Below are 72,089 nucleotides of genomic sequence, written 5' to 3'. Positions count from 1 at the left end.
GCTCACAGCTCTAGGCTGAACTCAACTGGGGCAACTACCCCCCCCCCCCCCCCCCCCCCCACTACACTATATGGGCAAGAATTTAGGAGTTCCCATTTTCAGGCAGGGTAACATGGGGTAGACTGGTCCTCTGCTTAAAGGCACAATAACACATTTAAATAACACATATAAAAATAACATAACAGGAAAGGTATAAAAATATATTGACTCTTAACAAGGTGCTGGGACATGATAAACACAACGACAAGTCTTTCAGTGGGCCCATCAATTGTTCTGCAGGTCTGCCCGAAGCAGTCCAAAGCCACAGGACAGCCTATGGTACTGGGACACCACATGTGTAGGTGGAACATAAGTGCACGTATGTAGAAGCACCTCGCCTGGAGCTGATGGAAAGACCACTGGTTCATTTGATCAGTAAGGTGGTAGGATTGGCATCAGGATCAGTGGTCATTATCAAGGCTGGCAGAGACACACATGTAATACAATCACTTGCTGAAGCGTGAGACTTGTACTTATCGGATTCTCAATAAATCCAGATGAGAAATAATAGTAGCAAATCTTCCCAACTAGGAGAAACAGGACTTAAAGGGGTACTCCGCCCCTAGACATCTTATCCCTTATCCTTTGGATAGGGGATGTCTGATGGCGGGCGATCTCCAGCGCGGCATCCAGTAATCCGATGCACTCCTCTCTGTGCTGGATGAGTGGCGACCACAGCCGTCGCGCCCCCTCTATTCATGTCTATGGGAGGAGGCGTGACGGCTGTGTACTGACCATCACGCCCCCTCCCATAGACATGAATGGAGGGGGCGTGGCGTGAGCTGGTGAACACAGAAGCTCCAAGCGGCTGAATCTCCCACAATCAGAAATCTTATCCACTATCCATGGGATAGGGGATTAGATATCTTAGGGCTGAGTACCCCTTTAACCATTTGCAAGCAGACCTAGGTTAAGTGCACTTAAAAAACGGAGCTAGATGGTGTGTTGTACAATGTACACCACTGGACCCCAATGGATCCTGTTGACATTTAATGGGGTCCCTCTGGTTTCCATCTGATTTCCATTTGTTTGCAGGATTTGAGCGGGAAAAAAACAGCTTGCAGTATTTGTTTCCTGCTCATGTCCTGCTATTTGAATGGGTTTATGCTGCTGTCCCTTTAACTCAGGACACCAGCTTTAGCCAATCTCTTATCACTCTCTGGTTGGTAAGTATTCATTTATTATTCTTTTTTTTCCAGCATCACCTGTAACATTTATAAATAAAATCCTAAAATATCCTATAATAATTTAAAGGACATCTGCAGCAGTGTTTGATCACAGGGGGACCAACCACTGGGACCCCCCCCCCACGATCTCCTGAATAGGGCCCCCGCATTAGCGCTCTCTAGGTCGACGGTACGCCCCCTCCCCATACGGTTCTATGGGAGAGGCGGGGAGGCACGAACGCTGCCTCCCCACCTCTCCCATAGAACTACATGGCGGAGACGTGTCGGCTGCAATGTCATGCTGCGGCTGGCACGCTTCCTGCACAGGAGAGCCGCGACAGAGCCGTGGCCCCGCGCAGGAGATCGCGGGGGGTCCCAGCGGTCGGACCCCCCACCATCAAACACTTATCCCCTATCCACAGGATGGCCTTTAACATAGACAAACGAAAAAAGAGACTCACAGGCAAAGTGTCACATAGGGTAATAACGTCACAGAAGATGCTAAAAATACCAGTTAGCAATAGAGCCGCTCACCTGGGGGGGTTGTGGTGTAGCCACAACTCCATAAATAGCCCATTAATCCTGTTTGACAGTGCGGTCGGTATAGTGTGCCAGAAAAAAACTAAAAAATGGTGTCTCAAGGAGCGCAACAGGGAACCAGTAGTTTTCCAAAATGCAATAAAGAATTATTTAGTCCAATATAAAACGCATTTTTGAAGGGTTTACCCTCCTTCCTCACATAACAGGACTGAGAACGTGCTTCTAGTAGGCTACTTTTCGCCCATTAAAGTTAAAGGGCCCAGTGCAAGTGTGGTGACCCAGTACAGAATACCGTATCCTGCTCATCCTGTCAGGCAGATGTTGCCCTCAGTGTCCATCTTGGGCCCACTACTTGGGAGTCAATATATTATATTGTTATGCAATTGTTGTTATTCTTGAATTGTCTATGTTACTGTTTCTTTAAGTCTGTTAGCCGAGAAGGTGCAGAATGTATCAGGTGACCTGTCTGCCCCAATGGGAATTCTCCAAATTGCCCTGTTGCCCTGTATGTAGTTTAAGGGGGGCACCAAAGTCAGGCGATAGGCTTCCAAGGGGTACTCCGGTGCTCCAGCATTCTGAACATTTTGTTCAGAACGCTCGGGGCTGGAGGCTGTGATCGTTGTGTCACAGCCACGCCCCTTGTGATGTCACACCACACCCCCTCCATGGAAGGGGTGTAGTTGTGATGTCATGACCACTGCCACAGGAACCTGGCGTTTGTTTAGAACGCTGGGTGCTGCATGAGATCACGGGGGGGGGGGGGGGGGGTTTGAGCATGGCCTTTAGGGGGTAAGATGTCCAGCAGCTGAGTACCCCTTTAAATAAATAAAAGTGCGCATTATCATTATGTAACCACTTTCATATCATTCTAGGACTGGAGCTGGTCATCTGCTTTAAGTTGCTGTCACTGTTAAAAGCATCATTTATGGTCTGTTAAGTGTTGACAAAAACTTGTATTAACAAAAAGATCAATGACCTCTATTTCAAAAACCGTTCAAGCGGCAGTAAGTGATCACATGGAAAATAGCATGGATGTAAATGAGGCCCAAGAGCATCGCTCAGAATGCAGAAAAATCAGGAAGGTTGGTGCAGAATTCTGTCACAGTGATTGTAAACAGTGTAACCATGACACCCGACTGCTCTCCTCACACTATACTTATATATGGATTTCCTCCATCAAATTTCTTTCTAAGACCATATTCACACCTTGAGTTTAGTCTACAAGGGGGGACATTTCTATGGATACACCTTAATAAAATGGGAATGGTTGGTGATATTAACTTCCTGTTTGTGGCCCATTAGTATATGTGAGGGGGGAAACTTTTCAAGATGGGTGATGACCATGGCGGCTAGTTTGAAGTCGCCATTTTGAATTCAACTTTTGTTTTTTTTTAATAGGAAGAGGGTCATGTGATACATCAATCTTAATGGGAATTTCACAAGAAAAACAATGATGTGTTCGGTTTTAACGTAACTTTATTCTTTCATGAGTTATTTACAAGTTTCTGACCACTTATAAAATGTGTTCAATGTGCTCCCCATTGTGTTGGATTGTCAATGCAACCCTCTTCTCTATATACTGCTATATACTACTATATACACCGCAGGAGAAATTCTAGCACAGGCTTCCAGTATCCGTATACACTGCTATATACTGCTATATACACCGCAGGAGAAATGCTAGCACAGGCTTCCAGTATCCGTATACACTGCTATATACTACTATATACACCGCAGGAGAAATACTAGCACAGGCTTCCAGTGTCCGTATACACTGCTATATACTACTATATACACCGCAGGAGAAATGCTAGCACAGGCTTCCAGTATCCGTATACACTGCTATATACTACTATATACACCGGAGGAGAAACGCTAGCACAGGCTTCCAGTATCCGTATACACTGCTATATACTACTATATACACCGCTGGAGAAATGCTAGCACAGGCTTCCAGTATCCGTATACACTGCTATATACTACTATATACACTGCAGGAGAAATGCTAGCACAGGCTTCCAGTATCCGTATACACTGCTATATACTACTATTTACACCGCAGGAGAAATGCTAGCACAGGCTTCCAGTATCCGTATACACTGCTATATACTACTATATACACCGCAGGAGAAATGCTAGCACAGGCTTCCAGTATCCGTATACACTGCTATATACTACTACATACACCACAGGAGAAATGCTAGCACAGGCTTCCAGTATCCGTATACACTGCTATATACTACTATATACACCGGAGGAGAAACGCTAGCACAGGCTTCCAGTATCCGTATACACTGCTATATACTACTATATACACCGCTGGAGAAATGCTAGCACAGGCTTCCAGTATCCGTATACACTGCTATATACTACTATATACACTGCAGGAGAAATGCTAGCACAGGCTTCCAGTATCCGTATACACTGCTATATACTACTATTTACACCGCAGGAGAAATACTAGCACAGGCTTCCAGTATCCGTATACACTGCTATATACTACTATATACACCGCTGGAGAAATGCTAGCACAGGCTTCCAGTATCCGTATACACTGCTATATACTACTATATACACTGCAGGAGAAATGCTAGCACAGGCTTCCAGTATCCGTATACACTGCTATATACTACTATTTACACCGCAGGAGAAATACTAGCACAGGCTTCCAGTATCCGTATACACTGCTATATACTACTATATACACCGCTGGAGAAATGCTAGCACAGGCTTCCAGTATCCGTATACACTGCTATATACTACTATATACACTGCAGGAGAAATGCTAGCACAGGCTTCCAGTATCCGTATACACTGCTATATACTACTATTTACACCGCAGGAGAAATGCTAGCACAGGCTTCCAGTATCCGCATACACTGCTATATACTACTATATACACTGCAGGAGAAATTGTAGCACAGGCTTCCAGTATCCGTATACACTGCTATATACTACTATATACACCGCAGGAGAAATGCTAGCACAGGCTTCCAGTATTCGTAGTTTCAGGTGCTGCACATCTCGTATCTTCACAGCATAGACAATTGCCTTCAGATGACCACAAAGATAAAAGTCTAAGGGGGTCAGATCGGGAGACCTTGGGGGCCATTCAACTGGCCCACGACGACCAATCCACTTTCCAGGAAACTGTTCATCTAGGAATGCTCGGACCTGACACCCATCTTGCTGGAAAAACTCAGGGAACGTGCCAGCTTCAGTGCATAAAGAGGGAAACACATCATCATGTAGCAATTTCTCATATCCAGTGGCCTTGAGGTTTCCATTGATGAAGAATGGCCCCACTATCTTTGTACGCCATACACCACACCATACCATAATTTTTTGTGTTCCAACAGTCTTGGAGGGATCTATCCAATGTGGGTTAGTGTCAGACCAATAGCGGTGGGTTTGTTTGTTTACTTCACCATTCACACAAAAGTTTCCTCATCACTGAACAAAATCTTCTGCGTAAACTGAGGGTCCTGTTCCAATTTTTGTTTTGCCCATTCTGCAGCACCTGAAACTACGGAGTCTGGAAGCCTGTGCTAGCATTTCTCCTGCGGTGTATATAGCAGTGTATACGGATACTGGAAGCCTGTGCTAGCATTTCTCCTGCAGTGTATATAGTAATATATAGCAGTGTATACGGATACTGGAAGCCTGTGCTAGCATTTCTCCTGCGGTGTATATAGTAGTATATAGCAGTGTATACGGATACTGGAAGCCTGTGCTAGCATTTCTCCTGCGGTGTATATAGTAATATATAGCAGTGTATACGGATACTGGAAGCCTGTGCTAGCATTTCTCCTGAGGTGTATATAGTAATATATAGCAGTGTATACAGATACTGGAAGCCTGTGCTAGCATTTCTCCTGCGGTGTATATGGTAGTATATAGCAGTGTATACAGATACTGGAAGCCTGTGCTAGCATTTCTCCTGCGGTGTATATAGTAGTATATAGCAGTGTATACGGATACTGGAAGCCTGTGCTAGCATTTCTCCTGCGGTGTATATAGTAGTATATAGCAGTGTATACGGATACTGGAAGCCTGTGCTAGCATTTCTCCTGCGGTGTATATAGTAGTATATAGCAGTGTATACGGATACCGTAAGCCTGTGCTAGCATTTCTCCTGCGGCGTATATAGTAGTATATAGAGAAGAGGGTTGCATTGACAATCCAACACAATGGGCAGCACATTGAACACATTTTATAAGTGGTCAGAAACTTGTAAATAACTCATGAAAGAAGAAAACCTTTAAAGTGTATCTGGCACTTGATCTATACTTAAATGGGCAGCACAGGGAAGCAGGGGTTAACAAGATAATGCCAATCCCACCTTTGTGTCTTTTGTTGATTTATTTAATTTAAAATGTTTTATTCTGTCCCTGCATGTCAGAAAGACATGGCCCAGGGTCCTTTATGTCCCAGAACTGCAACGCTTACATCACGCCCGCTGTTCCTGGTAGTTTTGCCCTGTGTTGCCTACGCATGCACCATCGATGTGTATTACAGCGCACGTGGGGTAAGTTAGAGGTTTAGAAACACTAGTTGACTTCCCTTGCAGGCAGTGCAGATCTGCTGACAGAAGTCAGGGAGGACATTCTGTGGTGTCCCAGCACCAATGGCTATCCTGTGGCTTCGGACTGCTTTGGGCAGCTTTGCAGCACAAGGTGTTGGGCCCACGGAAGGACTTATTTATTCTGCCAATGCCAATTATGTTTGCACTTTGTTGAAAAGTAATATAATTTTCTAATTAATTCTATTGTTGATATCTGTATATATGTTATTCATGTGTTACTGTACCCTTAAGAGAGAGCTGTGTAAACCCCATGTGAACCTGCCTGACAATGGGAACCCCTAAATTCTCCCCTATATAGTGTAGTGGGGGAGGAGTTGCCTCAGTTCTTGATCAGACTAAGTCCGAGCCACAGTGTGGTCCAGGTGCTGTGTGTGGAAGCCTCAAGGGGAGGCCCAAATCAAATGTACTCAACCAGGTCATTCTGCAAGGATTACTCAAACAGGGGAAGTTCATGCCCCGGCGGAGAAGGCTTCAATACTTTGACAGAACCCTACCTACCAGGATTCATCTACCCATCTTACAAGTCAGTATTAATCTGTTTGGTAAAAGCACCACAAGTCCCAGCAAGGCAACAGGGCTCCCAAGGGGTTACACTGCACTCTCTCACCCCAAACCAACTGTTTGTGTAATACCATCTGCACCCAGCTCAGTAAGGACAGTTATCCGTAACCTGACGTCAGTGTGTTCATTTACTCCCCGTGTCTGGCCCAGGAGAAGCTGTCTCCAACCTCAGACTATGTATAGGATAACGGTGCCCTGGCGTCACAAAGTGATAAGGTATTTCTCCTAATACCCCCGTGCTGTTTTCTTGCAGGTAAATCCGTACTATGGGATTCTGCTGCTCAGTGCCCACTGTGAAAGTTCCATAGCGGAACTTCTGACTCCAAATTGGATTCTTCTGGGAGAATGAACATGTTAAAGGAGATTGCAGCACTATATAACTTATAAGTGTTTGATCTCGGGGGATCCGATAGCTAGGGCCCCCCGCAATTTCCCATACGGGGACCCGGCAATGCCACGGCTCTGCACGACTAGTGCTTGTGTCGTTGACCTCACTGAGATCGAAAGACACACCCCCTCTATTCAGCTGTATGGGAGAAGCGGGGATGCACGAACGCTGCATCTCCGTCTCTTCCATATAGATACTTGGAGGGGGCGTGATGGCCGCAGCATGGGGATAGCCGCGTCCCCGTACAGGAGATCGTGGGGGTCCCAGCGGTCAGACCCCCACCATCAAACACTTATTGACTATCTTGCGGATAGGGGATATATTATATACCGCTGCAAATCTCCTTTAAATGTTCAATCTAAATTTGTCTTGGCAGTCACGGCACTGCGCTGTAGTAAAATGAACAGCATATTACTGTGGTTATTAAGGGCAGAGTCACACAGGGTGCATCCACAGCGTATTTCCCATTGCGGATGCGTTGACGGCAATCACAACAGCAATTGCAGTGTTGTAGAAATCCACCGCTACAAGCGTACGCATAGAGCTACCTGGCCACAGCTGAGAGCTCGCTCTGCAGTCCATCTTGTGACTGCCGTCGAAGCATCCACAGTGTCAAATATATTGTAAATGTGCCTCATGGGACCCTGCCCTTAAAAGGGTACTCTGCCCCTAGACATCTTATCCCCTATCAAAAGGATCCCCCGCGATCTTGGCTGCGGCACCCCAGTCAGAGCTTCGCTCCATGCCGGATGACTAGTGAGGCGGAGCAGAGGCTTGTGACGTCACGGCCACGCCCCGCCCCATGACGTCACGTCCCCTCCCATATACTTGCATTAATGGGGCATGGCCGTGACGTCACGAGCCTCCGACTTATCAGCTGCTGTTTAAGAGTAGGAGCGAACCTCTCCTGCTCTGAACAGTTCCTGACACGGACAGAGGTGGCAGCAGAGAGCACTGTGGTCAGACTGGAAAGAACTACATAACTTCCTCCAGAGAATTCAGCAGCTGATAAGTACTGCAAGGATTAAGATTTTTATATAGAAGTAATTTATAAGTCTGTATAGCTTTCTGCCACCAGTTGATTTGAAATTTTTTTTTTCTATGGAGTACCCTTTTAAGGTCTAATTTTGGAGGAGGCCACTGTAAGCAGAATTTGGCCAGAATTTTCTTGTGGAAATTTCCGGAGGAATTTCCATAGTATTAATGGGGCTTGAAGGTCCAGCAATCAAATATCAGTCATCTATTCTGTGGATCGGGGACACATTTTAATCTTAGGATTACCACTTTAAGAAAACATTGCTATCCTATAAGTAACTGATAAGCACATTAGGTTCCTCATTGTTTTAATCAGTTGCATATTTGGGCAAAGGAAACAGATCTTTTAATTAGTTTCTTTATCTTGATATTTGTCTCTTACTCTCCGTGTACCCGAGCGATTCTTCACCGTACTATCTAGTTGTGGCATACGGTAGCGGAAATCATATCAGGAGACGCACTGCAGTACTATGTTGTGCTGTACAGACACCGGGGGTCTCGTGACTCGCACAATATAGATAACAATCTTCTGATGTGGAATTCACTTGGTGAATAAGGTAATTAAAAAAAAGTAATTGAACGTAAACAAAGAATTTATCATCGCTCTCGGTCCTGGATGTGTGCCAGCGAGAATATGATTACAGATAATTTTACCAATCCGATGACGGTTCATAGACGGGTCATAAAGCTGAGCGCTCATTTTCATACAGAAATTATCCGTACACATGAATGCAACCAGGGTGACTTCTAGAAAAGATAGCTAAGCCTAAAATAGTAAGGACATTTCATTAAATAGGCACTGTCAGATCCAAAAGCTTTTTATATGTTGTTACTGATAGTTACTAATTAAAGACCTTTTGTAATATGGTTGTTTTTTTATATTTAATAAAGAAAATGGCCCTGGAAAATCCCACCACTTGGGGTCCTAATAACTACTGGGACACTAACCAGTCTTGCAGCAGCATCAAGCTTGTCCATGAGTTATGGACAAGAGATGACTCATAGACAAGGCTTTATGAGCAGAGGCACCAATCACCTCCCACCACCACAAGGGAGGGACACGCCCCCTCCCACCACACATCAATCACCTCTCACCACCACAAGGGAGGGACATGCCCCCTCCCACAACACATCAATCACCACCCACCACACGGGAGGGACACGCCACCTCCCACCACACAGCAATCACCACCCACCACAAGGGAGGGCACGCCCCCTCCCACCACACAGCAATCACCACCCACCACAAGGGAGGGCACGCCCCCTCCCACAACACATCAATCACCACCCACCACACGGGAGGGAACGCCCCCTCCCACCACACATCAATCACCACCCACCACTAGGAAGGAACATGCCCCCTCCCACAACACAGCAATCACCACCCACCACTAGGGAGGGAACATCCCCTCCCACCACACATCAATCACCACCCACCACAAGGGAAGGCACGCCCCCTCCCACCACACAGCAATCACCACCCACCACAATGGAGGGACATGCCCCCACCCACCACACACCAATCACCACAAGGGAGGAACATGCCCCCACCCACCACACAGCAATCACCACCCACCACAAGGGAGGGACACGCCCCCTTCCACCACACATCAATCACCTCCCACCACCACAAGAAGGGACACACCCCTTCCCCTGAGAGGATTTCTAACACTGTGAGCTACTGAAAAGAGGGATTTTTATAATAACTATAGGTGATAGAGGCATAAAAATTAGATGTGCATGGTCAGGATTAGCTCTGAGTAACATATTAACTATTTATTTTTTGTAGGATCTGACAGGTATGCTTTAAATAAATTTGTATTCATGTCCAGATATGGCCACTCCGGTGCGGAACATCTTATCCACTATCCTCCACTATCTCTTTCCCGGCACCCTGGCTCTCCCTAATTAATGTTGGATTACTAAGCTGTGGCGGACACGTTGTATCTCCGACTCTCCCATATAGATACATGGTTAGGCGTGTCAGCTACAGCTTTGAGCCATGGCCATCAGTAATCCGTACACGAAGCGTAGGTTGCTTCGTGCATGGGGGATCCAGGAAGGAGATCGTGGGGGGGGGGTTCCAGAGGTTGGACCCCCTCTGATCAGATATCTGTGGATCGGGGTAACCCTTTAATGGAACAGTGTTGTAGGTTGCTATTTGTTAATGTATTATTTATAATTACTTATGGGCATGACAGTATAGGCAGAAGGCCTTCACCTATACTGGGATTTGATGATGATGACACAACTTTATTTATGGGTTTTGCCGCATGTGGTTGAAATTCTGCAGCGTTTACAGTAGCAGCAAAGTCAATAAAACGTAAAAAATCTCTGTCACACCCTGCGGAAAAAAATACACACAAATTCAATAAGGACCTGCAGAATGGGTTTTCAAATCTAATAAAATAAAAATTTACATATTTCGTATCGCCACATGTGAAATTGCCTAACCTATTAAAATATAACATTGTAAATACTGTATGGTGAACGGCCTAAATGGGATTTTTGGTTGCATAATATATTAGGGATTTTTTTTTATAAATCATAAAGTAAACTAAAATGCTGCCAACAAAAACTACAGATAATGCACAAAAAAAAGCCCTCAAGCAGCATTAAAGACAGGGGAAAAAAAGTTAAAAGAAAAAAAAGTTTGACTATTTTTTAAAGTAATAAACTTTCCAAAAACTATGTAAATATGAGTAATGTTGTAATCATATTGATTCATAGAATGTAGATAACATGTCAGTTTTACCATAAAGTGCACTGCATAAAAACAAAAACTAAAAAAGTTGCAAAATGTGTTTTTTTTTTCAGTTATCCTCCACAAATAATATTTTTTTTTTTATTTCGTCGTAGCATTTTATGGTGAAATTAAAGGCATAGTTACAAAGTGGTAAATAGGCCCTTAAATGGGTCTGAATGGAAAAGTAAAAGAGTTATTTATGTCTATTAAAAGATGAAGAGGAAAATTAGCTGTGTCCTTAATGTCTAAACAGTCTGTGTTTTTAAGAGGTTAAATCGGGCTGCACACAAACGTGTAACATGTGTTTTTGTGAATCCATATTACGGATGCAAGCAAGACTGATTAACCATATGATTATTGATCTGACAATAATAATATGTATTTATGTATTTAGAGGGGTTATTCACCCTAAGGTGACTGCCAGACAGTAATGGACATGATTAGGAAGGATCTGTGCTTGTCTTGGGGCTAAATGGTTGTGTTGTGAGATTACCATAATACTGCTGCTTTCTTTTTCTGAAATGACTATTTCCTGATGGAGTTCCCTTCCTCCAACTACAAGTCCCAGGATCCCTTGTTTTTAAGTGTGAGGTCAATTTTCTCGCTCCCACACATCATCCACCCCACCCATTAATGGGGTTCTCTGGTGGAAAACACTGGTGCCAGAAAGTTAAACAGATTTGTAAATTACATCTATTAAAAAATCTTAATCCTTCCAGTACTTACCAGCTGTTGTATACTACAGAGGAAGTTCTTTTCTTTTTTAATTTCTTTTCTGCCTGACCACAGTGCTCTCTGCTGAAAACTCTGTCCGTGTCAGGAACTGTCCAGAGCTGGAGAAGTTTGCTATGGGGATTTTTTCCTGTGGAGCATACAGACTGGAAGGATTAAGATTTTTTTAATAGAAGTAATTTACAAATCTGTTTAACTTTCTGGAACCATTTGATAAAAAAAAAAAACTTCAGTTTTCCACTGAAGTACCCCTTTAAAGCACACCTGAGCTCCCTTCCATGCTGTGCTGTGGTGAAACAACAATTCCCTGCAGCCCTTTGAAGAATAATCTCCCTCCCACCCAGTGGTCACTCCACCCATTGATGCAGGCATGCTCCATTTCAACACCTGACTTGTGATGTAATGTCTTGGGCCACACTGCAACCTGCGAAAAGCCCAAGATGACATCCTTTGTTGTATGCTGCTAAAAATTGGGGCAAAGATCACATAAGAATTGCAAGACCACCATCACACACAGGTACAGGCACTAAATTATAAACTACACTAACTTAATGAGGTACTCCCGTGCCCCAGCCTTCTGAAAATGCGGTTCAGAATGCTTGGAGCAGCGGCCGCGGTTGCGACATCATGGCCACGCCCCCATGATGCCATGCCACGCCCACTCCATTGATGTCTATGGGAGGGGGCGTGACGACAGTCTCGCCCCCTCCCATAGACATCAATGGAGGGGACGTGATGTCACGTGCAGGCGTGGCCGTGACGACGCGGCCTCTGCTCCAAGCCTTCTGAACCGGATGTTTAGAAGGCTGGGGAACGGGAGTACCCCTTTAACAACCCCTGCAGTACACTCAAATAAATAAAAAAAATAATAATTACAGAAATACAAATTAACCCTCAAACTAAACCTGAGGTGTGAGGATCCTGTTTGCAAGAGCTTACAATCTAGGACGTATACATTGTGTCTTCATTTTGCCTTACGTGTATGTCCGACCAGACCTTTGAGTATTTCCTAGAGACAACAGACTGTCCTTAGAATAAATGAACTGCGCAGTTTAGATAAGGAGTAAACAGACAGACAGTAATTCTGAGCAATTAACATAATGTTATGAAACACGAGGAGGAAGGTTGTACTGAGACGATCTTCTAGTTTCTTACGGTCCTTGGGGATGAAATTTATGAACCCCCGTGAGATTAATCACGTATTCATCCCTGAAAGGATCACTTTGTTTAATTAAGATGCAGCAGAATCGCTTCCCTTCCAGCGAGAGCGCTTAATGCACAACCTCCGGAATAGAACATTTTCCTTCCTCATTTGCTTTGGGGAACTTCAGCAAACTTTATTTTATTTTGGTAAATGTTAGTGGGCTAATGCGATCAACTTAATGCTTTCTCTCAAATGATACATTTACTCTTGCCCAAGGCTTCTTGTACATTTTATGTTTAATAATATTCATTTTTGTAATTTCAATAAAGCTCGTGATAATCTCCATGGCAATTGGCTTTGATCATGTTTGTCTGAAATACTTGTCTGTTTCTCTTGTTGGCCACGAATGACAAATAGACTGGAGCCGGCCATACACGTTAGAGTAACGCTGGACCAAACCCGCCATGTTGGCAGAACCAGCCAACCATCTTATATGTATGTATGTAAAAAAGGTATTTGATATTTATAGCCTGTGTATAACTTATATGGGAAATATTAATGCACACACAGGGTAAAGAGAATCTGACGGCTGATTCACCAGCACTAAACCCCCGAATACTGGATTATAGTGAGGGTGAAGAGCTGTAAAATGATGGGCCACTTACTTAAATCTGTTGGATAGGTGCAGCAAAATGGCCCCCCAGCCGACTCTACTGACATGAGAGTGAAGAATTTGAATAATAAAGCTGGGGGCGTCCCAGGGATTGAATATATATATGAGGCAGGGGAGTTCGGTCAGCCGGCTCCCCGCCTCCAATGCGGTCTGGAGCATGTTAGGAATAAAGTTATTTACTACCATTTCGCTGCACCTATCAAATGGATTTAAGTAAGTGACCCATCATTTTACAGCTTTTCACCATTATCCTGTGGGTGAACCAGCTGTCAGATTATCATTCTTCATACAAGAAATGAAGAGTACATAGTTAATGTTAAAGAGTACCTGTCATCAAAAAAAGTTTGATATTTTGTATATTACTTTATTCCAAATAACTTTCTAATTTCATGTATTTAAAAAATTTTTTTTTTTTTATAGTTCTATTGGAATTTTCATTTTGAAAATGACCACTAGGTGTCTCCCTACATGTCCCACCCGCAAGTCTCTTATAGAGCTTGGACTCATGCTGGCCTGGCATGAGTCCTAACTCTCATAATACAGTCAGGACAGCCTGAGGGTGTAAGTTGTCTCCTAGCAGGCTTCAGTAACGTTGCGCCTGCTGGGGAACGCACAGTTTTGCCAGCCCAGGGCTTGCACTATGTGAGCAAGATAACAGGTAAGAAACAGAGCTTTTTAAAGATCCGAAAACCTTTTTAAGGGTGGGAGGTGTGTTAGGAGAAGTTAGGGACTATCATCTGAGCTAGTTTAGAAAAGATTGTTTCGTGACAGGTACTCTTTAAGTTACATGTAGAGATTGGCTTATCTCTAGTTATATGTTTACAATCCTATAAATGTTCAAGTCCAATGGCCCTTTTAGACTTGCCTATGGGCAGTAAACAAGTGCCGATTGGGCCAATCTGCGCTTGTTTGCTAAGCCTTCAAAAAGCACAATCAATTGTGTGCTGGAACAATGATGTGGCCGCGCAAAAAATCCAATCAGCCCACAAATGAGCGTTCACTCTTTCTTCGTCTGATCCCTGTTCCTAGACATGGCACGACAGATAAGGGTAACATGTCTGATCGAGTGGGGGGGACTCGGGGGGGAATGTCCGGTCGCTGGGTAAATGTTCTGAATGCTGTTTTGGCGCTGTGGGGGTCGGCCCCGACCCTCGTGACGTCATGGCCCCGCCCCCTCAATGCAAGTCTATGTCGGGATAGGAAGACGGGATAGGAGGACAGGATATGAGGTTGGGATATGAGGACAGGATATGAGGTCAGGATATTAAAGGAGTACTCCAGGAGGAGAAAATTGCCCGTCATACTGCCAGCAGTAAAAAAAAAAAATTGGTACATACCTTCCGTCACTCTACCGGTGCCTTCGGTAACCCGCTCCGGCCTCCACCGTGACCCTCTTCCTGGTTGCTGGTGGTCGGCGAGTCATACTGCACTCAGCCAATCACCGGCCACAGCTAAGTCCCACCTCGGACGATTGCTGAGTGCAGTATGACTGGCTGACCTCCGGCAACCAAGAAGAGGATCACAGCGGAGGCCGGAGCAGGTTACTGGAGACATCGGGGGAGAGATGGAAGGTATGTACATCTTTATTTTTTTTACTGCCGGCAGTATGACGGGCAATTTTCCCATCCCGGAGTACTTCTTTAAGAGGGGAGGTGAGGTCGGTATATGAGGAGGGGATATGAGGTTGGGATATGAAGAAGATATGTGAGGTAAGGATAAGAGGAGGGGATGTGTGGTCGGGGTATGAGGAGGGGATATGAGGACAGGATAGGAGAATGGGCTGTGAAGACAGAATTGCTTTTCCTCTCCCACAAGGTTTAGGTATAAAAGCCAGGCAATGCAGGGTACTCAGCTATTACCACATAAAAGATACGAGGTCGGGATATGAGGACAGGATATGAGGTCGGGATATGAGGACAGGATATGAGGTCGGGATATGAGGACAAGATTTGAGGTCGGGATATGAGGACAGGATATGAGGACAGGATATGAGGACGGGATATGAGGACAGGATATGAGGACAGGATATGAGGTCGGGATATGAGGACAGGATATGAGGACAGGATATGAGGACGGGATATGAGGACAGGATATGAGGTCAGGATATGAGGACAGGATATGAGGTCGGGATATGAGGACAGGATATGAGGTCAGGATATGAGGACAGGATATGAGGTCGGGATATGAGGACAGGATATGAGGACAGGATATGAGGACGGGATATGAGGACAGGATATGAGGACGGAATATGAGGAGGGTATATGAGGAGAGGATAGGAGGTCCGGATATTAGGAGGGGATATGAGGTCGGGATATGAGGTCCGGATATTAGGAGGGGATATGAGGTCGGGATATGAGGTCGGGATATTAGGAGGGGATATGAGGACGGGATATAAGAACAGGATATGAGGACAGGATATGAGGACAGGATATGAGGTCGGGATATGAGGACAGGATTGCTATTCCTCTCCCACAAGGTTTAGGAAGATCAGGCAATGCCGTGTACTTAACTAGTGCAAGATAGAATGGGAGATCACTTGCTTGGTGAAATAGCATCAGCTTGATATGTCAACGTAAAGACCTTTGCATTCTGTAGATAGATTGGTGTCTGATGTGAACCATTTCAATAATGATGTTTTATCCTAGAGCCATCAGTATTCTACTGGAGAAATCTTTTCATTGTCTATAGGTTTTATGTAATTTAGTTCTCTCTATATGAGATGATGAAAAGAACTCAGACTTAGAGGTCCATGGCGGCTGAGTAAGGACTTTTCAGTAGAGAAGGCTCAACATTTGTTACATCATAAAGAGCAGTGATTCGCAACCTGTGGCTCCTCAGCTGTTGCAAAACTAACCCTGACAACAGAAGGCATGCTGGGAGTTGTAGTTTTGTACCAGCTGGAGAGCCACAGGTTGAAGATCACTATGCTAAAGGCACATCAGTTCTCTTAAAGGGGTACTCCACTGGAAAACATTCTTTTTAAATCAACTGGTGCCAGAAAGTTAAATAGACTTGTGAATTACTTCTATTTAAAAATCTCATTCCTTCCAGTACTTATCAGCTGCTGTATACTACAGAGGAAGTTCTTTTCTTTTTGAACTTCCTTTCTGTCTGACCACAGTGCTCTCTGCTGACACCTTTGTCCATGTCGGGAACTGTCCAGAGCAGGAGCAATTCCCCATAGCAAACCTCTCCTACTCTGTCAGCAGAGAGCACTGTGGTCAGACCGTAAGGAAATTCAAAAAGAAAAGAACTTCCTCTTTAGTATACAGCAGCTGACAAGTACTGCAAGGATTAAGATTTTTAAATAGAAGTAATTTACAAATCTGTTTAACTTTCTGGCACCAGTTGATTAAAAAAAAAAAGTTTTCCAGCGGAGTACCCCTTTAATCCCTCGTGCAGTATACTAAAGTTACAGTATGCAGCTTTACTGTGCTATAAAACTACTGTCTGTAATTCTTTAATAAGTGTAATGTAGTATAATTCTAGGCCCTCGCATGGATTACAGTTATGCAGTTATACAGTTCTTTATCTTTTAATTTTCTAATTTAACATGGACTGTAATGCAATGATTCTTCTTAAACTCAGAGAACTGTGGCGGTATTGTAAATTATTAATTTTCAGCTGAAATGCTTACTTCTGTATATAATTGTAATTTAAACATGTATTCCAATGAGTCAGATGGAAGCTGAGAACGGAAACGTTTAATTAAAATCATTGATTTAATGGCTTCTGAGAAGTAAATATATGTAAAGTTTAGTGTAAAACAACTAAAAAACCTCCCAGACATAATCACAGGACCTCCCAGTAAGATGCCAGTCTAAGGGTATGTTCACACTACGGATTGTGAACGGAATCTCCGCTCGCAGAATTCCGCGAGCAGAGATTCCATTCTGCCGGGCCGCCAACTAAATACTTTGGCGGTCTGCCGCGCGGCACTGCGCCTATCACCATTGATGGCCATGCAGTGCTCACGGACTTCCACGCAAAGAATAAAATTCCGCCACTGAAATTCCGCAGTGTGAACAGGTCTCGCGGGAGACACATTCACACTGATGTTTTTGTTCTCAGCGCGTAATTCCATTAATTACGTCCGGGAATTACGTAGTGGTATGGTGCATACCCTAACAGGTAGGCTCCATATTGCAGGTCAAATTCCTAATTTGCATAATTAATTATATATGCGTGACATCACCAGATACACATATGTGGGGTAATTTCGTCCTATTCTGACCCCTATAACTTTTTTATTTCTCCTTATACCGGCCTGTATTAGGGCATATTTTTTGCGCCCAATCTGTAGTTTTTAACAGAACCATTTTTGTTTTGATGTGACTTTTTAATCACTTTTTTTTAATTACATTTGCGAGTTGCAGTTGGTTACTGACTACAACTCCCAGCATGCCCTGATACAGCCTGTGGCTCAGGAGCTGCCCCAAACGAAAACTACAACTCCCAGCATGTTGACCTATATACAGTTGTAGTATATAGTATAGTTCAGTGTTTTCCGACAAAGGGGTGCCTCCAGCAAAACTACAACTCCCAGCATGTTGGACTATATCGTAGTATATAGTATAGGTCAGTGTTTTCCAACCAGGGGTGCCTCCAGCTGTTCCAAAAACTACAACTCCCAGTTGGACTATATAGTAGTATATAGTATTGGTCAGAGTTTCTCAACCAGGAGTGCCTCCAGCTGTTGCAAAACTACAACTCCCAGCATGTTGGACTATATAGTATAGGTCAGAGTTTCCCGACAAGGAGTGCCTCCAGCTGTTGCAAAACTACAACTCCCAGCATGTTGGACTATATAGTATTATGTAGTATAGGTCAGAGTTTCCCAACCAGGAGTGCTTCCAGCTGTTGCAAAACTACAACTCCCAGCATGTTGGACTATATAGTATTATATAGTATAGGTCAGAGTTTCCCAACCAGAAGTGCCTCCAGCTGTTGCAAAACTACAACTCCCAGCATGTTGGACTATATAGTAGTATGTAGTATAGGTCAGAGTTTCCCAACCAGGAGTGCCTCCAGCTGTTGCAAAACTACAATTCCCAGCATGCCCGGACAGCCGTTGGCTGTCCGGGCATGCTGGGAGTTGTAGTTTTGCAACAGCTGGAGGCGCTCTGGTTGGGAAACACTGGTATAGATTGGGGTGCAACATTCTGGGAGTTGGAGGATTGGTTGGATAAATACCGGCCATTACATATCCGGTACTTTAAATATAAAATACCGATCAGGTGGCAACCTGTTCGGTCCACAGCGAGTTTCCACTGTGGAAAAGCAAATTATGTTGCTACCCAGTGACTTCACTTACGTGGAATTTCGTGAAACCTAATGCGCTATGTGTGCCTCTACCCTTTAAAGAAGCACTCCGGGTTTTTTTTTTCTACCGATATCATGCACACGGACTATCATTAGTCCTACAGCGCCATTATAGGTCAAATCACTTTCTCCTTATGGCAGCATTTCTCAATAAATCCCATTCTAATGAGTTCACCTGGGTGACCTCCAGCACTAGCTGCCTGATGAGATGACCAGGTGCAGTGATCAAACGCCCCACCCAAAGCCAGACGATTCATGGGGAATGTAGGCTGCATTACAGAACCAGTTCACAGGAGGATTTACATCCAAAATTGAGCTTATCCCATGCATGCAACATCAGAAATTGGTAAGCAGAACCTCTACATCATTCTCTATTAATAGCCTATGCAGCAATATATAAGCAAAAAAAAATAAACTATTCCTGGAATTCTTCTTTAACAGAGAAAAATATGCTGGATGTTTTAATTTAAATAGTTATGCCAAGATGTAGTAGGTGAAAATAACTTACTTACCCTAAAGGGATTTTCTGGAAACATCCAGACCTAAGGCTATATTCACACCACGTTTTCCCCGTACGCTCGGGGTACATGTCAGCGATCTGTCATAGAATGTATTGACAGCAAACCCAATGAGTTTACTGAAGTGATCGAGGTCAACGAGTTACTACTAGAGATGAGCGAACTTACAGTAAATTCGATTCGTCACGAACTTCTCGGCTCGGCAGTTGATGACTTATCCTGCATAAATTAGTTCAGCTTTCCGGTGCTCCGGTGGGCTGGAAAAGGTGGATACAGTCCTAGGAAAGAGTCTCCTAGGACTGTATCCACCTTTTCCAGCCCACGGGAGCACCTGAAAGCTGAACTAATTTATGCAGGAAAAGTCATCAACCGCCGAGCCGAGAAGTTCGTGACGAATCGAATTTACTGTAAGTTTGCTCATCTCTAGTTACTACTAATAAACATGGTCTACTGTGCTTAGGAGTCACACAATATGAACGTACAATATTTAGGAAAATGAACCAAAAATAACCTTCGACCCGAGTCTAATTCTTCTCAGACGTTGTGGTAGCTGTATCGTTTGCCGCTGGAAAAGAAATCTCAAAGCTGTATATTGAGAGTTCCCAGCATCAAGCAGTGTAACCCTTTATGGGCATCCTAATGGGCAACTCGTTAAAGGAGTATTCCCATCTCCTGACTTTGGCTTCCTGACCCCCTCCTGCCTGCTTACAGCCACTGGAGGTAGTCGGGAAGCTGAGCACAGTCGAAGTGTGGAAGTTGCACAATTGACTTTAAAGGGGTATTCCAGGAAAAACTTTTTAGATATATATCAACTGGCTCCAGAAAGTTAAACAGATTTGTAAATTACTTCTATTAAAAAATCTTAATCCTTTCAGTACTTATGAGCTTCTGAAGTTAAGGTTGTTCTTTTCTGTCTAAGTGCTCTCTGATGACACCTGTCTCGGGAAACGCCCAGTTTAGAAGCAAATCCCCATAGCAAACCTCTTCTAAACTGGGCGTTTCCCGAGACAGGTGTCATCAGAGAGCACTTAGACAGAAAAGAACAACCTTAACTTCAGAAGCTCATAAGTACTGAAAGGATTAAGATTTTTTAATAGAAGTAATTTACAAATCTGTTTAGGAGCCAGTATATATATATATATATATATATATATATATATATATAAAAAAGTTTTCTCCTGGAATACCCTTTTGAAGACTAGGTTCACACTACAGAATCTCCGGGCAGAAAATTTCCGCCCGGAGATTCCGAGTGCGGCCAGCGCTGACTGAATCAGTCGGCGCTAGAACCGTGTGGACACTGTAGTCTCCAATAGACGGCAATGTGTTCCGCGAGTATTTCCGCCTGAAGAAAGAGCAACGCCATTCTTCAGGTGGAAATTTCCAAGCGGATTTTCCGTTCACAAATTCCGTTTCACAGATTCCGAAGTGTGAATTTGTGAACGGAAACCCATTCACTACACAGTACATTTTAGTAAGCAGAATTGCAGGCGGAAATTCCGTAGTGTGACCCTAGCCTAAAGGGGTAATCGGCCCCTAGACAAGTTATCCCCTATGCGAAAGATAGGGGATAAGATGTCTGATCATTTTAGGTCCAGCTGGGAGGTCCTGCCACGGGTGGGTTTGGGGTCCAGGCCGGCTTTTTGAACACAGAAGCTTCAAGCTTCCGTGTTTGTGACGTCACGCCACTCCCCCTCCATTCATGTCTATGGGAGGGAGCGTGATGATTAGTACATAGCCGTCACTCCTCCTCCCATAGACATGAATGGGGCGTTACCGCTGTGGTTGGCTCCATGCATCGGATGACTGGGGTGAACCCCCAAGATCAGACATCTTATGCCCTATCCTTTGGCTATGGGATAAGATGTGTAGGGGCAGAGTACCCCTTTAATGAAAGTTGTCCAAAAAGCTTAGCCCCACCTTTTTGTTTTTTGTTCAAGGGGTCAACAAAGCTGACATTTGCAAAAATGTTAATTTTTCATCTAGTATCTGCACCAAACCTGCACTGGCAGACCTGCATCAATTTTGCCATCAAAATCCACCCATCCATCCATCCCATGTTTTGGTGTGGATTTAGTGCTGTGAGTTTTCACCCACCTATCCTAATGGAACATTTGCAGCATCTTTGCCCTACCCTAAAACCTATGAAACCTATCAGTGGCACCCCGCTGATGGAAGTGTTACCTGGAAGTAATTGTGTATTTACAAATGTAATTCTGCTTGGGGTTAAAGGGGTACTCCGGTAGAAAAAAACTTTTTTTTTTTTTCATCTACTGGCCCCAGAAAGTTAAACAGATTTGTAAATTACTTCTATAAAAAAATCTTAATCCTTCCAGTACTTATCAGCTGCTGTATACTACAGGGGAAGTTGAGATGTTCTTTTCATGTCAGGAACTGTCCAGATTAGAAGCAAATCCCCATAGCAATCCCCATAGGTACCTACTGAGGAAAGGGCCGTTCCGACAAAAAAGTGCCCTGAAACGCGTCTAGTTGTTTTAAAAAAAGTTTTATTACACCACCGATACCTATTGAGCACGACTTTCAAACCAGCTCCGAATGCAGCCAAAGATCTTTGTTAAACCAGCCGTACTATCCTGATCCAGTATCCAGGCAGTCTTGCCGATTGCCGATCACACGCCATAGGACACCGCGAGGTCTGCATCTAGAAGCCGCCTGTTACCATCTACCAACGAGCACCATGGGAGCGGCATAATTCCAATTTCATCTCTGTCTGTGGCAGGCAGACCGCCGCGGTAACGCATGCCAGCGCTGTACACCACCCAAGCATTGCGGACCTCACCTATTGTCCTAAGGAAATCACGGCTGAGCTGTCCATCAGGCTGGTAACTATATTCTTATTACCGTATTTTTCGTCATATAAGACGCTCCGGCATATAATAGGATAAAAATCTAGAAAATAAAGATTCTGAACAAAACACAATGTAAAGTATAGGACAGTGATCTTCAACCTGCGGACCTTCAGATGTTGCAAAACTACAACTTCCAGCATGCCCGGACAGCCGTTGGCTGTCCGGGCATGCTGGGAGTTGTAGTTTTGCAACATCTGGAGGTCTGCAGGTTGAAGACCACTGGTATAGGAGGTAGTACTCACCTGTCCCCGCCGCTCCGGACCCGTCACCGCTGCCCTGGATGTCGCTCCATCGCTGTCGCCGCATCCCCGTGGTGTCCCCTACGCTCCGGACGTCTTCTTCCCCGGTAGTACTCACGTGTCTCCGCCGCTCCGGACCCGTCACCGCTCGTCACCGCTGCCCTGGATGTCGCCCTCCATCGCTGTCGCCGTGTCCCCGTTGCTCCGGAACATCTCTGCTGCCCGGTATCCTCGCTCTCCGTCGCCGCCATGACGTCGCTATGCACGCCGCTCCTATTGGATGACGGGACGGCGTGCGCGACGACGTGATGATGACGAAGGAGAGCGCCGGCCATGCAGGGGATCCCAGCACGGAGCAGACACCGAGAAGGCAGGTAAGGTCCCCCCCTGGTGTCCTGTAAGCTGTTCGGGACGCCGCGATTTCACCGCGACGGTCCCGAACAGCCCGACTGAGCAGCCGGGTTAGTGTCACTCTCCCTTCAGACGCGGCGGTCAGCTTTGATCGCCGTGTCTGAAGGGTTAATACAGGGCATCACCGCGATCGGTGATGTCCTGTATTAGCCACGGGTCCCAGTCGTTGATGGCCGCAGGGACCACCGCGATAGGTGTGTGTATTCGCCTTATAAGACGCACCAACTTTCCCCCCCCCCAGTTTTGGGGAAGAAAAAGTGCGTCTTATACGGCAAAAAATACGGTATATCATTTGTTCTATCAGGATTTAATCAAAAGTTCGGGACATTTCATCACTGTCTGGACTATCAGATACCGGATTATCGGAAAATCTCATCACAGTATTAGATATCGGTGTTTATTATACAATGTTACAATTTATGGTCTTATAACGTCTATATTACCTCTGCTCAAGGGCCTGTGCTATGAGGTTTATTTTTGCATATATTTTTGTATTTTAATAACATTTTATATAATTTTGTATCACATAATTGAAGCACGTTCTCAATTCATATTCAACCAGATCTAATTCATGTATCAGTTTTCTGATGCTAGTTTTGAGGGGTCTGTATTTGTTTAATTCCTCCTAAATTATCTAACACCACATGTAGGTGTATATAACCTCCTTACCTCAACTACCGTATTTTTCGCCCTATAGGACGCACCGGCATATAAGACGCACCCTATTTTAAAGGTGCAAAATCAAGAAATAAAAGATTCTGCACCCAACAGTGATCTTCAACCTGCGGACCTCCAGATGTTGCAAAACTACAACTCCCAGCATGCCCGGACAGCCGTTGGCTGTCCGGGCATGCTGGGAGTTGTAGTTTTGCAACATCTGGAGGTCCGCAGGTTGAAGACCACTGGATAGGAGGTAGTACTCACCTGTCCCCGCCGCTCCGGACCCGTCACCGCTCGTCACCGTTCCCCTATATGTCGCTCCATCGCTGTCGCCGCGTCCCCATGGTGTCCCCGACGCTCCGAACGTCTTCTTCCCCGGAATTCACGCTCTCCGTCGCCGTCATCACGTCGCCGTCATCACGACGTGATGACGTTGAAGGAGAGCGCAGGGGATCCCAGCACGGAGAAGACACGGAGGAGGCAGGTAAGGCCCCTCCCGGTGTCCTGTAAGCTGTTCGGGACGCCGCAATTTCACGGTCCCGAACAACCCGACTGAGCAGCCGGGTTAGTGTTATTTTCGCTTCAAGACGCGTCGGTCAGCTTTGATCGCCGCGTCTGAAGGGTTAATACAGAGCATCACCACGATCGGTGATGTCCTGTATTAGCGGCGGGTCCGGGCCATTGATGACCGCAGGTATTCGCCGTATAAGACGCACCAACTCCCCCCCCCCCCACAGTTTTGGGGAAGAAAAAGTGCGTCTTATACGGTGAAAAATACGGTAGTTAATTGTGAGGTGCACATCCCCTTTTCTTTGTATCTAATTTACAAATCTGTTTAACTTTCGGGCATCAGTTGATATGAAAAAATATATAACGTTTTTCCCATGAAAGTACCCCTTTAAGTCCTGACTTGTATGGCACCGAGGCCACCAATCTGGAGGCCGGGGATGTAACCACCGTGTTCCTAGCCAGAGGGGAGATGACTTTGAGATTTGATGCGAATATTTGAATATATTGGGCCACGTTCCACCAAGTGGTGTTTAGCCGTAGGTTGTATCTCATCAGACGACTAGGCCCGACGCTGCCAGCAGTGAAGGAGTTACCCCTTTGCCAATAAGGTTAATGCTTCTGGTTTGCTGACACCATTAAAGATTTAGGATTGGTGTGAAGCCCTTTTTGCTTCTGTTAATTCTGCAGAAAGTAGGCGAGGTTTTTTTTTCATTTAGAATAACTTAGAGCTGGATTGTTTTCATAAATTGATCGCCATTGCCGTAGAAGATGTCGATCAATATGTTAAGCTCCTTTATCATGGATTGCAGTTTGACATTAATGAGATTAGTGGCGGAGCACCGGGGATGGGGCACCGAATAACCCCTCAGGAGAATCCCCCCATGGTCTGAATGGTCTCTGTGCCTCTAGAGACATCGATCAGAGAGGGAAGGATTCCGGCTGAGTAGAATATATATTTAGCGCTTTGTAGGCTACTTATTCTGATCAAAGCCATGCTTGTTACCATTTTGTTATCTGTGATGGTGATATCGTTATTACTTACTCCAGACAACTCTTTCACGTAATTGCTTATGTAGGGATTCCACTAAGGCAATGGCCTCAAACTGTGGCCCTTCAGATTTTGCAAAACTTCAACTCCCAGCATGCCCGGACAGCCAACGGCTGTCCGGGCATGCTGGGAGTTGAAGTTTTGCAACATTTGAAGGGCCACAATTTGAGACCACTGCCTTAAAGGGGTACTCTGGCGCTAAGACATCTTATGCCCTATCCAAAGGATAGAGGATAAGATGCCTGATCGCGTGATCTTCCACGCCGCACCCCGTTAGAATCAGTCCCCGGAGCGTGTTCGATCCGGGTCTGATTACTGGCGATCACGGGGACGGAGCATACTGATGTCACGGCTCTGCCTCTGTGTGACATCACGCTCCGCCCCCTCAATGCAAGCCTAATGGAGCCCCTCCAATAGACTTGCATTGAGGGGGCGGAGTGTGATGTCACACAGGGGCGGAGCCATGATGTCACTATGCTCCGTCCTCGTGGTCGAGATGGACTCAGCCTGAGGACCTCCAGTGGTTCCGGAAGCCGCTAAAGGTGGGTGCTGCATGGTAGATCCCGGGGGTCCCCAGCGGCGGGACCCCCGCGATCTGACATCTTATCCCCTATCCTTTGGATAGGGGATAAGATGTCTAGGGGCGGAGTACTCCAGTGGAAAACAATATTTTTTAATTCAACTGGTGCCAGAAAGTTAAACAGATTTGTAAATTACTTCTAATTAAAAATCTTAATCCTTCCAGCTGCTGTATGATCCACAGGAAGTTCTTTTCTTTTTGAATTTCTTTTCTGTCTGACCACAGTGCTCTCTGCTGACACCTATGTCCATGTCAGGAACTATTCAGAGCAGGATAGGTTTGCTATGTGGATTGGCCCCTAATTTGGACAGTTCCTAAATTGGACAGAGTTGTCAGCAGAGAGCACTGTGGCCAGACAGAAAAGAAATTCTTAAATAAAAGAGCTTCCTGTGGAGCACACAGCCGCTGATAAGTACTAGGAGGATTAGGATTTTTAAATAGAAGTAATTATTTACAAATCTGTTAAACTTTCTGGCATCTGTTGATTTAAAAAAAGAAAAAAAAATGTTTTCCAGTGGAGTACCCCTTTAACCCAACCCTTGGCAATTTACAGTCTCTTGCACAAGGCCCTCGTCCCTGAACAGGATAGTCCTTACGAAATTTCTTCATACAAGCAAAATGTGCTGTCTCATCAACATATCAGTGTCCTTTGCTGGATCCCTCACACAGCCAAGTAATACTCAGTACAGGTGCGTCAGCTTGACAGGTGCAGGGGCCTTCTTACACCGTTTATGGAGACCAATTGTGGCACACAGGCTTCCTCTATCATTTTTCTCAGACCCAGAGATCCCATTGGCCAGGACAGTAAGGGACTGGGAGAGACCTTCCAATGTCGGTGATTGGCAGAGATTGGAGGAGGAACAGCAGTTTACAATAGCAGCAAATTTTATCAGTTAGCTTCCTGAAAGTTCAGGAACTTTAGTTTGCAGCAAAGATGAAATTTCACAATATTAGACAAGTTACAGTAATATCATCTGCTGGGGACGACCGTCAGCCACTGTTATGGTGTTGTAACCAATCCTATATTTAATGCCTCGGAGTGTTCAGATGTTGTAATCATCAGGATTCTGCCCCCGAATAGCCCTAGCATCATCAGTATACATACCTTTAACCATATATATGGCAAATTTAAATATTGGTATTTTTTATTTTTGTTACATCTTCCCATGTCTGTGTGTCACATAGTGGTTCTAGACTATGTGCTATGTATGATGGTTACAAAGCTTTAGCCTTATAACCCCCCCCCCCCCCCCCCCCCCCCACACACACACACACACACACACAAACATTTAGAAGTCTTTGGTTTAGAAATATTATTTTATGCAATAATCCATGGAGAGCCAAGCAGAAATAAATAGGCCCAGAATTCAGCTCTGCACTTCTGCACCTACATTTTTTAGATAGGCGGGGGTCACACACAGCGTGCGCACCATCCACTGATCAAAATTTCTGACACGTCAGAAGTATATACAGTGCCTTGCAGGAGTATTCTACGTTCATTTAATGGACCTTTCTACAGTCAGAACTAATAGAATGTGGGGTTTAAAAACAAAACACCTTATACAAAACCAAAATATCCCAAGGGATTTCAAGGGTTAATCATACAAAAAAATTACCAAATCCCTTCAGGGCTTGTGGGTGAATAGTGTGGGTGAACAGGAGACCAATGAGGGGTTAATGGGTTAAATACATACCTGCACTTAGGAGATCTGTCCCTCCGAAGAACGGCATCCATCTTCAGTGAATTGTGCGCTGGAAGCCTCCGCCTCCTGTGCACAATTCACTGAAGATGTATGCCGATCTTCAGAGGGACAGATCCCCAAAGTGCAGGTATGTATTTAACCCATTAACTCCTCATCGGTCTCCTGTTCACGCACACTATAACCCAGTGAATTGAGTTTATTCTGGGTGATCAGATGACCGTTTTCCTTAAAACTAGGGACCCCCTTAAAACTAAATTTTTTACCAATTCTTAACAAAAGTTAAACAATCCCTTGTGCTCCAAATAATATGGTAAGATGCTCTTTTAAAACACAACGTTGTGGACTGGTGCCTGTATGCAGTGGGTCACTCTGTATTCTCAATAAGGGGTACTCTGGGGAATTCTACTAGTAGTCCATACTTTCTCTAGTAGCCTTTCAATACTCTATCCTCAGACTTGATTCCCTAATTAGCCACCCTCTATTTTCTCTAAGTGTTGCTATTTAAAACATATACAGCAGTGCCCACCCTGACATTTCGCCGGCCAGACCAGCTTTGTCAAGGGCAGAGGCACTTAAAAAAAAACACAACATACCATGAAAGCAGCAAATTTTTTGAAGTGATGTTTTTAAGTGTCTGCAGCAGTCAATGTATAAGACACATATAACAAATAGCATATAGCACTGTATGCAGTGGGTCACTCTGTATTCTCAATAAGGGGTACTCCGGGGAATTCTTCTAGTAGTCCATACTTTCTCTAATAGCCTTGATTCCCTGATTAGCCACCCTCTATTTTCACTATAATCCTAACTAAGTGTTGCTATTTAAAACATATACAGCAGTGACCACCCTGACGTTTCGCCGGCCAGACCGGCTTTGTCAAGGGCAGAGGCACTTATGAAAAAACACAACGTACCATGAAAACAACAAATTTTGTGAAGTGATGTTTTTAAGTGACGGTAGCAGTCAATGTATAAGACACATATAGCACATAGCAGGTGATGGGGCGCTCTTAGGTGACCAATGCATAAATGGAAGCATTTTGGGCACGGGGCGATCGTAAACCTATTCCTGTAGTAGAGCGGGTAACATGCAATGTGCAGAGTAATTTCTTTGATTGGCAGTTCTAGATATAGAAGCAAATACCTGGGGATGTCACCGATGTCTGTCAAGGGAAGTAAGTGCTCTGAATGGAGCCGTAACTATTATGCTAAATATAATTAGCTTCACATTATTCTGGCAGATGAAGTGATGTTACGCGGCATCCAAACCTGTTGAAGGGAAAGAAAAAGTCATTAAATCTTAAAGCAATAAAGATTGTTTTGTGAACTGCTTTCTCCTCAGCAAGGCGTGAAGGAATTTTTTTGAAATCGCCTACTGGTGATGTCAGATCGCATTAATGTTGTGTCTCCCAAATACAGAGAAAAACTCACTTCTCCTTTCCAATCTAACTGTGAGCAGGAAGGGCAGAGAACAGTATATAGAGGCATGCCAGATCCGCACAGATGGGAATTTAAAGCAAGAAAACCTCTTATAAATGGGAGCTTATATTATGTCTGGATTTATTTAGGAAAGACCAATATATTGCTAAGCCACCAGGGTCTACTGCGATCAAATAAAGGGGTTTATCTGAGAAGCAATTTAATTCTAGAAATATTATAGGAGTTTATTGGAAATTTATATAGATGGATTATCCTAGGAATAGGCCATCAACATCAAGTCGGAGGGGGGTCTGACTCCTGGCACCCTCTGGCTGATTGAAGGGGACATGGCGCTCAGTGAGTGCTGTGGCCTATTCACTTCCAGCCAAACATAGCGACATCAATTTGATAGTGACTGTACCTGGTATTGTAACTTGTCCCATTCAAGTGGGGTGCACCCCAGCCCCCTAACCAATATTGATGTTCAATCCTAAGAGAGAGGTCCTTAAAGGGGTACTCCGGTGGAAAACTATTTTCTTCAAATCAACTGGTGCCAGAAAGTTAAACAGATTTGTAAATTACATCTAATAAAAAATCTGAACCCTTCCAGTTCTTATCAGCTGCTGTATACTACAGAGGAATTTCTTTTCTTTTTGAATTTCTTTTCTGTCTGACCACAGTGCTCTCTGCTGACACCTCTATCCATGTCAGGAACTGTCCAGAGCAGGAGCAAATCCCCAGAGCGAACCTATCCTGCTCTGGACAGTTCCTGATATGGACAAAGGTGTCAGCAGAGATCACTGTGGTCAGACTGGAAAGAACTACACAACTTCCTCTGGAGCATACATCAGCTGATAAGTACTGGAAGGATTAAGATTCTTTAATAGAAGTAATTTACAAATCTGTTTAACTTTCTGGAGACAGTTGATATGACATTTTTTCCCCCCATTGGAGTACCCCTTTAAAGGGAACCTGTCATGGCTTTCAAGGTGTCTAAACCACAAGTCATCGGAGTGGTCCCCGGTGGCTTCTCTCCACCTTACCAGCATTGATTGATAGATCACTTCCTGTTTGGGTAGAAGGCAGACCTTGTTTGCTGGCGGAGGCAGGAGAGGGGACCTCGTCCGCCATCTTGGATGATCGGATCCTGGCGGAGCAGGGGATGATCGAACCCCCCCATCTTCGTCTGATCTGTTAGTGATCAATGATTAAAAAATAAATAAATAAATGGATTGTATGAATTGCAAATCACCTCTCACACCTAACCCAGAAAATTCACTAGTTAGAGTGTAAAGGCTTTAAGATGTAGTTAGTCGGCACTACATCTGTAAATTGACTTTCCAGAAAAAAAATGGATGAGGCAACAGGATGCTAACCTGCCATAAATTGCACAAAAATGGATATGTCCTTATCCTTCATTTTAGGGGCGATTCACACAGCGGGATATCCGCTCTGAAAATTCCGCGCCTGGCAAAAACGACTACAGAGATGGCAATGCATGTCCATTCTTGAACGTGTCCATTCTTTCAGCGGAGTCCGGAATCTGAATTTCAAATTTAAAAATTTAAATTCACAGTGCAGCAGAATCCCATTGAAAAGAATGGGAGGCTGCTGCATCGGAATTTCCAAGCGGATTTTTCCACTGGATTCTGCTTGGTAATTCCATCGTGTGAATGGGCCCTTACAGGACTGAAGAATGAAACAGTCCGCCTTTGTCTATCCCACTGTTTCCCAACCAGGGTGCCTTGCAAAATGACAACTCCCAACATGCCCAAAATTTCCATCCGGGAGGAAAATAATAGATGTTCCTGGCAGTCGTCCTCAAATTGTGCCTGTCTGAGCATGCTGGGAGTTGTAGTTTTGCAACAGCTTGAGGAACCCTGGTTGGTAAACACAATGGAAGCTAGTCAAATGATTTTAACCATGATGGCAGCACCAGTTAAAACCCAAAGGACCTATTAATAATTCAGTTTGAAAAGACATAATAAACCAACCTATGTCTGAAAAGCAGCCTATTGGTGTGACGCCAAGTTACGGACAACGGTAGCGTTACTGAGGGTAGACAGATGGTAAAGTCTATACAGTTCAGCCAATGCCCAAGGAGGTGGCCAGTGACTCAGAGACCTTAAGGGCTTGCTGGGACTTGTAGTAGGACTGGACAATTGAATGCAGACCATGCTGACTTGACAGATGACAGGGACTGACATGACTCATAAAGCTGTGACTTTATCTTACTTGACTTGATGGCGGCTGCAGGACTGGACTCTGAGGTCTCCAACACTCTGGACACACACACTAGACAAGACTGCACTGGACCTCAGCAGAAGAGAGAGAAGCTCCACCCAGGGCTTATAAGGGGGAGACTAGCAGGGAGCCCATAGGTCACTCTTGGGATCACCTGGTCACTGGTACCTCCTAGGTAACAATCACATGACATATCACATGGTATAACTCATAAAGCAACGTTACATTGTATAACACTTTACATGGTAAAATATATTTACAAGAGGGAAACAAGTGCAGAGGGCCTTGGGGACACTGAAGGAGGCTGCCTGACAGGACAGCAGGAGCACGGGGTAACACCTTCCATACTGGGCCACCACACATTCCATATTCCTCAGCAGAATCCTGTGAAAATCAATAAGACTGAGGGTAGGTTTGCATGGCAGAATGTTTGTGCGAAATTCCGACAAAATTCTGCATGGAAATTCTACTGCAGCAGAGTCCCATTGATTTCAATGGGATTCTGATGCACTGTGCACATGCTTAAATTTCCAGAAATTCCGTTCTGGATTCTGAAGAAATAATAGGCATGTCTATTCTTTCTGCGGATATTGCTCAGAAATGCATTGCCGTCTAAGCGACAGCCCATTTCCAAGTGATCCTAGCTGTCATACTTATTGTAGGCCCAAAAAATGAATCACTATGTTTAATAGAATAATAGCATGATGTGTCCGCCATGTTCTATGTTCTAAAGAGACCACAGTGTATTCTAAAGTTCTCCTCTACAAGTACCAGTCTGGGAGAAGAATACTTGTTGTCTCTTTAGATATTTATGGCTGTTTAGATAAGACAGACAAGAGGGCAAGTTAGCCAGTCTTGTGAATGTTATTCTGACTAACAATTAATTACCCATTTGACTAGACACAGAGAGAGATTCACACGTCTGTGTGAAAGAGACCTCCATGGAATTCTTATCTCTCCAATAAATTTGGATGTCTAGGTAGGCCCCAAGATGTCTATGAGAATTCAGGTTTTAATTACTTATATATGTCAAAAATGATCCCTGAATTTATAATTTAAGGTTCCATATGTCAAGTGTGGAATATGTACACACCCAAGCTACATTCATTGGGGAATTCCAATTTAGGGAGGTATGTCAAACTAGTTATAAAGTCTGATGTTAGACACTGGAGAGAACACAAAGACACAAAGGAAGAGAGACAAGGGAAACAGAAAAACAAAGAACTCTCTCCCACACACAGGAAAGAGGTCCAACTAGGTAGAAAAGCCATGTGAGATCCCAGCAAGCCGGACTGATCACACGGTACCAGACCAATGGCTATCCATGACGGTGCGAAAGACCACCAGCTTTCCTAAGAGCTGAAGCGAGGTTCTTACATAGACTTGGTAAGAGACACAAAAATGGTATTCCATTTAATTAAGACTAATTTGGATAATGTGGATGGAAATATAAATAAAATAATTAATTATCTCCATACTGAGATTATAGTTTTTTGGATATTGTAAGACTTCATTCTAACTGCAGAAGAATTAAGACTCATAATCTATCAAAGCATTAAATAATTGCTTAGACATTGATAGGATTCCTATTCGCCAAACTAAGTGTTATAAGTATATTTCCCATATAGGAAACTTGCTTCAAGCTCTTCCTCCTAAAATATAGTCTAGCAAGGTCATAAAACTCTGCTATTTAATTGTCTTAATAATCTTACCGAAGCCATGTTTAGAAAATAGTCCAGAATGGGGTGGAAATATTCTTCCATGTTTAGATCCTTAGATGGATTTGCCATTCTTGAAGTCATGTGATTTGTAGTTGGTTTGAAGGGGGCGGAGTGTATTTAGGATTCCATATTGAGATGTCTATGATTAGATATCGCCCATCTTGATATCATGAGGTTCCTCTGGATAGAGTGTTATGTAACCTTTTTATTGTATGATATTCCTGACGTAGTAGCTTTTGTTTCATTGTGACAAGTTACTTAATACTCACATGTATTGTTCTACTGTTAAGTAGTCAATTAGGCTTATAATGTTTACTAAAATATCTAATTGATATTCATTTGCATATATCATTGTGTTTATTACTCATTTATGTTTATAACCTTATCTATATATATATAAAACTAAACGTGTGTGTGTGTGTATGTATGTGTGTATGTATGTATGTATGTGTGTATGTTCCACAAAAACTTCCAAACGGCTAAAGATATTAAAATGAGACTTGGCCACATGTTACTTATATGTCAGCAACAAACATAGGATAGGTGATTTAACCCTTACTCACCCCCATTTGCCAGGGGCAGGGTTTATGTTTAAAGTCCCATACAAGTCTATGGGAAATATATGTTACTGCATAACTTCCAAACGGCTGGAGATATTTCGATAATACTTGGTCACATGTTACTTATATTTCAACTTAAAATATAGGATAGTTAATTTAACCCTTAACTACCCCCATTTGTGAGGGTCGGGGTTTTTGTTTAAAGTCCCATGCAAATCAATGGGAAATGTATGTTCTCACATAACTTCTGTACGGCTGGAGATATTTCAATAAATGGTACACATATTACAGGTCTGGATATGAGGACGGGATGGGAGGTCGGGATAGGAGGACAGGATAGGAGGACGGGATAGGAGGACGGGATAGGAGGACGGGATAGGAGGACGGGATAGGAGGACGGGATAGGAGGTCGAGATAGGAGGACCGGATAGGAGGACGGGATAGGAGGACGGGATATGAGGACGGGATAGGAGGTGGAGATAGGAGGTGGAGATAGGAGGTCGGGATAGGAGGTCGGCATAGGAGGTGGAGATAGGAGGACGGGATAGGGGGTTGAGATAGGAGGACGGGATAGGAGGTCGAGATAGGAGGACAGGATAGGAGGACGGGATAGGAGGTTGAGATAGGAGGACGGGATAGAAGGACGGGATAGGAGATCGAGGTAGGAGGACGGGAGAGTAGGTCGGGATAGGAGGTCGGGATAGGATGTCGGGATAGGAGGCCGGGATAGGAGGTCGAAATAGGAGGTCGGGATAGGGGGTTGAGATAGGAGGACGGGATAGGGGGTTGAGATAGGAGGACAGGATAGGAGGACGAGATAGGAGGTCGAGATTGGAGGACGGGATAGAAGGACAGGATAGGAGGTTGAGATAGGAGGTCGAGATAGGAGGTCGGCATAGGGGGTTGAGATAGGAGGACGGGATAGGGGGTCGAGATAGGAGGACGGGATAGGAGGTCGCGATAGGAGGAGGGGATAGGAGGTCGAGATAGGAGGTCGAGATAGGAGGACGGGATAGGAGGTCGAGATAGGAGGTCGAGATAGGAGGACGGGATAGGAGGACGGGATAGGAGGACGGGATAGGAGGTCGGGATATGAGGACGGGATATGGGGTTGGGATATGACAACAATATATGGGGATGGGATTTGAAGTCAAAAGCTTCCTCCTTTGTTGATTTTCCTCCCCAACAAGGTGTCACGATTCGGCTGGCAGGAGGTGGATCCTCTGTGCCAGAGAGGGATTGGCGTGGACCGTGCTAGTGGACCGGTTCTAAGTTACTACTGGTATTCACCAGAGCCCGCCGCAAAGCGGGATGGTCTTGCAGCGGCGGTAGCAACCAGGTCGTATCCACTAGCAACGGCTCAACCTCTCTGACTGCTGAAGATAGGCGCGGTACAAGGGAGTAGACAAGAGCAAGGTCGGACGTAGCAGAAGGTCAGGGCAGGCAGCAAGGATCGTAGTCAGGGGCAACGGCAGGAGGTCTGGAACACAGGCTAGGAACACACAAGGGAACGCTTTCACTGGCACAATGGCAACAAGATCCGGCGAGGGAGTGCAGGGGAAGTGAGGTATACATAGGGAGTGCACAGGTGAACACACTAATTAGAACAACTGCGCAAATCAGTGGCGCAGTGGCCCTTTAAATCGCAGAGACCCGGCGCGCGCGCGCCCTAGGGAGCGGGGCCGCGCGCGCCGGGACAGGACCGACGGAGAGCGAGTCAGGTACGGGAGCCGGGGTGCGCATCGCGAGCGGGCGCCACCCGCATCGCGAATCGCATCCCGGCTGGAGGCGGTATCGCAGCGCACCCGGTCAGTGGATCTGACCGGGGCGCTGCAGTAGCGAGGATGTTGCGAGCGCTCCGGGGAGGAGCGGGGACCCGGAGCGCTCGGCGTAACACAAGGATTAGGAAGGAAAAACCGGGTAACGCCGGGGACTCAGCTAGTGACCAATAAATCTTCATACTTTTATAATACCTGTGAATTATTGCATACTGCATACTTAAGCGTTAAAGGGGTACTCCACTGGCCAGCATTAGGAAGTAAACGTTCCGAATGCTGTTTTCACACTGCGGGGGTCGACCACGCCCCTTGTGACATCATGGCCACACCCCCTCAATGCAAGTCTATGTCAGGGGGCGTGGCAGACGTGGCCGTGATATAACGAGGGGAGTGGCCAACCCCCGCAGCGCGAAAACAGCATTCAGAACATTTACTTACTAATGCTGGCCAGTGGAGTACCTCTTTATTGTCAACCCGTCATAAAAAGAACTTGTTGATATCTGAGGAAATAGTCGGACTTAGATGTGAATTGTATTGATTGGCTTTGTCTACAATTAATCATTCATATTTTTATGACCATAAATCATAATTAATAATTGAGTTATTACCGCACGACATAGCGCTCCCCGGAACTTTCCAGGCAGACATTATGAACATTTAACTACCATGGGAACATATCCTCAGTTTGCCCAAAATCTGTGAAGGAGATTTATCAAAACCTGTCCAGAGGAAAAGTTGCTGAGTTGCCCATAGCAACCAATCAGATCGCTGCTTTCATTTTTCAGAGGCCTTATCAAAAATGAAAGAAGCGATCTGATTGGTTGCTATGGGCAACTGGGCAAATTTTTCTCTGGACGGGTTTTGATAGATCTTACCCCTTTGTGTTGAACGCAAGAAACTCTGCATAAATTCACCACAAATCCCACGCACATTCTGTGCGGAATCTGCGAAAGATCTGCCGCCAGCAGAACGGAATCTAAGCAGAAACACAGAAATTGCACTGTGTGAACATAGCTTGATAGTATGGGATTAATTCCTTATGATTATCGTATCTTTCCTATGAATTGTCTTTTAACCCCTTAAGGAGTCAGCCCATTTGGACCTTAAGGACTCAGACAATTTTATTTTTACGTTTTCGTTTTTTCCTCCTCGCCTTAAAAAAATCATAACTCTTTTATATTTTCATCCACAGACTAGTATGAGGGCTTGTTTTTTGCGCGACCAGTTTTCCGTTGTAATGCCATGACTCACTTTACCATAAAATGTATGACGCAACCAAAAAAATACTATTTGTGTGGGGAAATTAAAAAGAAAACCGCAATTTTGCAAATTTTGGAAGGTTTCATTTTCACGCCGTACAATTTACGGTAAAAATGACGTGTTCTTAATTTTTTTGGGTCAATACCATTAAAATGATACCAATGATAATATACTTTTATATTACTGTTGCGCTTAAAAAAAAATCACAAACTGTTTAACCAAATTAGTACGTTTAAAATCCCCCTATTTTGAAGACCTACAACTTTTTAATTTTTCTGTATAAGCGGCGGTATGAGGGCTAATTTTTTGCGCCGTAATCTTTACTTTTTATTGATACCATATTTGCTTATATAAAACTTTTAATACTTTTTTTTATTCATTTTTTTTGGAATAAAATGTTATTAAAAAAGAAGCTATTTTGGACTTTTTTTTCTTACGTTCACGCCGTTCACCGTACGGTATCATTGACATTTTATTTTATTAGTTGGGATATTTACTCACGCGGTAATACCAAATATGTATATAAAATATTTTTTTTTATACTTTTTGGCGGTGAAATAGGTAAAATGGGACAATTTACGTTTTTATTGGGGGAGGGGGTTTTTCACATTTTTTTTTACTTTAATTTTTAACTTTAATTTTTACACTTTAATAGTCCCCATAGGGGACTATTTATAGCAATCATTCGATTGCTAATACTGTTCAGTGCTATGTATAGGAAACAGCACTGATCAGCATTATCGGTCATCTTCTGCTCTGGTCTGCTCGATCGCAGACCAGAGCAGAAGACCCCAGGAGACGGCCGGAGCAAGGTGAGGGGACCTCCAGCTGCCATGCTGGATGATTGAATCGCCGCGGCAGCGCTGTGGGCGATCCGATCATCCATTTAAAGCACTGCGATGCTGCAGATGCCGTGATCTGTATTGATCATGGCAACTGAGGGGTTAATGGCGGACATCCGCGCGATCGCGGATGTCCGCCATTACGGGCGAGTCCCTGGCTGCTATCAGCAGCCGGGACCTGCCACGCATGACGCGAGCATCGGTTTTGCATAGGACGTAAATGTACGTCCTGGTGCGTTAAGTACCAGCTCACCAGGATGTACATTTACGCCCTGCGTCGTTAAGGGGTTAAATCTATAAAAACCTTGTGCCCACTGTAGTAGAGGTCGTCTCTGCCCTGCAGCTTCTCTCACCTCTGCTAGAACATTGCGCCCATGTGAGAAGTACAGGGACAAAGTGACACTGTGCGTACCGCAGGCGACCGTATTGACATCACTCTTATGTTTCGTGCCCATTCCAAGTCTCTATGTGCTGATATGGCATCTTTTTTATTTTTTATTGATATTGCAGCTTAGCCAGCATCTATACGCTTGCCAGGAGCCATTTTTATTTACCTTCCTTATCCCTTTAAAGGTTATATGGTGGCGCAGTATGCGTGGGCTGCGATTCTATCTCTCCATAATGTTTACACTTATCTGAGTTTTCTTTCTACCTATTTTCAAAGACCAGACGTAAAATGGGTTCCTGAAATTGGATGTTATAGCGCGCCGTGTTTTTTTCCCTCTGATTTTATCCCGTTGCAAATTGCTTTATCTCTTTCTCAGAAAATTGTGTCTTATTTGGTTGTTGTTTTTACACATTTACCGAACCTTCTGTAAACACATCTGTCGGTGACGGATAAAGAGGCGCCAATGAAATGCTGTCTGAAGGAGCTCCGCTAAGACCTGTTAAAAGCATTTTATGTTTTTCTGAGTTTAAAGGGGTTATCCAGGAAAAAACTTTTTATTCTATATCAACTGGCTCCAGAAAGTTAAACAGATTTGTAAATTACTTCTATTAAAAAATCTAATCCTTTCAGTACTTATGAGCTTCTGAAGTTAAGGTTGTTCTTTTCTGTCTAAGTGCTCTCTGCTGACATCTCTGTCTGTCTCGGGAACTGCACAGAGTAGAAGAGGTTTGCTATGAGGATTTGCTTCTAAACTGGGCAGTTCCCAAGACACGTGTCATCAGAGAGCACTTAGACAGAAAAGAACAACCTTAACTTCAGAAGCTCATAAGTACTGAAAGGATTAAGATTTTTTTATAGAAATAATTTACAAATCTGTTTAACTTTCTGGAGCCAGTTGATATATATATATATATAAGTTTTTTTTCCTGGATAACCACTTTAACCCCTTAAGGACTCAGGGTTTTTCCGTTTTTGCACTTTCATTTTTTCCTCCTTACCTTTTAAAAATCATAACCCTTTCAATTTTCCACCTAAAAATCCATATTATGGCTTATTTTTGCGTCGCCAATTCTACTTTGCAGTGACATTAGTCATTTTACCCAAAAATGCACGGCGAAACGGAAAAAAAAATCAGTGTGCGACAAAATCGAAAAAAAACGCCATTTTGTAACTTATGGGGGCTTCCGTTTCTACGCAGTGCATATTTCGGTAAAAATTACACCTTATCATTATTCTGTAGGTCCATACGGTTAATATGATCCCCTACTTATATAGGTTTGATTTTGTCGCACTTCTGGAAAAAATCATAACTACATGCAGGAAAATTTAAATTTAAATGTCATCTTTTGACCCCTATAACTTTTTTATTTTTCCACGTACAGGGCGGTGTGAGGACTCATTTTTTGCGCCGTGATCTGAAGTTTTTATCAGTATGATTTTTGTTTTGATTGGACTTTTTGATCACTTTTTATTCATTTTTTAATGGTATAAAAAGTGACCAAAATACGCTTTTTTGGACTTTGGAATTTTTTTGCGCGTACGCCATTGACCGTGCGGTTTAATTAATGATATATTTTTTTAGTTCGGACATTTACGCACGCGATGATACCACATATGTTTATTTATTTATTTTTTTACACGGTTTGATTTTTTTTATGGGAAAAGGGGGGTGATTCAAACTTTTATTAGGGAAGGGGTTAAATGACCTTTATTAACACTTTTTTTTTTACATTTTTTTGCAGTGTTCTAGGTCCCGTAGGGACCTATAACACTGCACACACTGATCTTCTATGCTGATCACTGGCGTGTATTAACACGCCTGTGATCAGCATAATCTGCGCTTGACTGCTCCTGCCTGGATCTCAGGCACGGAGCAGTCATTCATCGATCGGACACCGAGGAGGCAGGTAAGGGCCCTCCCGGTGTCCGGTCAGCTGTTCGGGACGCCGCGATTTCACCGCGGCGGTCCCGAACAGCCCGACTGAGCAGCCGGGTCACTTTCAGTTTCACTTTAGAAGCGGCGGTCTAAAGCGCCGCTTCTAAAGGGTTAATACCGCACATCGCCGCGATCGGCGATGTGTGGTATTAGCCGCGGGTCCCGGCCGTTGATGAGCGCCGGGACCGACGCGATATGATGCAGGATCGCGCCGCGATCCCGCTTCATATCGCGGGAGCCGGCGCAGGACGTAAATATACGTCCTGCTTCGTTAAGGGGTTAAAGAATAAAATAGGACAGGCCTGGTATACTATTGGTAGGTTTATTTGTTCTGTCCTGATATTAGACAAACAGGATCTGCACCACATGTGTCGCTGGGCTAATTCGATGCTGTGTTTATTCATTTAGTTACATTGATTTACAGCTTCAAATCTGCAGTAAACGCTGTACATGTACCCTAAGTGCCCTTTCACACTATGGAATCCCCGCAAGAGGATCTATCTGTACCTGGCCCTGTCGAAATCCTTCAGTGCTAGGATCACGCGGACACCATTGTTAGCAAAGCAGTCTTAGTAGGGGCGGAGTCCAGAATTTGTATTTAAAGGGGTACTCCACAGCTAGACAACTTATGATAAGATGAGTTGGGCCTCTGCCGCGGCCCTCCACAATCTCCGGCAGCACCTGGCGTTCTATAAAAATGGCAGGTTCCTGTGCCCCCTCCATTCAAGTCTATAGGAGGGGGCGTGACGGCCGTCACGCCCCCTCCCATAGACATGAATGGAGAGGGCGTGCGTGACGTTTTGTCCCCAGTCCCGGAAACCCGGAGGTTTCCGAAACTGGAGATTCAGCACCTGCATAGAATGCGGGTGCTGCAGGGGGGGGGGGGGGGGGGGGGACTCTCAGCAGCGGGCCCCCCACGATCAGACATCTCATCCCCTATCCTTTGTATAGGGGATAAAATGTTTTTGACCGGAATACCCCTTTAATGCCCTTGGGTTTAGTATGAGATGTCCTATAAGCTCCTGTGCTTGAAATGCATTTTTCTGGAGGTTCTCAGCACCCCATGGTTTGCATCTTTATGACTATTTGGTAGCTTCACTTGTGTCAGTTTTACTTTTCCATTTACAGTGATTCCTACGGTCCTGCACAAGCTCCACAGAGCATGTACACTAGAGATGAGCGAACTTACAGTAAATTCGATTCGTCACGAACTTCTCGGCTCGGCAGTTGATGACTTATCCTGCATAAATGAGTTCAGCTTTCAGGTGCTCCCGTGGGCTGGAAAAGGTGGATACATTCCTAGGAGACTCTTTCCTAGGACTGTATCCACCTTTTCCAGCCCACCGGAGCACCGGAAAGCTGAACTAATTTATGCAGGAAAAGTCATCAACCGCCGAGCCGAGAAGTTCGTGACGGATCGAATTTACTGTAAGTTCGCTCATCTCTAATGTACACTACATTCAAGAAGTCTTCAAAATCTTTCACTTTTTTCACATTATGTTATTTTGCTGCCTAAAAGGAAAAAAATAAATAACAAAGTGAAAACAGAATGTTAGAAATCTTTGTTAAATTATTAAAAAATATTGCAAGTTAAATTATTGAAAAATATTGCAAGTATTCAGAGCCTTCGCTTTCAGACCCTTTCACTTTTTTTTACATTTTGTTATCATGTTGTCCAAAATAAAAAATCACAATTTCTCTCATTATTCTGCACTCAATAACCCGTAATGACAAAGTGAAAACAGAATGTTACAGATCATTACAAATTTATTTAAAAGGGAAAACTAAAATATATTTCATTGACAGACGTATTGAGACCCTTTGCTCAGGATTTAGTTGAAGCCCCTTTGGCAATGATTCCAGCCTCTTGTGGATGAGGCCACACGGTTTACACACCTGGATTTGGGGATTTTCGGGCCATTCTTCTCTACAGATTCTCTCAGCTCTGTAAGGTTGATGGGGACCCTCGGTGGAAGCCATATTAAGGTCTCTCCAGAAATGTTCCATTGGGTTCGGGCTCTGTCTGGGCCACTCAAGGACATTCACAGAGATGTCTCTAAGCCGCTCCTGTGTTGTCTGGGCCGTGTGCTTAGGGCCATTGGGGGGTATGTATCAATAATGGGGTAGCAATGTGTGATTTTATGTATGTTTTTTTGCGTCAAATGGAGCATATTTGCACCAAAATTATCAATTGTCGTACGCAAGTTAGTAATTTTGGCACAAATGTAGCCCTACAAAAGGCACAGACCCCCAGAATTCCAGGCAGTAAAACTGACTTTGGGACATTCTATTGTTGTAGCTATTTTCTCTGTCACTTTATTCATGGTGTCGGTTTGCGCCTAAATGAAGGTATTTGCGCCTAAACTTGCGCCAAATCGAAAAGTCGCAATGAATGAATTCCAGACCAAAGAATGATTGTAATTGAAATCACGACTAACAAAGTGAAATCAGTGATTTTGTTCTAAACCATTTGACGCAATTGTTTGTCGCAAAAAGTGACATAAAAGGAAATTTGAGACAAATCACAGTAAAAAAACAGGGTATATTCCTTCATACTTACCCCCCATTGTCTTGTTGGGAGGTGAACCTTCTGCTCAGTCTGAGGTCCAGAGCTCTCTGGATCAGGTTTTCATTAAGAATATCTCTGTCTTTACTCCATTCCTCTTTTCCTCAACCCTGATCAGTCTCCTTGTCCCAGCCACTAAACAAAACCCCACAGCATGATGCTTCCCCCACCTTGCTTTACTGTACGAATGGTATTGGGCAGGTGATGGGCAGTGCCTTGTTTCCTCTAGACATAATGCTGCCCCCACCATGATCACTGTAGGGATGGTATTGGGCAGGTGATGGGCAGTGCCTGGTTTCCCCCAGACATGATGCTGCCCCCACCATGATCACTGTAGGGATGGTATTGGGCAGATGATGGGCAGTGCCTGGTTTCCCCCAGACATAATGCTGCCCCCACCATGATCACTGTAGGGATCGTATTGGGCAGGTGATTGGCAGTGCCTGGTTTCCTCCAGACATGATGCTGCCCCCACCATGATCACTGTAGGGATGGTATTGGGCAGGTGATGGGCAGTGCCTGGTTTCCTCCAGACATGATGCTACCCCCACCATGATCACTGTAGGGATGTATTGGGCAGGTGATGGGCAGTGCCTGGTTTCCTCCAGACATGATGCTGCCCCCACCATGATCACTGTAGGGATGGTATTGGGCAGGTGATGGGCAGTGCCTGGTTTCCTCCAGACATGATGCTGCCTCCACCATGATCACTGTAGGGATGGTATTGGGCAGGTGATGGGCAGTGCCTGGTTTCCTCCAGACATGATGCTGCCCCCACCTTGATCACTGTAGGGATAGTATTGGGCAGGTGATGGGCAGTGCCTGGTTTCCTCCAGACATGACGCTGCCCCCACCATGATCACTGTAGGGATGGTATTGAGCAGGTGATGGGCAGTGCCTGGTTTCCTATAGACATGATGCTGCCCCCACCTTGACCACTGTAGGGATGGTATTGGGCAGGTGAAGGGCAGTGCCTGGTTTCCTCCAGACATGATGCTGCCCCCACCATGATCACTGTAGGGATGGTATTGGGCAGGTCATGGGCAGTGCTTGGTTTCCTCCAGACATGGTGCTGCCCCCACCATGATCATTGTAGGGATGGTATTGGGCAGGTGAAGATGGGCAGTGCCTGGTTTCCTCTAGACATGATGCTGTCCCCACCATGATCACTATAGAGATGGTATTGAGCAGGTGATGGGCAGTTCCTGGTTTCCTCCAGACATGATGCTTAGAATCAAGGTCAAAAACTTCAATTTTGGTTTAATCAGACCAGGTTCTCAAATCTTGACAATCTTGGTATCCTTTTCAAGATCTGTGTCTCCCCTTAAACCTGTCTTGGTGCTCTACTGGCAGTTCTTTCCCTCTCATGGCTTGGTTTTTGCTCTGATATGCATTGTCAGCTGTAAGACCTCATATAGACAGGGCTGTGTCTTTTCAAATCCTGCCCAATCAGCTGAATTTACCACAGGCGACTCCATTCAAGGTGTAAAAACATCTCAGAGATGATCAAGAGAAATGGGAGGAGCCAGAGCTAAATATCAAGTATCATAGCAAAGGGTCTGTATACTTATGTGTAATGGCCCAGTACAGGATATACTCCTGTACAGTACTTAGGCTCTGTCAGGTTGAGTCCCTCATTGTCCTAGGGGCTCTCCTGCAGCGACTCCCCCATAGTAGTAAGTCTAATGTTATGTATCGTGTTGTAAAAATATTGCATAATGCTATGTGTTAGGTATATAAAGTATAAAGGACCTTTGACGGTATCACCTGTTATGTTCACATGATGTGTTATGTTACCCAGAGAGCACCAGTTGACCACCTGACTTGCAGCTTGACCTATGGGCTTCTGGCTCAGCCCCCCTTTATAAGAAGGGGCGGCCATTACAATCTCTCTCTTACACCATCACTCCTGCTGAGGAACAGTAAAGCACAGACATGACAGATCCTGTGTCCAGTCCACCTGGAGGCCATAAAGCCTGCACACCAGCCACATTGTCAGTAAGTCATCTCATCTATGTCTGCTGTCTCTACCAAAGTCAAGTCACTAGTCAAGTCCATTATAGTCAGAGTGGCTGTATTGACGTCTGACCCAAAAGTACTGCTAGTCCCAGCAAGCTGCAAGACCCTTTCCGTGTTACTGGTCGACTCTCTGGGATTCTGGCCTAGCTGTAAACTGTAACAACTGTCTAACCTGTAAAGCTACCTTTAACCCTTACCTGGTCTTGGACTATTATTGCCCTGCCTAACCTTGGGATAGCGGTGCTACCGTTCGGGTGGTTACCAGAAAAAAACACTCTGGCGTCACGAACATTAGGGGCTAATAACATCTTCCCCCTGGGCTATACCATCTTCCCCATCCACCTACACCCTTCACACCCCGTGGCCACACCACAATGTTGGCATCACCACATATGTCCATACAAAATTGTAATTTCTTTTTTTTTTTATAATTTTGCTAAAATTCCCCCCCAATTTTTTTATTTTATTTTTTTTTTTTTTAGCACATTCTCATTGTGCATATTTAGGATGAAAACTTATGTTTTTATTTTATTTTAGGAAACAAGGCCGCAACATAAAACGTTAAAAACATTTTTTATAGGGTCTGAAAACTTTCCAAATTCATTGTATGCTGAGAACAGATCTGCAGCGGTCGCTTTTACATTAAACATCAGGAATGTTATTCTAGCTGTGTTTTCTCTACATTTTTCACGCGTTCTGAAGGTTTATTTATAAGGCTTCTTATGTTTATGTATTTAGCCGTACAGCATTGTCCTCGGAGAACGTTCGCCCAATAAGGTTACGGCCTCATTTCCCATTCAGCGCACCGAAGAAAAATGTGGGTGTAAGGACTTTGCCTTGTTACATAGGGTCTTCATGCCTTATTCAGCGCCCTATTCACGTCTGTTGTGCCGCTCCACAATGTTGGCATTATTACTTGTCTCCCGAATAGGAATGAATTTGCTTGGCTGTGATATTATTATTTGTAACAATCGTTCTGTTGGGTGCAGAACAATTATAGGAGACATCGGTTAAGGTCACCAAACAGCAATAACATTTTAACCGTATGTCATCCGCAGTGATAGACGCTGTATGGAATAATCCAGGACTGCATTTGCAGCTGAAGACTTTGTTATGTTAATGCGTATCCTTGAAATATTATGGCTGGAAGGATTATAAAGAACTGAATAGAACATTCCTCTTTTTTATCTAACCCTATTCTTCATCCGGAGATCAGTTATGGGTCTAATAGCAGTTTTTCCTCATGTTTATACTCCTAATAGGAAATTATTGCTGGAAGTTGTAGTCTTGCAACAGCTGGAGGCACAGTGGTTGGGAAACACTGCCTTAGGAGCTGATCCTATGGTGTTTGTGGCAGCAGCTGGGATCAGAGATAACTCTGATCCTGGCTGCTTAAAGGAAAACTGTCATGTGTTTTCTCTCGCACTATCCACAGGTACCGATGGATAGTGCTGGAGACGCTGAACATTTTGAGTCCTACCTTGCCTGGATGCGCTGCGCCGTTCGCTTGTTATAGCAGTTTTTCTGGATATTTAAATTAGCTGCTAACTGGCATGGGCGGGGTTACTGCCTTCATCTGGCACTATCTAGAGAGAGGAAGGAAGGCGCCTCATGTGCGGGATCAGCAGATCTTCTTAGTGGGGGTGGGGGACGGTAATTCCCAGGCCGCTTACCAAAGTTGGTTGTGCGCCCACACACAACAAGGTTAAGTGTAGAATGAATATAAGTAAAGGTCCAAATGCAACGCGTTTCGCTGGGCATGCGCAGCTTCATCAGGCAGCCTGATGACGCTGCGCATGCGCAGCGAAACGCGTTGCATTTAATAAATCCATTGATTTTATCTGGCTCCCTGATGGTTCCTCTCTGCGCCGGACTAACTCCTGAACTCACGGTCATCCTGTTTTGATTCTACTTCATCTGGCACTGTGACGTAACCGCCGCCCGGCCCGCAGCACCACCCAGCTAATGAATATTCATATAATGTCTTACACTCTCCTTCTCATCCCGGCCGATACTGCGCATGTGCGGGATTTCCTACTATACCCGGAAGTGGTCTTCAGCGCTGCTTCATTATATTGCTAATAGATGGTAGGCATGAACATGCCTACAACCTTACTCCAGCGCTGCTCCGGACTAATGAAGCAACGCTGAAGACCGCTTCCGGGTATAGTAGGAAATCCCGCACATGCGCAGTATCGGCTGGGATGAGAAGGAGAGTGTAAGACATTAAATGAATATTCATTAGCTGGGCGGTGCTGCGAGCTGGGCGGCGGTTACGTCACAGTGCCAGATGAAGGCAGTAACCCCGCCCGTGCCAGTTAGCAGCGAATTTAAATATACAGAAAAACTGCTGTAATGGGCGAACGGCGCAGCGCATCCGGGCAAGGTAGGACTCAAATGTTCAGCATCTCCCGCACTATCCATCCGTAGCTGGGGATAGTGCGGGAGAAAACATATGACAGTTTTCCTTTAAAGGGGTACTCCGGTGGAAAACTTTTTTTTAAATGAACTGGTGCCAGAAAGTTAAACAGATTTGTAAATTACTTCTATTAAAAATCTTAATCCTTCCAGTACTTATTAGCTTCTGAATACTACAGAGGAAATTCTTTTCTTTTTGGAGCACAGAGCTCTCTGCTGACATCATGACCACAGTGCTCTCTGCTGACATCTCTGTCCATTTTAAGAACTGTGCAGAGCAGCATTTGTTTGCTATGGGGATTTTCTTGAAATGGACAGAGATGTCAGCAGAGAGCACTGTGCTCGTGATGTCAGCAGAGAGCTCTGTGTTCCAAAAAGAAAATAATTTACTCTGTAGCATTCAGCAGCTAATAAGTACTGGAGGGATTAAGATTGTTTAACCTTCTGGCACCAGTTGATTTAAAAAAAAAAAAGTTTTCCATCAGAGTACCCCTTTAACCCCTTAGATGGCTCTTCCCCTGGATTGTGATAGTAAATGCCTGCCATCATGGTACTCCAATAATACCCTTTTAGGGTGCATTCCCACTTGCCGTATACGCAGCGTATTTGACGCTGCGCAAAACTTAAGGCAGCAGCGGGAAATACGCTGCGTATCCCTTAATCACTACACACACAGGGCTTTCCGACGGCAGCCCTATGTGTGTAGTGAGTTTTGGAGGCGGAGCCGCGCTTCACAGTCACGCCGGCACATGACCCCGCCTCCAAAACTCACTACACACATAGGGCTGCTGTCGGAAAGCCCTGTGTGTATAGTGAGCAAGGGATACGCTGCATATTTCCCGCTGCTGCTGTAAGTTTTGCGCAGCATCAAATACACTGCGTATACGGCAAGTGGGAACGCACCCTTATAGGAGATTGGTAAAATCACAATATACTGTGATGCTTAAGCTTTGTAAAAGCAATTGCATGTTTAAAGGGGTACTCCACTGGAAAAAAATTTTTTTTATCAACTGGTGCCATAAAGTTAAACAGATTTGTAAATTACTTCTATTTAAAAATCTTAATCCTTCCAGTACTTATCAGCTGCTGTATGCTCCACAGGAAGTTATTTTCTTTTCGAATTTCCTTTCAGTCTGACCGCAGTGCTCTTTGCTGACACCTCTGTCCATTTTAGGAACTGTCCCGCCAGAGTAGGAGCAAATCCCCATAGCAAACCTCTCCTGCTCCGGACAGTTCCTAAAATTGACAGAGGTGTCAGCAAAGAGCACTGTGGTCAGACATAAAGTAAATTCAAAAATAAAACTTCCTGTTGACCATACAGCAGCTGACAAGTACTGGAAGGATTAAGATTTTTAAATAGTTAGTGTAAAAAAAAAAAATAATGTTTTCCAGGGGAATACCCCTTTAACCCCTTAAGGACCAAGCCCATTTTGACCTTAACCTCTTTAGGACGTGGGGCGTAGAATTCTGACCAATGGCAGCGCAGGACAGTGGCTTGCCATGGCAACCCCCCGTTCTGCCCACCCCTGGATGTTGGGCAGAATGGGGGGAGAAGATGGAGGCCGGTACCTGGAGGAGAAGATGCGTGCTGGGAGTTGTAGTTTTGCAACATCTGGAGGGTCACAGTTTGGAGACCACTGTTACAGTAGTGCCCAAACAGTAGCCCTCCAGATGTTGCCAAACTACAAATCTCAGCATGCTTAGACTGCCCAGGCATACTGGGAGTTGTAGTTCTGTAACATCTGTCCCTTAAGATTTAGCAATTTTCATGAAATTTTTGAAAATTGCTGCTATACTTTGAAGCCCTCTAATTTTTTCAAAAAGTAAAAATATGTCCATTTTATTATGCCAACATAAAGTGGACATATTGTATTTGTGAATAAAAATAAAATTTATTGGGAATATCCATTTTCCTTACAAGCAGAGAGCTTCAAAGTTAGAAAAATGCTAAATTTTCTAAATTTTCATGAAATTTGGGGATTTTTCACCAAAAAAGGATGCAAGTAACGACGAAAATTTACTCCCAAAACAATCTCAGAATCAGAATATTCGGTAAAAGCGTTTTTAGAGTTATTAATGCGTAAAGTGACGGTGGTCAGAATTGCGAAAAAGGGCTCAGTCCTTAAGGTGAAAAAGGGCTGTGTCCTTAAGGGGTTAAAGACCAGGCCAATTTCATTTTTGTGTTTTCGTTTTTTCCTCCTCGCCTTCTAAAATACATAACTCTTTTATAATGGCCACTAAATCCATAACTCTTGAAATAATTCCTCCTAAATCCCTCTCCTCAGATACTGAGGTAAGGACCGTGTCAAATATTCTATATTCAGCCCTCGGGCAGTCCTCAGTATCTGAGGAGAGGGATTTAGGAGGAATTATTTCAGAAGACTTAAAGGTAGGAAGTCAATGTACTTGTGTCTTATGTGTTCCCCTAAGTGCCTATGTTTTATGGTGTAATCTACATATAATGTTATATAGCTTTAAGTATTATCGCCATGTGTTTGTAACCAGGGAAGGTACCAGAGACCATGTGATCTACAGGGTGACCTATGGGGCCCCTCCTGAGTCTCCCCCATATAAGCCTTGGGTGGAGCTTCCTCAGTCTCCTTAGTGCTGAGGTACAGTAAGGTCAAGTCCTGGGAGAGTGTCTGGTGTCCTAAAGAGGCCTAAAGTCTACCACGCAGCCACGAATCCACAAGTCTACTACCCCCCAGGTCCAAGTCAAAGCCTGGTAAGCTACAAACAGGGTTAAGTCAGTCATAGTCAGTCTCAGTCAAGTCAGTCAAGTATTCTGTACCAAGTCAGCGTGGCCCTGCATCAAATTGTCCAAGTAAACTACAAGTCCCAGTGAGCCCTCAGGTCTCTGAAGTCACTGGTCACCTCCTTGGGCCTGGCTAAGCTGTATAGACTGTTACATCTGTCTGACTCAGTAAAGCTTCCTTTGTTCCGTAACTTGGCGTCGGAGTCATTTTGCACCCGTGCCTAGCCCAGGATCCAGAGGTTTACCTTTGGGTGGTGTGGAGGATAATTCACACCCTGGCATCACGAACACAAGGGTAATGCCATCTGTCCCTAGGGTAATTCCATCTGCCCTTATCACACCCTCACCACACATGGAATAGTCTTCATGCAGAAGTGGTCGCTGCAAATACAGTGAAGGAGTTTAAGCATGTATGGGGTAGGCATAAGGCTATCCTTCATATAAGATAGGCATAAGGCTATCCTTTATATAACATAGGGGTAGGCATAAGACTATCCTTCATATAAGATAGGGATAGGCATAAGACTATCCTACATATAAGATAGGGATAGGCATAAGGCTATCCTTCATATAAGATAGGGATAGGCATAAGGCTATCCTTCATATAAGATAGGGATAGGCATAAGACTATCCTTCATATAAGATAGGGATAGGCATAAGACTATCCTACATATAAGATTGGCATAAGACTATCCTTCATATAAAATAGGGATAGGCATAAGGCTATCCTTCATATAAGATAGGGATATGTATAAGGCTATCCTTCATATAAGATAGGGATATGTATAAGGCTATCCCTCATATAAAATAGGGATAGGTATAAGGCTATCCTTCATATAAGATAGGGATAAGCATAAGGATATCCTTCATATAAGATAGGGATATGTATAAGGCTATCCTTCATATAAAATAGGGATAGATATTGTCACGATTTGGCTTCCAGGTAGTGGATCCTCTGTGTCAGCGAGGGATTGGCGTGGACCGTGCTAGTGGACCGGTTCTAAGAGGCTACTGGTTTTCACCAGAGCCCGCCGCAAAGCGGGATGGTCTTGCTGCGGCAGTAGCAACCAGGTCGTATCCACTAGCAACGGCTCTACCTCGCTGACTGCTGAGAAGGCGTGGGACAGAAGGACTAGGCAGAGGCAAGGTCAGACGTAGCAGAAGGTCGGGGGCAGGCGGCAAGGTTCGTAGTCAGGATGGGTAGCAGAAGTTCAGGTACACAGGCTTTGGACACACTAAACGCTTTCACTGGCACAAGGCAACAAGATCCGGCAAGGGAGTGCAAGGGAGGAGACTAGATAAAGGCAGGGAGCAGGTGGGAGCCAATTAAGCTAATTGGGCCAGGCACCAATCATTGGTGCACTGGCCCTTTAAGTCTCAGAGAGCTGGCGCGCGCGCGCCCTAGAGAGCGGAGCCGCGCGCGCCAGCACATGACAGCAGGGGACCGGGACGGGTAAGTGACCTGGGATGCGATTCGCGAGCGGGCGCGTCCCGCTGTGCGAATCGCATCCCCAACGGCCAAAACAGTGCAGCGCTCCCGGTCAGCGGGACTGACCGGGGCGCTGCAGGGAGAAAGACGCCGTGAGCGCTCCGGGGAGGAGCGGGGACCCGGAGCGCTAGGCGTAACAGTACCCCCCCCCTTAGGTCTCCCCTTCTCTTTGTCCGGAGACTGCCTCCCCTGGGATGAGGACACCGGGAAAGAATGGAGGGTTTCCTCAACGGCAGGCAGTACAGCAGGAGTGGGAATGGGGAGGGAGGGCAGAGGGCGAGGCCTGGCACGGGGCAGTGTGACACCAGGACGGGGGCCATGGGGAGGCACAGAGGCTTGCCTGATGGGACTGGGAGGGGGGGAGAGGCACTTCCTGTGGCAGGCAGAGTCCCAGTTCCTGATCTCCCCGGTGGTCCAATCAATGGTGGGGGAATGAAGCCGGAGCCAAGGCAGACCGAGGAGGACCTCAGAGGTACAGTTGGGGAGAATGAAGAACTCAATCCTTTCGTGGTGGGGTCCGATAGACATCAGGAGGGGTTCTGTGCGGTAACGCACGGTGCAGTCCAATCTGGCTCCGTTGACCGCGGAAATGTAGAGCGGTTTGACGAGACGGGTCACCGGGATGCTGAATCTATTAACAAAGGACTCTAACATGAAATTCCCGGAGGCACCAGAGTCCAAGCAGGCCACGGCTGAGATGGAGGAGTTGGCTGTAGGGGAAATCCGCACGGGCACCGTGAGACGTGGAGAAGAAGACTTAGAAGCAAAAGATGCCACAACCCACGTGAGCTGGGTGCGTGCGTGCGTTTCCCAGGCGTGGAGGACGGATAGGGCAATCCACCAAGAAATGCTCAGTACTGGCACAGTACAGACAGAGATTTTCTTCTCTACGGCGATTCCTCTCTTCCTGGGTCAGGCGAGACCGATCCACTTGCATGGCCTCCTCGGCGGGAGGCCCAGACGAAGACTGCAAAGGATGCTGTGGGAGAGGTGCCCAGAGATCTAAGTCTTTTTCCTGGCGGAGCTCTTGGTGTCGCTCAGAAAAACGCATGTCAATGCGGGTAGCCAAATGGATGAGTTCTTGGAGGTTGGCAGGAATCTCTCGTGCGGCCAGCACATCCTTGATGCGACTGGATAGGCCTTTTTTAAAGGTCGCACAGAGAGCCTCATTATTCCAGGATAGTTCAGAAGCAAAAGTACGGAATTGTATGGCGTACTCGCCCACAGAAGAATTACCCTGGACCAGGTTCAGCAAGGCAGTCTCAGCAGAAGAGGCTCGGGCAGGTTCCTCAAAGACACTTCGGACTTCAGCAAAGAAGGACTGGACTGTGGCTGTGGCAGGATCATTGCGGTCCCAGAGCGGTGTGGCCCAAGACAAGGCCTTTCCTGAAAGAAGACTTACTACGAACGCCACCTTAGACCGTTCTGTAGGAAACAAGTCTGACAACATCTCCATATGCAGGGAACACTGAGACAAAAATCCACGGCAGAGTCTGGAGTCCCCATCAAATTTGTCCGGCAGGGACAAGCGGAGGTTAGGAGCGGCCACTCGCTGCGGAGGAGGTGCAGGAGCTGGCGGAGGAGATGGTTGCTGCTGTAGCAGAGGCAGAATTTGCTGTAACATGGCGGTCAACTGCGACAGCTGCTGTCCTTGTTGGGCAATCTGCTGCGATTGCTGAGCGACCACCGTGGGAAGATCAGCGAGACTTGGCAGCGGCACCTCAGCGGGATCCATGGCCGGATCTACTGTCACGATTCGGCTTCCAGGTAGTGGATCCTCTGTGTCAGCGAGGGATTGGCGTGGACCGTGCTAGTGGACCGGTTCTAAGAGGCTACTGGTTTTCACCAGAGCCCGCCGCAAAGCGGGATGGTCTTGCTGCGGCAGTAGCAACCAGGTCGTATCCACTAGCAACGGCTCTACCTCGCTGACTGCTGAGAAGGCGTGGGACAGAAGGACTAGGCAGAGGCAAGGTCAGACGTAGCAGAAGGTCGGGGGCAGGCGGCAAGGTTCGTAGTCAGGATGGGTAGCAGAAGTTCAGGTACACAGGCTTTGGACACACTAAACGCTTTCACTGGCACAAGGCAACAAGATCCGGCAAGGGAGTGCAAGGGAGGAGACTAGATAAAGGCAGGGAGCAGGTGGGAGCCAATTAAGCTAATTGGGCCAGGCACCAATCATTGGTGCACTGGCCCTTTAAGTCTCAGAGAGCTGGCGCGCGCGCGCCCTAGAGAGCGGAGCCGCGCGCGCCAGCACATGACAGCAGGGGACCGGGACGGGTAAGTGACCTGGGATGCGATTCGCGAGCGGGCGCGTCCCGCTGTGCGAATCGCATCCCCAACGGCCAAAACAGTGCAGCGCTCCCGGTCAGCGGGACTGACCGGGGCGCTGCAGGGAGAAAGACGCCGTGAGCGCTCCGGGGAGGAGCGGGGACCCGGAGCGCTAGGCGTAACAGATATAAGGCTATCCTTCATATAAGATAGGGATAATTATAAGGCTATGCTTCATATAATGTAGGGATAGGTATAAGTCTATCCTTCATATAAGATAGAGATAGGTATAAGGCTATCCTTCATATAAGATAGAGATAGGCATAAGGCTATCCTTCATATAAGATAGTGATAGGTATAAGGCTATCCTTCATATAAATTAGGGATAGGTATAAGGCTATCCTTCATATAAAATAGGGATAGGCATAAGGTTATCCTTCATATAATGTAGGGATAGGTATAAGGCTATCCTTCGTATAAGATAGGACCAGGGACTATTGATAGGATTCAGATTTTTGGGCAGACTAGATGGACAAATGGTTCTTATCTGCCGACACATTCTATGTTTCTGTGTTTCTTTTATATTTCCATCCACAGACCCATATGAGGCTTGTTTTTTGAGGGACCAATTGTACTTTGTAATGACGCCTCTTATTTTACCATAAAATGTATGATGAACCCAAAAAAACTATTTTTTGTAGTGAGGAAATTTAAATGAAAACCACAATTTAGCAAATTTTGGGAGGATTTCGTTTTCACACTGTACATTTTACTGTAAAAATGACTTGTTTTCTTTATTCTGAGGGTCAATACGATTAAAATGATCCCCATCTTTACATACTTTTCTATTATTGTACTGCTTTTACAAAATATCACATTTTTTTGTACAAAATCAGTATGTTTAAAATCTCCCTATTTTGACCACCTATAACTTTTTCTTTTTTTCCATACACGCGGCTGTATGAGGGCTCATTTTTTGCGCCGTGATCTGTACTTATTATCAATACCACATTGGCGTATATGAAACTTTTAAATCACTTTATATTAATTTGTTTTGGAATAAAATGTGACAAAAAAAGCTGGAATTTTGGACTTTTGCATTATATTTGCATTATTATATTCTTCCTATGGAGCCTTGCCTTAAAAATATGTCATTTTCTCAGTGGAGGTTGGTACTCCTCCCTCTGAATAATGGCAAAAGGAGAACCTTAAAGGGGTACTCAAGGCAAGTATATAAATAAAACTAAGCTTTAAAACCCACCACACTACCTGGGTATGTTCCCTGTAAACCATCCTGCCTGATATGCATGGCTTCTTTGGCCCCTGTTATCTTCTCAGCCTGCTTGATATTCTTTCCCATCCTTCCCTCCCCTTGCCTTCATCTCCCAGCAATCATTACAGCTCTGCCAGCCAGCTCCCTCTCTGAGAGCAGCCCCTACCCTCCAGCTCTGTGAGCAGAGAGAAGTTCAGTGTCTAATTGGCTGAGGCTGCACACCCCTCCCAGTTCTCATCACTAAAGAGAGCATGACTCATCAGTGCAGGGCAGAAACCACATGGCCTGTGCCTCTTAGGAGGGTGGGGGCTGCTTTCAGAGAGGGATTTGGACAGAGACAGAGTGGATGGCTGGATGATGTAATTCCCTCACTTAATGAATGTAAGTGACAACCAAAGAGAGAAAACTGCTGTATATAGCGAATTAATGATGTTTAGACAATTAAATAGGTGGATGAGAGGGAAAGGATGGGCTATGGGTTTAGTTCCCCCGGAGTACCCTTTTAACAAAAAATGCTCAGTGCTGGCTAGTGAGATATTTATTGTAACCTTAGTAGCTGGTATAAGTGGTGCACTTAGTGTAAATGCAGTCCACAAAAGAACACAATGGAGAGGAATTTGTTGTAGCTCATGTCAAGGATTTTAAGAACCAAAACCAGCCGGTGAGCTTTTAGCGCCTTATTGTTTCTATTGCTAGCTCTTAGGGAAGAATTTGTCCTCCTCCTTCTTCCTTTGCATCTGACATGGATTATTTATACTTCTTTTTGCTGCAGCAACTCTAAAACCCCGCCAACCTGCGAGTTAAATATTGTCGGCGCCCGGTGAATCTTTGCAAATTTCGTAGCCTTCAAATGATCCCGAGATGGAGGATTCTGGAAGGGAGCGTTTGCCATTAATCCTGCAGCCTGTGTATAATGGTTGTGCCCTTGTATTTCTATGGGCTCGAAAAAAGCAATTCAGCGCCGTGCCGGCTCACACACAAATATCCCTGTAAATTCCCTGCCTGCTTTCCTTCTAGGCAAAGGGGCTTTTATTATTCGGCACAACAGCGGCTGCTTCTCAATGGCGCACGGTTATTGAATTGTGAATCACGGCTCAGAATTTACTGATAATACCACCTTGCCTTTATGTGTTTTTGGAAGGCCTGTTCTAGTCCTGGTTCACAAATACCATGAAACATCAAAAAAGGTGCATTGTGATGGGAATGAATGCTGCCAAAAAAAGAGCAAACAATCGTATTCACATGTGAAAGAGATAGTAAAGAAGTAGGCTTTTCGTTTCTAGGTCTGAATAGATGACTAAAGTAGAAAAAAATACAATGCTTTACGGCAAAAACCTATTTTTATTTTTTAATTAACTGGTTCCAGAACATTAAACAGATTTGTAAATTACTTCTATTTAAAAATCTTAATCCTTCCAGTACTTATTAGCTGCTGTATGCTCTGTCTCTCTCAGGAACTGTCAAGAGCAGGAATAAAATCCCCATAGCAATCCTCTCCTGCTTTATATTTTAAAGGAGTAGTCCAGTAGTGAACAACTTATCCCCTATCCAGCGGTCGGACCTCCCGCAATCTCCTGTATGGAGCCCCGACAGCCCGCGGGAAAGGGGCGCGTCGACCTCCGCACAAAGCGGCGGCCGACATGCCCCCTCAATACAACTCTATGGCAGAGCCGAAGCGCTGCCTTCGGCAATCTCCGGTTCTGCCATAGAGATGTATTGAGGGGGCGTGTCGGCCGCCGCTTCGTGCGGAGGTCGACACCCGCTATCAGTCCGGAGAGCCTGGCCCCCGTACAGAGAGATCGCAGGGGGCCCCAGCGGTCGGACCCCCCGCGATCTCAAACTTATCCCCTATCCTTAGGATAGGGGATACGTTTTTCACCACTGTACTACCCCTTTAAGTCCTGCTATTGTAGATTTTAAGTCCAATTAGGGAAGAGGTGAAGACCGGCACATCAGAAATAGGTTGCTGTCCCTTTAAGACCGCACACAGAGCAAATAGAGCAGGATCCTTTGGCTGATCGCTGGTGGTGCTTAGCACGAAACTGTAGATCATATGTAATACCAGCGAATGAAGAAAGAGAATTAATGTGCCGCACTCACCAAGTTTGATCAGGCTTCTTTATTTATTAAAAGCAGCAGGTACACAGGTCAAAACAACTATATAGAGGCGCCCCTGTTGTAGTGACCTGTGTACCCGCTGCTTTTAGTGAAAAAAGGATAGGGGATAAGATATCTGATTGTGGTGGTCCCGCCGCCGGTAACCCCCGCGATCTCTCCTGCAGCATCCCCTGTCATCTGGTGCACGTAGTGAAGCCTGATGACTAGCGATGCAGGTGCTGGAGGATTGTGACATCATGACCACGCCCCCTCCCATAGACTTGCATTAAGGGTACGGGGTGTGAAATCACAAGGGGGCGGGACCGTGATGTCACATTCCTCCCGCCCCTGCATCACCAGTCATCAGGCACGGAGCGATGCAGGGGATGCTGCAGGAGATATTGCAGGGGTTACCAGCAGAGGGACCCATGCGATCAGGTATTGTCAGGATCCGGACTGGTATGCGGGAGGACACGGGTGGTGGATCCTCTGTGTCAGTGAGGTGATGGCGTGGGCCGTACCAGGGGAGTGGAATCTAAGGGGTTACTGGTTTTCACCAGAGCCCGCCGCAAAGCGGGATGGACTTGCAGCGGCAGGTAACCCCCAGGTCGTTCCACCCGATAGCGACTCAACCCCACTGACAGCTGAGACAGGCAAATATCACTGAGTGATGGGGAGTAATATGTGATAGCCTGATGGGAGGGGGTCACTGAGACTCCGACCAATAAAAACGTTTAACAAGTCTCTATGACATGTCAAAAGCGTCAGTGACAGTGCCAATTTAAAGGGGTACTCCGGTGAAAACCTTTTTTCTTTTAAATCAACTGGTGCTAGAAAGTTAAACATATTTGTAAATTACTTCTATTAAAAAAATCTTAATCCTTCCAGTACTTATTAGCTGCTGAATGCTACAGAGGAAATTCCTTTCTTTTTGGAACACTGATGACATCACAGTGCTCTCTGCAGACATCTCTGTCCATTTTAGCAACCGTGCATAGCAGATGTAGGCTAAGGGAAGCATGGTGGCTCAGGGGTTAGCACTGCTGCCTTGCAGTGCTCGGGCCTTGGGTTCATATCCCACCAAGGACAACAATAAATAAAGTCTTATTATTATAATAACGTCGGCAGAGAGAACTGTGCTCGTGATGTCATCAGAGAGCATTCCAAAAAGAAAAGAATTTCCTCTGTAGTATTCAGCAGCTAATAAGTACAGGAAGGATAAAGATTTTTTAATAGAAGTAATGTAAAAATCTGTAATAACTTTCCGCAGCCAGTTGATTTAAAAGAAAAAAGGTTTTCACCGGAGTACCCCTTTAATCTAGGGTCCATTCTGTGTAGTAAATGAATGGATCCTGTGCCCATAAGGGTAGGCTCACCTTCACACAGACCCTTTAAAACATAGAACCCTCTGGTGCACTTGTTTCTCTGCGGCAAATATAAGGCTGATCCTCCATGTATTATCTGGTTACGTGGGGGTCTCCGTGGTGACATCCCTTGATATCCGTAATGGACTCATATTTACTGAGCATTCTATTTTATAAATAAATTTCATCATTTTTCCGCGTGACTTGGTTTATTGTGTACAAAGCAATATGAGCTGCCGTGAACCGGGCTTGAACTCGTGTTTGGAGAATTTCCCACTTCACGTGTCCTTTTGGAAAGTGGCGTGTTTACCGTCTTATCAGGTTTTTTATTTTTCTAGTAATAATGTATTGTAGCAATGGACTTTCTTTTGTTGCATTTTATTCCATGTAGAAATGAACCCGTCTGTTTATGCTTTATTCATTATTTGTCTACATAGATAAAGACCAGCGATTCTTGACTGTGCTGCGTTCTCACCTAACCTGCCCTCTCCCATGTCTCGGCTCCTCTGCTTCACTTCATCTCATCATTGTTTTATTCAGACTTCACATCAATATTGGATACGCAAAAATACAAAAAAATTTAAAAAAAGTTCCATTTCTCTTCTCCAGGACTTTAATTTTGATGGCCTTAAAGGGGTACAGAAAAAGCAAAAATGTGATACCTTAGAGTCGTCTACCAGCACAGAATCTAGAAAACCAATTGTAGACTAAAACTTAAAGGGTACCTCTCATCAAATAAACTTTTGATATATTTTAGATTAATGAATGTTGGACATATTTCTTTTTTCGACCGTACTAACTATGTAACTTTCCAATAGCATGTTAATGAAAAATATGCTTCTTTCTATTGTATTTTTCCCGATCAGTCCTGTCAGCAAGCATTTCTGACTCATGCTGGAGTCCTAAACACTCAGAGCTGCCAGCCTGCTTTGTTCACAGCCAAACAGGCTATGAACAAAGCAGGCTGGCAGCTCTGAGTGTTCCCCTTTGTGAACAAAGCAGACTGGCAGCTCGTAGTGCTTAGGACTCCAGCATGAGTCTGAAATGCTTGCTGCCACTACTGGTAGGGAGACCCCTAGTGGTCATTTCTTCAAAGTGGAAAATTAAATAGAAAGAAGCATATTTTTTAATAACATGCAATTGTAAAGTTATTCTTCATACATTAATCTATAATATATCAAAAGTTTTGTTGATGAGAGGTACCCTTTAACCTTTATTAGAACTCTATTAGAACACAGGACTACAATCATAAAGTAATACACCAAAAACAAATGTGTGCAAAATATCCAAAAATACCAATATACCTCACAAGAGGTGATAATAGGATGTAGTTAGTGATAAGGATAAGAATAAGTATCACACCTGGCTATCACTTACCCTAGCCCCATGGCTCAGGGGATGAAGAAGAGATAGGGACAACAGGGAGGGAAGGGCACGGGGACCTATAGAGCCCTATGGTATCCGGAGTATACACCTGCCCTAGGCAGAGTTGATGTCCGGATAAGGACGACCTCACTCAGGAACCCGCCCTATTAACCTACGCGTCCCTACTGGAACTATCTCACTTACTAAGCAGATATGCTGTCTCTCTCAATTGGGTCAGACCCTACGCATACTCTAGATATATATACCAGTATATATAAGGTGTAGTTGTTAAAGTAAAGGCCTAGAGAATATGAACCAGGTATTGCAATGGGCAATGATGTAATTTAACTCACAATGCAGATATATTTATATGATACGCCCCGTTGCAGTATAGAAATGTTACAGACAGTAAGCCAGCAATAAATCAGCCATAGACAGTAAATAGTAAACCAGCAAATGAATCAACCATAAGTGAGCATAGAAAATGCAGTAAATCTATATGCATGAACTATGAGCCATTGCCAATCTACCAATGGGTCTGTGCAGAAGCACAGAGCCAACAAGCTTTAATAAGGACGTAGGGCGTACCTGTACGCCCTACGCTCGGTCCCGGTTGACCGTCATTAACCCTTCAGACGCGGCAATCAAAGTTGACCGCTGCGTCTGAAAGTGAAAGTAAACGCTTCCCGGCAGCTCAGTCGGGCTGATCGGGACATCCCGATAAAATCAGGATTTCCCGATCAGTTAGGATGCGAGCGGAGGTCTCCTTACCTGTCTCCGCAGCGTACGATTGGGGTTTGATTGCTCCAAGCCTGAGCTACAGGCTTGAGCAATAGAGCCCCTATCTCGCTGATCCATGCAAAGCTATGGCTTTGCAGGGATCAGCATAAGAGATCAGTGTGTGCAGTGTTATAGTCCCCTATGGGAGCTATAACACTGCAAAAAAAAGTGAAAAAAAAAGTTAACAAAGGTCATTTAACCCCTTCCCTAATAAAAGTTTGAATCACGCCCCCTTTTCCCATAAAAAAAAAAAAACTGTAAATAAAAATAAGCATATATGGTATCGCCACGTGCGGAAATGTCTGAACTATAAAAATATATTATTAATTAAATCGCACGGTCAATGGCGTACGCGCAAAAAAATTCCAAAGTCCAAAATAGCGTATTTTTTTGTCACTTTTTACATCATGAAAAAATGAATAAAAAGCGATCAAAAAGTCCGATCAATACAAAAATGGTACCGATAAAAACTTCAGAACACGGCACAAACAATTAGTCCTTATACCGCCCCATACGTGGAAAAATAAAAAAGTTATAGCGGTTAGAAGATGAGAATTTTTAACATATAAATTTTCCTGCATGTAGTTATGATTTTCTTCCGAAGTACGACAATATTCAACCTATACAAGTAGAATATCATTTTAACGGTATGGACCTACAGAATAATGATAAGGTGTTATTTTTACCGAAAAATGCACTACGTAGAAACAGAAGCCCCCAAAATTTCAAAATGACATTTTTTCTTAAATTTTTTGGCACAATTAATTTTTTTTTTCCATTTTGCCGTGGATTTTTGGGTAAAATGACTAATGTCACTGCAAAGTAGAATTTGTGGTGCAAAAAATAAGCCATCATATGGAATTTTATGTGCAAAATTGAAAGTGTTATGATTTTTAGAAGGTGAAAAATGAAAATGCAAAAACAGTAAAACTCTGCGTCCTTAAGGGGTATAACCCCTGCTAGTATGCAGGCAATTAAATAAACAGGGTTGCCATAAAAATTGGTGATACCAAAAATTGGGAGATACTTATGTGTCCGGATGATATGGACATACACACTCAACGCGTTTCATTGCTCAGATCATCAGGAGACGGTAGGAGCAGGATACAACGAGTAGGCCATACTGTGTATGTGGATGTTTGGCTTCAAGGGAACCCGGCGCATGCGCAGTGAAACGCGTTTGCATTCTGGTCAATAAATCCTTTTTTAAGTTTACCTACCTGTCTGGTCGATCAGCGTCGTGAGCCAGGTTCTCTTGAAGCCAAACATCCACTACCGTTTATGTTCCAGAGTGCAGCAGACGATCTATCCTATACCTATTCCTATTGTTGTGTATGTGCCTACACAACCACCCAGGGTGAGCAGTTCATTTATACAATTATTCAGCTCTCTGGGTCCAACAATATTATTCTATGGAGCGCTTACTTCCTTGTCTCTATACTGTGTATGTGATGGTCCAGATAAGTGAACAGCTAACGGGAACAGGCGGGAATGTGGTTGAATGCTCAGTGAACCGCACGTACCTGATTCTCATTCCTTGTGTGTAAACAGCATAGATCCGCCCGATGCCGCGATCCCGGAAGTGACGTATCGCAGGTCATCTCCCGCCGCGGCGTCTCCAGGATACAGCCAACGCTATGATCCTGGAACTGACGTGTCACACGTCATCCCCAATCATAACGTAGCTGCGATACAACTGTAAAAAAAAAAAAAACACAGGGGAGGAGTTTGCATGTAAACACATTCAGTGTATTCTGCAAGACCCATTAAAACTTGTCCTCCCAACCTCGGTCATTTAGTGTAGGTAATTGATGGCATACCTTAATGGCATTCTATTTACTAGAAGACCCGCTAGATCACATAATATTATGGTATAGATATTGGGTCATCGTAAATTCATAGCACCTATTCAGAAATATAAGTAATGGATAATTCTACTAACATCAGTGGCCAATAAAGTTAGAATATAGCATTCTCCAGCAGGTGTGACATCATCTGAAGCCATACAGGGAGAACTTTCTCCCTCACTCTGCTACACACAGCCCAGAGCAGTTCAGTGTGAGATGAGCTCTGATTGGCTAAGGCTGCACCCCCCCCCCCCTCAGCACTCCAGAGTAGACTGCATTTCCTGAGTTTGGACTTCTGCCAGGCCAGCAGGAGTCCAAAGTCTGTTCAAGAAATGGGTGGAAATGTGCTCTGGACAAGTAGGGAGACACCTAGTGTCAGCTTTTTTAAACACAAATAAAACACAAAAAACACAAAATACATTAGAAATATTTTTTATTTACTGCAATAGCAAAAATTAGTTTTAATGACAGTGCTCATTTAACATTTTCATTTTAAAGCCAACCTGTTACATTCAATTGACTCCAATTCTACCCCAAACTGACTCCATAGACCTGCTGTGCTGACCACTGATACCCCCCATGTTTGCTTCTGCTCCTGTTACAAAAGACACTCGTATGAACCATTGCAGTCAGTTCCGTCCAGGATTTACTGTGACATGACTTTTTTATTGCGTTAGTTACAACAAAGACGCCCATGACTTTTGTGACAGGTTACATCGACATTTCCATGTCCCCTTCTCCATTTATAATCCTCCGTTGGCATCTTAAGCATTTCATTACATAGATGTTCTCCAGGAGATTATTACAGTGCCTACATAGAGGGACGTCTTCACATGAGTTTAGATGAAGTAATCTGTTTTTATGATGTCATAAATCAATCTTTACAGCCCTAATGACTATTATGAATCCTGCCGTAAAATCTGATGTATAGAGCAATTAATACAAACCACTTGATTGAAACCATTCCAGCCCATGGAGCGTGTAACCTGTTTGTAATTTCGATCCCCTTAGAACATCTAATGGCTGGGTAGAAGGGTGTTAAGGGGAAAATTTTTCATTTTATACTTAACAATAAAGACATCTGTGCCTCTCGACGTATTTAGAGCAACCTCAACGACTTCCTGAGAATAACAGATATATTATGTACAAATTAATGAGGTTGGGCTCCTTCTTCCCGTAGGGAAACACTTATTTTTTTTATTACATGTTACATTGATTGCTTCCAAAACCCTGAGAGGAGCTCGCGAGGATTTATGGCCTTTTGTCCCTTTTGTCTTCTACTTTATTTGGGCTCCAAATGCAAAAAAATAAATAAATAAAATAAAGTGAGCCGGTGAAGAGGAGCTTAGTTATTGACGAGGGGGAATCTCAGGTCTGCTCTGTTGCTTTCATACAAGACTCCGGTTGCCTCCAAAATCCATGTGACAAGTGTATGAACAGCCTTTGACTTATTGATCTATTGATCGATATTTTCACGGACTATTAAACCTGCTCTCACTTCTGATGGAGCTTCATGAATGGTTGTGTGGCTTCAGCCGAGTATTAAACATAATGTAGTTTCTCACACTTCATGAAAGATTTTATCACTCAGTTAATGAAGTGCCCTGGAGTATTTTACTCCGGCTCAATTGTTAGCCTCACAGTCCTACCAATAACATTGGATAGACCAGTTCTATCTTCAGTGTCCAGAACCCCTCAAATACATTGTGCTGTAGAGTGCACTGTACTTTGTATACTTCAACAATGATACGAGGGATAGAGAGGTATCGTGTATTGCCAGTTTTGTGTATTGGGCCCAGATCACATGTCCAGTGATACAACATAGTTACCATCTGGTGTGTCTGTATAATGGCAATGGCTGGTAACAACTGGACCTTGCCTACAGCAATTGCCCATTAAGTGGATTTTGCACTGTGTAGCATACCCCATTGGTTACAGATTTTCACACCCTAGACTGTTCCCTTCTCCCATGAACTGCGTGTCTTGGCTATGGGATTATCTACATCGGACTGCTTCCTATACTCTGTGGTTTGCATTTTGGGCATTATCCCTTAAAATAAATGTTGGTTATGTTCTCCTATGCTTCTTTCTATTGTGCAAAAGTCCTTACACAAACCCTGTGAAAACTAGGCACTGTAAAGACTCACGGCAGTAGGCAGGACACTCATGGAGATAGTGGATCCGTTGGATCTGTGTGGTAGATGACGTTGGCCGTGTCAGGGAGCGGAGTCTAAGGTGCCGCTGGTTTTCACCAAAGCCCGTCGCAAAGCGGGATGGATTTGCTGCGGCAGATGGCACCCAGGTCGCTACCTTTGGCACAACTCGACCACACAGGCGGCTTAGGAGGTACAAGGCACAGGAGGGAAACAGAAACTTGTGGTCTTGATACGGTAGGTCTGGGCAGGCAGCACAGGAGCGTAGTCAGGATCGTAGCAGAAGGTCAATAGGCTGTCGGCAGAGGAGCAGGGTCAGGTTACGGAACAAAGGGTCTGGAACATGGATAAGCAGGAACACTGGTATGCTTTCTCTTAGGCACTGGGGCAACAAAGATCCAGCAGAGAGTGGGGGGAGGTGCAGAAACTGAAAAGGAAGGTGCAGGTGCAATTACTAATTACTGGCCCTTTAAATTTTAGAACACCGGCGCGCGTAGGAGACGGAGGCATGTGCGCCGGTGCTGAAAGAAGACAGGAGGAACAGAGGAGAGCAGAGGTGAGTGACGGGCTGGGATTTGCATGCGGGCGTGTCCTGCAATGCGAATCCCAGCCCCGCCGGCAGATGCGGAAATGGGAAGGGAGCGCTCACGCCCAGTGTGTCAGGCCGGAGCGCAGATCGTAACAGGCACCACTATGCCTCACTCTCCCGGTGAATATTTTTAATACTGCAAGACCGTAAACAACAAGATTAAACAGATATTGAAACACAAGTCTACATCAAAATAGCGACACAAGGAAGAATCAAAAGTAACAGAAGAACTAGGAAGAGACCTAGACTAGAACAAGACACTAGAAAGCACACAAGGAATGCTGGAAGGAAATGCACAGTGCATATGCTATAATCCACACCACACTGCAAATGTCATTGATGTTAATTAGAGGTTAACCAATTACAAAATCCTCTCTAAACCAGCCCCAACTAGAAGCCATGCCCTCTGATTTAGAATAATAGCAGTTGCATAGGAACTGCCCCAAACAAATAAAAGAAGGAGGTGATCTCCAGACTGGACCAGGGGGAATCTCTGGATGTCGTATATCTGGATTTTTCCAAAACATTTGATACGGTGCCACATAAAAGGTTGGTGCATGAAATGAGAAGGATCAGGCTGGGGGACAATGTGTGTAAGTGAGTAAGTAACTGGCTCAGTAATAGGAAACAGAGGGTGGTTATTAATGGTACTTATTCTGATTGGGTGACTCTTACTAGTGGGGTACCACAGGGGTCCGTCTTGGGTCCTGTTCTGTTTAATATATTTATTAATGACCTTGTAGAGAGGTTGAATAGTAAAGTAACAATCTTTGCAGATGATACTAAACTCTGTAAAGCGGTAAACACAATAGAGGACAGTGCACTGTTACAACTGGATCTGGATAGGTTGTATGTTTGGGCTGGGAAGTGGCAAATGAGGTTCAACACTGATAAATGTAAGGTAATGCACATGGGGAGGAAAAATCTGGGCTGGGATTATGTATTAAATGAAAGAAAACTTTGGACGACTGACATGGAAAAGGACTTGGGAGTCTTAGTTAACAGTAAATTTAGCTGTAGTCACCAGTGTCGGGCAGCTGCTGCCAAGGCAAATAAAATCATGGGGGGCATCAATAGGGGCATAGATGCCGACGACAAGGAAATAATTCTACCACTGTACAAATCACTAGTCAGACCACACATAGAATACTGTGTACAGTACTGGTCAGACCAGACATAGAATACTGTGTACAGTACTGGGCACCAGTGTACAAGAAAGATATAGTGGAGCTGGAGAGGGTTCAAAGACGGGCAACCAGGGTAATACGGGGAAGGGGAGGACTACAGTACCCAGAAAGATTAGCAGAATTAGGGTTATTTAGTTTAGAAAAAAGAAGGCTTAGGGGCAACCTAATAACTATGTATAAATATATCAGGGGACAGTACAGAGATCTCTCCATGATCTATTTATACCCAGGACTGTATCTATAACAAGGGGGCATCCTCTACATCTAGAGGAAAGAAGGTTTCTACACCAGCACAGACGAGGGTTCTTTACTGTAAGAGCAGTGAGACTGTGGAATTCTCTCCCGGAGGAGGTGATCATGGTGACCTCTGTAAAAGAGTTCAAAACTGGGCTGGATGCATTTTTGTAGAGTAATAACATTACAGGTTATTACTCTCCAAAATTTCTGGGCAAAATTAAAGGGTACTCCACTGGCCAGCGTTCGGAACATTCCGACCATGCCCCCTTTGTGATATTAGGCCACACACCCTCAGTGCAAGTCTATGGGAGGGGGCGTGGTGGACACCACGCCCCCTCCCATAGACTTGCACTGAGGGGGCAGGGCGTGATATCACGAGGGGCCGTGGTCGACCCCCACAGCGGGCACACAGCATTCGAAACTAAATGTTCGGAACACTGGCCAGTGGAGTACCCCTTTAAGACCAGTGACTTCAGCCTAAAAGCATTGTATATTGGAGCCTGGGATAGTCTGAAACGCAGATGCTGCTTCACTGACACCTCCCCCCCCCCCCCCCCCCCCCCACCCATGTACTGTAGATCAGATTGGTAGCTGTATAAAGCTACAACCTCAGCAGAAAGTGCTCATAGGACATGATGATTGAATGTGACTAGCAGCTAAATCCTATTGAGAAGGCTTATCAGGCATCCGACACATGTAGTAAGGCAAATGTGCTCAGTCTGAGATCTATTTTACTATGATATGTCGTGCCTCTGTGCTGCCATGTACCGAGCCACTGCTGTATTTGTCATTGATGCTTGGAAGCCTCCTAAGCACTGGAGCGTTGGTATCACCTCTGTGACTTACATATTCCCTGAGTGCACTGATGACTTATCTCACATATCTCTGATTTACAGCTTTGATACTGTATGTAAAAATTTTACACAAAGAAGGTCACCATTTCAAGTTGCAGAGTAGCATTGTGTGTATACATTGGCATGGTCATTGTTCTCCAAAATGTGGTTGTCTGACCACTATGCTGTATACATACGCTGCTAACTTATCTTAACTTTTCCCCCATCATACTACACACAGTACCCCATAATGACAAAAGTAAGAATAGAATGTTACCAATTTTTGCCAATTTGCGGTGAAGGTGTTGGAAGGACAGATGTTGTTATACCAACCCAGACCACCTAGACCATCATTTTATACATCCTGCCAAGTATAGACTTTGTCACCTTATCTCCTGTTGACACGCTGTCCCGTGCGCGCGCTCAATCGCCACGAGGACCGGACCGGCACCTTCAGTGGAATCGCTGGGGCATCCACATTTGGGACCCACCGCCACCTAAACGCCGCCAAGAGTCGGCCGAGTCCTAAACGCCGCCAAGAGTCGGCCGAGTCTCCAGGCGACGTTCTCTCTTGCTGAGAGAGGCACCGACGATCTGAACAAAGTGAAAGTAAAAAGACTGCAGGGTAGATCGCAGCATCTCATAAAGAACCTGAAGCCTACCTCACACAGATCGATTTCAGAGCAGTGAACCTGTCCCTGTCTTAACCAGCGGAGCGGAGAGCATAAAAGTATCTCATGTTACACAAGTATCACTTGCTGCAGGAACTGGCTACAATTAGTGACAACTATTAACTGTTTTAAGCTTCGCTATCTATGCATGCCGGCTGCTTCTTGTGCCATTCATTCATTTTTTGTCACCCATATTGAAGCAAAGTGGCTGATGACTGTCATTTAAAACTTCCATGAGACCACACAGAACGCTGTGAGCGGTATCTCTCACTGTTACTATAGGTGACAGCAGCACAGTTACCAGTGATTACATAAATGACTGTTAAGCAAAAGCAAAATGTCCAGCGCGAATATCAAGGAACTGGATGTTTATTCCAATGAAAGCCAAAAAGACAAGGAGAACATGACAAGGTGACGCATTTCAGTCCTAAGACTGGACCTTAGTCATACTATGACTAAGGTCCAGTCTTAGGACCGAAACGCGTCACCTTGTCATGTTCTCCTTGTCTTTTTGGCTTTCATTGGAATAAACATCCAGTTCCTTGATATTCGCGCTGGACATTTTGCTTTTGCTTGTTGGTTCCAGTCAGTGTTGCCCACGCCGGTCCTGGCGCGACGGGCTGAGGGAGTGAGCTGGACTATACACTTCTTTGTCTGCAATTAATGACTGTTGGACAATCTTTTTGGATGTTTTCATTGCAGGATTAACTGAATATTGGATTTTTTGCCATTTGCTGCTATAGACTATTTATTCTTTATTTTTATTTACATTGTAGGTGGTCTTATTATTATTATTACTATTAATTTTTATATACATATTGTTTGCTTAACCATTTACAGTTATCACCATAATTACACAAGGGCCCTGTGTATTATTGGTATCACTGTATAGCTTTTTTTTATAATAGAATAAATCAATTAATTATTATATTATATATATATACCTGTGTCCTCAAATCCTTGACCTTGAGCCCCAATATTTGTGAATTACTTCTATTTGAAAATCTTAATCCTTCCAGTACTTATCAGCTGTTGTATGCTCCAGAGGAAGTTGTGTAGTTCTTTCCAGTCCGACCACAGTGCTCTCTGCTGACACCTCTGTCCATGTCAGGAACTGTCCAGAGCAGGAGAGGTTTTGCTATGGGGATTTGTTCCTACTCTAGACAGTTCCTGACACGGACAGGGGTGTTAGCAGAGAGCACTGTGGTCAGATCAGAAAGAACAACACAACTTCCTCTGGAGAATACAGCAGCTGATAAGTACTGGAAGGATTAAGATTTTTAAATAAAAGTAATGTACAAATTTGTATAACTTTCCTGCACCAGTTGATTTGAAAACATTTGTTTTCCACCAAGGAGAAGTATCGCGCAGAAAAGGATAGGGGATATTTTTTTTCTGCGTGATATATCTCCTTTATGATAGTTATTTAGGGCTGGTTCTTAATGAATATTGATCTATCATTTATTTATCTCAAATCTATTTTTTATAGTGATTACACAAATTATATTCCGCAGCTGTGTATCCTCCTCCCCAATGCGCTTCGCTCCGGTACCTGCACACAGTGCTTCTGCAATTCATAAAATGTTGGCTCTATTACTGTAAACAAACAGCCGGCTCCGACTGCCAGAGGGCAGAGGTTAATTATTTTGGCATTGACAAGATGGGAAGATGTAAGGGGCCCACGGCTGTCTGTCTTCTGTGAGGATTTCACGTTATTGGTCGAGGAGAATGAGATCTTTATGACACATTATGAAACTGTGTGAGAGAAATAATAGTGATTTTCCCACAGCAACCAATCACAGCTCAGCTAACGAGCTCTGGTGAAAGTGAAAGCAGAGCTGTGATTGGTTGTTGTGGGGAAATCACTCTATTGTTTCTCTCACACAGTTTCCTAAATCTGGGTTATTATCTACAATATGATAGGAAAGTTTAATAAAAAGAACACTGTTCAGCGTAGTAAACTAAGGCGGGACAGCTGATACTTTACACTTTGAGTAATTTTGTTTCTTCACCTATTTATACTTTTTTATTGTTCTTCCTGTTTCTCTCTTTGCATTTTTTTTTATTTATTTACCCTTTTAGTGCGGGGGAATATGTTGCAAAAGCTGCAACAATAAGCAAAAATGTGAATACATCTTTAAAAGACATACAATTCTGAGCCCAAATTTGAACAGCAGTTTACATATAGGGGGAGATTTATCAAAACCTGTCCAGAGGAAAGATGCTGAGTTGCCCATAGCAACCAATCAGATTGCTTCTTTCATTTTTCACAGGCCTTTAAAAAAAATGAAAGGAATAAGTAAAGTAATGTGTGTACACAGTGACCTCACCAGCAGAATAGTGAGTACAGCTCTGCAGTATAATACAGGATATAACTCAGGATCAGTACAGGATAAGTAATGTAATGTATGTACACAGTGACATCACCAGCAGAATAGTGAGTACAGCTCTGCAGTATAATACAGGATATAACTCAGGATCAGTACAGGATAAGTAATGTAATGTATGTACACAGTGACCTCACCAGCAGAATAGTGAGTACAGCTCTGCAGTATAATACAGGATATAACTCAGGATCAGTACAGGATAAGTAATGTAATGTATGTACACAGTGACCTCACCAGCAGAATAGTGAGTACAGCTCTGGAGTATAATACAGGATATAACTCAGGATAAGTAATGTAATGTATGTACACAGTGACCTCACCAGCAGAATAGTGAGTAGTGTTGAGCGGCATAGGTCATATTCGAATTCGCGAATATTCGCGAATATATGGACGAATATTCGTCATATATTCGCGAATATTCGCATATTCGTTATATTCTCGTTTTATTTTCGCATATGCGAATATTCACGTATGCGAAAATTTGCATATGTGAATATTAGCAAACGCAAAATTAGTACACTCGAAAATTCGCATATGCGAAAATTAGCATATGCTAATTTTCGCATATGCGAATTTTCGTACGCCAGTCTCACACAGTAGTATTACAGCCTTCTTTACACCACACAAGCTGGAAGCAGAGAGGGGTGAACACTGTGATGTTTACTGTGAAGAAAAAAAAAAAAACGAATATTCGTAATTACGAATATATAGCGCTATATTCGCGAAATTCGCGAATTCGCGAATATGCGATATTCGCGAATAATATTCGAATTGCGAATATTCGTGAGCAACACTAATAGTGAGTACAGCTCTGGAGTATAATACAGGATATAACTCAGGATCAGTACAGGATAAGTAATGTAATGTATGTATACAGTGACCTCACCAGCAGAATAGTGAGTACAGCTCTGGAGTATAATACAGGATATAAATCAGGATCAGTACAGGATAAGTAATGTAATGTATGTACACAGTGACCTCACCAGCAGAATAGTGAGTGCAGCTCTGGAGTATAATACAGGATATAACTCAGGATCAGTACAGGATAAGTAATGTAATGTATGTACACAGTGACCTCACCAGCAGAATAGTGAGTAGAGCTCCGGAGTATAATACAGGATATAACTCAGGATCAGTACAAGATAAGTAATGTAATGTATGTACACAGTGACCTCACCAGCAGAATAGTGAGTACAGCTCTGGAGTATAATACAGGATATAACTCAGGATCAGTACATGATAAGTAATGTAATGTATGTACACAGTGACCTCACCAGCAGAATAGTGAGTACAGCTCTGGGGTATAATACAGGATATAACTCAGGATCAGTACAGGATAAGTAATGTAATGTATGTACACAGTGACCTCACCAGCAGAATAGTGAGTACAGCTCTGGAGTATAATACAGGATATAACTCAGGATCAGTACAGGATAAGTAATGTATGTACACAGTGACCTCACCAGCAGAATAGTGAGTACAGCTCTGGAGTATAATACAGGATATAACTCAGAATCAGTACAGGATAAGTAAAGTAAGCCCTGGACAGGAAAGCATTGTATGGGAGGGGCACATGACAAGGGGGGTCTGTGCAGGGCACGAAGGGTTAAGGTCAGGGTCAGATAGTGGTCAATGGGAGGAGTTGAATGGGGGCATAAAAGAAGGGGCTGAGGGGAGGGCTATCAGTCTGCGGGAAAAGAGCCACAAAGAAAGGTTGTGCTTACCTGTCGTGAAGAGCTCCAGCATGTCGGCGGCGATTGAAGAAGTCTTGGCACGGGTGCGGGATGAGGCGGAGCGCCGGGGCCCCGGTTGGCTGGAGGAGCAGTGGAGGAGCTTCATGGGGACAGCGGTGGTGGAGCCTGCGGTGGTCCGGCCGGGTGTGGAGAGGGAGTCTAGGGTGAGCGGTCGGCGCTCCCGTCCTCTGACCCGGCTGAGTCCAAGCCCTGTCCCGAGGTCCCGACGCCACCAGCGCAGCCCCAGTGTTTGCACCTCGGCCTGTGCTGATGGTGTGGCCAGTGGTGAGCGGTTGGGTAGGTCCGGGGGGTCAGCGAGGAGGCGCGCTGGTGAGGCGGCAAGGGGAAGTGCAGGCGAGGCTTCCCCTGCAGTATGGCGGCCTAGCGTGCGGGAGCGAGCGACGGCCCGTCCCCAGGAGATGACGTCAGGAGGGGGGCGG

General features: G+C 44.6%; 1 long non-coding RNA gene across 1 annotated transcript; it reads right to left on the bottom strand.

Moving 5' to 3' along the window:
* Window positions 1–58,264: 58,264 nt before the first annotated feature.
* LOC130293767 (uncharacterized) lies at window positions 58,265–69,220 on the bottom strand. The gene is made up of 3 exons (XR_008848287.1): window positions 69,082–69,220; window positions 61,536–61,708; window positions 58,265–58,494 (listed from the first exon to the last, which is right to left on the bottom strand). It is a non-coding gene; the product is annotated as an uncharacterized LOC130293767 (long non-coding RNA).
* Window positions 69,221–72,089: the final 2,869 nt, after the last annotated feature.

Source organism: Hyla sarda, chromosome 10, assembly GCF_029499605.1.
Source record: "Hyla sarda isolate aHylSar1 chromosome 10, aHylSar1.hap1, whole genome shotgun sequence".
NCBI classification, from domain to species: Eukaryota; Metazoa; Chordata; class Amphibia; order Anura; family Hylidae; genus Hyla; species Hyla sarda.
Note: the sequence above shows the minus strand (reverse complement) of the source record. Positions and strands in the feature narration are given on the sequence as shown.